Source organism: Ovis aries, chromosome 13 (genome assembly GCF_016772045.2).
Source record: "Ovis aries strain OAR_USU_Benz2616 breed Rambouillet chromosome 13, ARS-UI_Ramb_v3.0, whole genome shotgun sequence".
Lineage (NCBI taxonomy): Eukaryota > Metazoa > Chordata > Mammalia > Artiodactyla > Bovidae > Ovis > Ovis aries.
Window position 1 is genome coordinate 74,405,919 of NC_056066.1, and position 69,293 is coordinate 74,475,211.

The 69,293-nt window shown below is 44.2% G+C and overlaps 6 protein-coding genes across 7 annotated transcripts; 3 read left to right on the forward strand and 3 right to left on the reverse strand.

Moving 5' to 3' along the window:
• Positions 1-12,995: 12,995 nt before the first annotated feature.
• On the reverse strand, positions 12,996-15,415 carry LOC121816234 (protein WFDC10B-like). The gene is made up of 3 exons (XM_042230196.2): positions 15,217-15,415; positions 13,804-13,953; positions 12,996-13,275 (listed from the first exon to the last, which is right to left on the reverse strand). The coding sequence occupies exons 1-3, from the start codon at positions 15,341-15,343 to the stop codon at positions 13,208-13,210; spliced, it is 345 nt and encodes a 114-aa protein (XP_042086130.1). The 5' UTR covers positions 15,344-15,415; the 3' UTR covers positions 12,996-13,207.
• Positions 15,416-18,396: 2,981 nt separating this feature from the next.
• Positions 18,397-23,652, reverse strand: WFDC9 (WAP four-disulfide core domain 9). The gene is made up of 4 exons (XM_042230198.2): positions 23,525-23,652; positions 20,260-20,408; positions 19,412-19,556; positions 18,397-18,645 (listed from the first exon to the last, which is right to left on the reverse strand). Exons 2-4 carry the CDS (start codon positions 20,348-20,350, stop codon positions 18,624-18,626), a joined length of 258 nt encoding a protein of 85 aa, XP_042086132.2. The 5' UTR covers positions 20,351-20,408; positions 23,525-23,652; the 3' UTR covers positions 18,397-18,623.
• A 1,703-nt stretch (positions 23,653-25,355) lies between these two features.
• Positions 25,356-27,163, forward strand: LOC105616794 (WAP four-disulfide core domain protein 10A-like). Its single transcript, XM_027976456.3, has 2 exons — positions 25,356-25,498; positions 26,840-27,163. The coding sequence occupies exons 1-2, from the start codon at positions 25,411-25,413 to the stop codon at positions 26,986-26,988; spliced, it is 237 nt and encodes a 78-aa protein (XP_027832257.1). The 5' UTR covers positions 25,356-25,410; the 3' UTR covers positions 26,989-27,163.
• Positions 27,164-32,081: 4,918 nt separating this feature from the next.
• Positions 32,082-39,087, forward strand: WFDC11 (WAP four-disulfide core domain 11). The gene is made up of 4 exons (XM_042230039.1): positions 32,082-32,277; positions 36,902-37,022; positions 38,311-38,476; positions 38,980-39,087. Exons 1-3 carry the CDS (start codon positions 32,082-32,084, stop codon positions 38,474-38,476), a joined length of 483 nt encoding a protein of 160 aa, XP_042085973.1. The 3' UTR covers positions 38,980-39,087.
• Positions 39,088-43,592: 4,505 nt separating this feature from the next.
• LOC105616753 (protein WFDC10B) lies at positions 43,593-45,232 on the reverse strand. Its single transcript, XM_042230199.2, has 3 exons — positions 44,948-45,232; positions 44,588-44,650; positions 43,593-43,931 (listed from the first exon to the last, which is right to left on the reverse strand). Exons 1-3 carry the CDS (start codon positions 45,033-45,035, stop codon positions 43,795-43,797), a joined length of 288 nt encoding a protein of 95 aa, XP_042086133.1. The 5' UTR covers positions 45,036-45,232; the 3' UTR covers positions 43,593-43,794.
• Positions 45,233-46,370: 1,138 nt separating this feature from the next.
• Positions 46,371-59,042, forward strand: LOC101112081 (WAP four-disulfide core domain protein 13). 2 transcript variants are annotated; one of them, XR_006055725.2, is made up of 5 exons: positions 46,371-46,523; positions 49,163-49,313; positions 50,993-51,057; positions 54,535-54,614; positions 57,275-59,042. XR_006055725.2 is itself a non-coding variant. In XM_027976406.3 (4 exons), the coding sequence occupies exons 1-3, from the start codon at positions 46,436-46,438 to the stop codon at positions 51,033-51,035; spliced, it is 282 nt and encodes a 93-aa protein (XP_027832207.1). In that variant the 5' UTR covers positions 46,371-46,435; the 3' UTR covers positions 51,036-51,057; positions 54,535-56,149. The 2 variants fall into 2 exon arrangements, 1 of the variants encoding a protein (XP_027832207.1); XM_027976406.3 differs by lacking the exon at positions 57,275-59,042 and having other exon boundaries at positions 54,535-56,149.
• Positions 59,043-69,293: the final 10,251 nt, after the last annotated feature.

Sequence of the window (69,293 nt, forward strand, 5' to 3'; positions counted from 1 at the left end):
ATGTTTTCAGATCTTGCATTTAGATCTTTATTCCATTTTGAGTTTATCTTTGTATGTGGTGTGAATCAACGTTCTAATCTCATTGTTTTACCATGTTCTCTGTTGTTTCTCTTTACTCTTTCCCCCCATCTTTTCTTGTTTTCTTAAACTGTGTGTGAATGTGTATGTCTATGTGTGTTTGTACGTGAGCGCCTATATTTAATGGAAGCTGGAGAAGGAAATGGCAACCCACTCCAGTATTCTTGCCTGGAGAATCCCATGGACGGAGAAGCCTGGTGGACTACAGTCCACCGGGTCACAAAGAGTCAGACACGACTGAGCAACTTAACTTTCACTTCACTTTACCTCTAGTGGTACTTTGTAGAATTTCTTGAAAGGCTGTATTTAAGGAAGCATTTTCAAAATTCGTTTATTGTCCATATTACCCAAACAACTCAAACTATCTTGAATTAGACCCATTGCTTCAGATTTCTCAGACTCTATATCACATGTACTAATTCCTGCTTCACTGTCACTAGGAAACTAGTTTGTAGAATTCTTGTAAGGGTCTCTTTTCCCTACTCCACTGAATGAATAAATAAAATGTGGAATGTATATATACATGGAAAGTTCTTCAGTCTTTAAAAGCAAGGAAGATTTTGACATATGCTACAATATCGATGATCTTCGAGGACAATATACCAAGTGAAATAAGCCAGTCACAAAAAGACAAATATTCTATGATTACACTTATATGAACCACAAACAGCAGTCAAATTTATAGAGACAGAAGTAGAATTATGGTTTCCAGGAGCAGAAAGAGGGGGAAATGGGGAGCCATTGATTAATACATATAGAATTTCAGTTCTGCAAAATGAAAAGAGTAATAGAAGCTGCCCTCAGGCTACCAATTGCATTTCAGTGAAGATACTTCCTTACTGAAAGGGCCATTTCTTCCTTGCTTCAGAGATGACTGGGTCATGATGTTGCTGATATAGCCAAAAGAATTAGCTATTTCCAGCTATAAAAAGTAGTGAGTGCTCGTAGTTGCCAAGGGGGAGGGGAGAGGGGGAGGAATGGGTTAGGAACTATATCCAACATCTTGTAACAAACCATAATGGAAAATAAATAACAAAAAAAGTAATAGATATGGGTGATGATGATGGTCGCACAACAAGATGAATGTATTTAAAACCACTGAACTGTGTAGTTGGGCTTCCCTGGTGGTTCAGATGGTAAAGAGTCTGCCTGCAATGCAGGAGACCCAGGGGTTGAACCTGGGTCAGGGAGATCCTCTGAAGAAGGAACTGGCCACCCTCTCCAGTATTCTTGCCTGGAGAATTCCATGGACAGAGGAGGAACCTGATGGGCCCCAGTCCATGGGGCCACAGAGTCGGATAAGACCGAACAAATAACACACACGTGTATGTCTACTTTATATATGCATGGCTTCCCTGGTGGCTCAGAGGGTAAAGCGTCTGCCTGCAATGCTGGAGACCCGAGTTCAACCCTGGGTCAGGAAGATCCCCTGGAGAAGGAAATGGCAACCCACTCCAGTATTCTTGCCTGGAAAATCCCATGGACTGAGGAGCCTGGTGGGCTACAAACCATTGGGTCACAAAGAGTCGGACACGACTGAGTGACTTCACTTTCACCACAATTGCAAATAATTTTCATAATAAAAGGAAAGAGACTCTTGCTTTATGCTCAGGGATGCAGAGAGCTAAATAAACGTCCCAAACTTACCTTGAAAAACAGCTGGACAGCTTTGCTCAAACTCACCAATCAACCCATCCAGGATCTAGAGAAAGATGGGCACCTGTCGAGAGAGACACACAGTGGATTACCTGGAGACAAGCAGCAGTCACCAGTAAAAGGAGTACACCTCCAGGGGTAGCAAATGGCTGGAGGCCGAGTGGGCACTGGCAAGATAGCGCAGTCCCTGAGGCTGCAAATACAGCGGGGAGTCCACACCTTCTTTCTCTCCAGGAATCCCACGGGGCCCTCATAGAAAAAAATTTACAGTTCTGATAAAGTCTCTTGGAGGGGCAACACTGGGGAGGGGAGACGAGGCAGTCCCCACTATGGAAGGGCAAGAAATTCCACGTGAAAGCTTTCCTGTCCTTCCTCCAGAGGGACTTTTCTTTTTTTTTTTAATTGATAACAGGGATTTTTCCTTTTTTTTTTTTTTAGATTTATTTATTTTAATTGGAGGCTAATTACTTTACAACAGTGTATTGGTTTTGCCATACATCAACATGAATCTGCCATGGGTGTACACGTGTTCCCCATCCTGAACCCCCTCCCCCTCCTCTCTCCCTGTACCATCCCTCTGGGTCATCCCAGTGCACCAGCCCCAAGCATCCTGTATCCTGCATCGAACCTAGACTGGCAATTCGTTTCTTATAAGATATTATACATGTTTCAATGCCATTCTCTCAAATCATCCCACCTTCTCCCTCTCCCACAGAGTCCAAAAGACTGTTCTATACATCTGTGTCTCTTTTGCTGTCTCACATACAGGGTTATTGTTACCATCTTTCTAAATTCCATATATATATGCCTTAGTATACTGTGTTGGTGTTTTTCTTTCTGGCTTACTTCACTCTGTATAATCGGCTCCAGTTTCATCCACCTCATTAGAACTGATTCAGATGTATTCTTTTTAATGGCTGAGTAATACTCCATTGTGTATATGTACAACAGCTTTCTTATCCATTCATTTGCTGATGGGCATCTAGGTTGCTTCCATGTCCTGGCTATTATAAACAATGCTGCGGTGAACATTGGGTTACATGTGTCTCTTTCAATTCTGGTTTCCTCAGTGTGTATGCCCAGCAGTGGGACTGCTGGGTCATAAGGCAGTTCTATTTCCAGTTTTTTAAGGAATCTCCACACTGTTCTCCATAGTGGCTGTACTAGTTTGCATTCCCATCAACAGTGTAAGAGGGTTCCCTTTTCTCCACACCCTCCCCAGCATTTATTGCTTGTAGACTTTTAGATCACAGCCATTCTGACTGGTGTGAAATGGTACCTCATTGTGGTTTTGATTTGCATTTCTCTGATAATGAGTGATGTTGAGCATCTTTTCATGTGTTTGTTAGCCATCTATATGTCTTCTTTGGAGAAATGTCTTTTAATTCTTTGGCCCATTTTTTGATTGGGTCATTTATTTTTCTGGAATTGAGCTGCAGGAGTTGCTTATATATTTTTGAGATTAGTTGTCAGTTGCTTCATTTGCTATTATTTTCTCCCATTCCAAAGGCTGTCTTTTCACCTTGCTTATAGTTTCCTTTGTTGTGCAGAAGTTTTTAAGTTTAATTAGGTCCCATTTGTTTATTTTTGCTTTTATTTCCAGTATTCTGGGAGGTGGATCATAGAGGATCCTGCTGTGATTTATGTCAGCGAGTGTTTTGCCTATGTTCTCCTCTAGGAGTTTTATAGTTTCTGGTCTTACATTTAGATCTTTAATCCATTTTGAGTTTATTTTTGTGTATGGTGTTAGAAAGTGTTCTAGTTTCATCCTTTTACAAGTGGTTGACCAGTTTTCCCAGCACCACTTGTTAAAGAGATTGTCTTTACTCCATTGTATATTCTTGCCTCCTTTGTCAAAGATAAGGTGTCAATAGATGCGTGGGTTATCTCTGGGCTTTCTGTTTTGTTCCATTGATCTATATTTCTGTCTTTGTGCCAGTACCATACTGTCTTGATGACTGTGGCTTTGTAGTAGAGCCTGAAGTCAGGCAGGTTGATTCCTCCAGTTCCATTCTTCTTTCTCAAGATTGCTTTGGGACTTTTCATTTAGAGAGAATGAAGCAATACTGTTGCGGTGCCAGTGAAATCTCAGTGCAGCAGGAGGAGGGGCCGAAATACTGGCCAGATTCAGAACTTTGTCCCTGGGGGTGGGGGGAAGGGCAAGATCACTAAGACCACTCCCCTGAGACTCGGGACAGTGCATCTACCTAAGACTGAGGCTTAACCAGAATGACAGAGAATGGACCCCAACCACACCTCCTCCTGCCTCACCTGGCTAAAAACACTGAGTAATAAGCAACTTGCAAGAGTGTCATTCTCAGAGCCAGCACGAAGCTGAAATAGGAGCAGTTGTTGGTGGGAAAAAAAACCTGATAAACCCAGCTCCACCCTAAAACACAGACACTATTTCTGTTTTGAGGATGGAATTTAAAATTCATGGTGCACTCAAGACCAACCACAGCAATCGTCAACCAGTCACCCCAAACTCAGCCCTGCTCTGAAATAGATTTACACAAACTCAAAGCCTAGTAGAAGGAAAGGTGAGCCATTTCCAGGGGTAAAAAATGCTACTTACTGGCTCTGGTTCCTTGTGTCTCTCACTGAATAGAGCTATAAAAGCGGTAAAGTAAGTAATAGCTGGCAGATTGGGAAAGACTTCGAGGGCCACATTACTAATCATGAGTTTACTGGCATTTTTTTCCTCCATCAAATATTCCTGGTTAACCAGGAAATAAGCACTAAGGTGCAGAGAGACAGAGCTTCAGAAGAAACTTTCTAAATTTGCATGTGAAAGGGAACTTGCAATGTTCAGAAGAGGTGCAGAAATCCCCAGGGGTTTTTTTTTCTATTTTTTCCTTTCTTTTTTTTTTTAATTGTTTTTCACCCTGGCCCCTAAGAAATTCTATGCTCTTGACAGCTGCAACTAGTACAGGAATTAGAAGGAACCAAGACCCTGAAGGAATGGAAATCTTCCTCGTGGGGTATAGCTGTACTTTTAAGAGAGTAAGTGGACCCCTGCCGTCCTCCATTTCTTTCTTTGTTCTTCTGCCACTTGGCCCTGAATATGGATGCAGTTGTGGAAGTGCCTAGAGGAGCAGGGTAACCGAAGCCCTTGCTTTTAGGTGTTTTGCAGAAACAGAAGATACTCGGGAGATCACAGGGAAAAGAACTCAGGAAAGAGAACCCATAAAGTTATTTGGTTACTCCTAGGCTCACCTCTAAGCATGTATGGAATCCTATTTAACATACCTTGGGAGAAATGAACAAATACACCACTCCCTAGGTCCCAGACTAGCCACTAGGTGGTACATGGGCAGGGAAGTTACTGAATGAACTGCAAAGCTTTAGAAATTGTACTGACATTGGAACCACCACCCACTTAAGACAGATGGAACTTTTAAACCTGAACCTAACCATTTCAATGACTTTTAAAAACAAAATGTCAACCTTTTCCAGTGGATTTAAACAAGACCCAAGAGTCCCATAATACAATATTGAAAATGTCCAATATATAATCCAAAATTATTTAGCATCTCACACGCTAGCAAAGTAATGCTCAAAATTCTCCTAGCCAGGTTTCAACAGCACATGAACCGTGAACTTCCACATGTTCAAGCTGGATTTAGAAAAGGCAGAGGAATCAGAGATCAAATTGCCAACATCTGTTGGATCATAGAAAAAGCAAGAAAATTCCAAAAAAAACACATCTAATTCTACTTTATTGATTACACCAAAGCCTTCGACCGTGTAGATCACAACAAACTATGGAAAATTCTTCAACAGATGGGAATACGAGACCACCTTACCTGCTTCCTGAGAAATCTGTATGCAGGTCAAGAAGCAACATTTAAACCAGACATGGGACAAGGACTGGATCCAAATTGGAAAAGGAGTACATCAAGGCCGTTTATTGTCATCCTGCTTATTTAACTTCTACACAGAGTACATCATGCGAAATGCCACGTTAGATGAAGCACAAACTGGAATTAAGATTTCCAGGAGAAATATAAATAACCTCAGATAGGCAGATGACACCACCTTTATGGCAGAAAGTGAAGAGCAACTGAAAAGCCTCTTGATGAAAGTGCAAAGGAGAGTGGAAAAGCTGGCTTAAAACTCAACATTCAAAAAACAAAGATCATAGCATGCAGTCCCATCCCTTCATGGTAAATAGATGGGGAAACAATGGAAACAGTGACAGACTTTATTTTCTTGGGCTCCAAAACTGCACATGGTGACTGCAGCCATGAAATTAAAAGATGCTTGCTTCTTGGAAAGAAAGTTATGACCAGCTTAGACAGTATATTAAAAATAGAGACGTTACTTTGCCAACAAAGGCTCATCTAGTCAAAGCTATGGTTTGTCCAGTAGTCATGTATGGATGTGAGAGCTGGACTATAAAGAAAGCTGAGCAACAAAGAACTGATGCTTTTGAACTATGGTATTGGAGAAGACTCTTGAGAGTCCCTTGAACTGCAAAGGGATCAAACCGATCAATCCTAAAGGAAATCAGTCCTGAACATTCACTGGAAGGACTGATGCTGAAGCTGAAGGCTCCAGTACTTTGGTCGCCTGATGTGAAGATCTGACTCATTGGAAAAGACCCTGATGCTGAGAAAGATTGAAGGAAGGAGAAGAAGGGGACCACAGAGGATGAGATGGTTGGATGGCATCACCGATTCAATGGACATGAGCTTGAGTAGGCTCCAGGAGTTGGTGATGTGTCAGGGTCCAGCCCCGGTGGATCCAGGGTGATTCGAAGGTGGGGGGACAGAGTCGGTGTCTTTGGAAAAATACGTATTTAATCACAGATACAGAGAGATTAGAAATGGATAGTGCAGTAGGAAGATTAGTGGAGAAAAGGAGGCTGAATAACTTGGATTACATGGAATAGCATCCATGCTCCAGATGGGAATTCAGCCAGAAAAACGGGAGCAAGAAAGAAGTGACATGGGGAATCAGTCTTTCCGGAAACTGATCCGATTTCTTTATTTTGGGGTTGCTTATATACCTTTTGTTACACATAGGGATGAATACAGAGTCACATGGGAGTCAGCAGTCCTGACCTTTATCAAAATCAGGTGCTTCACATAAATGTATCAAAAAGGTACATCATCTTCTGGCCATGAGTGAGACCTGCTGACATTTTATGATCCTTTCTTTCTGATAACCAAAAAACTTATTTCTTTCAAGGGTGTTTTTTCTTAAACCAGGCACCACCCTCCAAATAAAGTTACATTCCTATAGGGTGAGGGTGTAGTGAGTTACAATCAAGAAAGGAATTTATTTAACCCAAGGTTAACATGATTAGTCTTAAAGGTTAATACTTATTTCTCCTATATGCTTAAAGGTTAATACTTATTTTTTCCTATATGCTAGTTATAGTCATTATAAGCGTAGGGAACATGGAGATTTAGCAGCAAACATCAGCCCAACAAATGAAAATCCTTTCACCAATGCTCCCCTTAAGATCTATTTAGTCTTAAGATATGATAAAGTTACATTCTTACATAGCAAGGACACAGTGATTTATAACAAAGTACAGTGATCTATTACAAAAGAGAAAATCCATTAACTCAAAAAGTCTAGTATTGCTAACATCAAACTACTATATTTCCTTTGCTATATTCCAAATACATTGATTAATATATTCCTAGGTGCCTAAGGATATGGAGGCCTGGCAGCAATCATTGACTCAACAAGAAGAAAAAGCCCTATGCTAATTAAGACTCTCAAAATACTCCAAAACTCTCTGTGCTGTTTATGGTTAAGAGGTAGTAAACAATCATGTGGCAGGAGTATGGATAATCTTGTCACACAAGCTAGTCTGTCAGCAGAGAGGTTTGACCTGAGACATCCTTGTCCCACCCAGAGCAGGGAATTAGCAGCAATTATTGACAAAAAAAAAATTGACAAATGAAAAAACCCTTCACCAATATAATTCCTAACCAACCCATTATACTTATAATTTCTAACTCCACAAGAGAATTTGCCTTTAGTAAGTCTAAAACATCTCGTGCCTCTCAGATTTGGAGGCTGTAAACAATCACATGTGGCCGAATGAACCTATAGAGGCGGGCTAGATAACCTTCAGAGGAGTCCGTAAGCTGAAACACTCTTGTCACGCCCAGGAATTTTTATTGCCTTGGAGCTGCATCTCCGAGAGAAACGGTTATGGGCGAGAGCCCCCCGTAAAGTCAGAGGTGTAGGTGAGAGCATAAAACAGACTCTGGTTTTGGGGTAGATGCTCGGGAACAGAGGGTTTCCTGAGGCTTGATCACGCCTTTGCGTATGCCAAGCCTCCTTCCTCATGACCTTTGCCATGGGCGGAGTTCCTCACGCTGGCCCCCGGCAGTGATGGACAGGGAACCCTGGAGTGTTGCAGTCCATGGGATCACAAGGAATTGGACACGACTGAGTGAGTGAACTAGAAACTGGATGAAGGAAAAGGAAAATAACAATTCGTAAGGGAAAAGACTATCCACAGACTCCAATTCTAAAATGAAATAAATGTTGGAATTATCTGACAAAGACTTATTTTTTACATTTCTTTGGTATTTTTTCAAGATAGCAAGTAATAAAAATATAAAATACTTAGTATGCACATGTATACATGGATGTACCAGTGATATTTTCTCCACAAATTCACTGATGTTCTTGAAGAAGAGCAAATACATGAGTGGAAGCTCTCTTGCATTTTGTTGATTCACATAGTAAAGATCAAAGATTACTCTATGCATCTAAAAACTTCTCTCTGTAAATAAGTCATTTAATATTTTTTCAAAATTTTTAAACCTTGACTACACCTTAACTGTTCCAAAAACATCCATTCTCAGTTGACGAACAGCTTGTAATAGGCATCCTAATCTTTCCTATTTCTGTAACTTACTTTGTATTGAATGACAAAGGTCTTACAATAGGAGTTGTTCCCTCTTCTATAAAGTTGGAAGAGGCAAGGTAATTATGATTGAGGGATTTTGTTGTTGTTATCGTTTTTTTAATATTTTTTCACTGGAGTATAGTTATTTTACAAAGTTGTGATAGTTTCTGCTGTACAGCAAAGTGAATCAGTTATATATGCATATATCCACTCCTTTTTAGATTTGCTTCCCATTTAGGTCACTGATGAAGACTTGAAAACAGCTACTATAGAAATTCTGCAGCAAACAATTATGAACACCCTTGAAACTGATGAAAAAGTAAAAAGCCTCAGCAAAGAAATAGATGAGATAAAGAAGACTGAAATAGAAACTTTTTAAGAGAAGAATATGATAACTGAAATAAAAAACTCACTAGATGGGCTTAATATCAGAATGTAGATGACAGAGAAAAGAGCAGTGAACTTGAAGACAGAGCAATAGAAATTATCCAATTTTAACAACAGAGAAAAATATATTGAAAAATGTGTACAGAGCCTCAGGGATGATAACCAAAGTTCTGACATCTGTTTCCTTTCTTTCCTAGGGGAGAATTCTTTCTTTCTTAGGAGAATCCTTTCTTTCCTAGGGAGGAGAATTCTTTCTACCTGGGAAAATTCCTCTTGATACTGGGTACTGAGCAATTCCTGAGCAATTATTGCTTCAGGGATGGGATGCTGTAATCAAAATGCAGCCATTCTCCCTTCTCCTTTTTAAGAAATTTTTTTTTTCCTTTTTTGTTGACGTAGTGGCCTCCCCTGATGGCTCAGGGGTAAAAAATCTGCCTGCCAAGGCAGGAGACACAGGAGACTTGTGTTTGATTTCTGTTTGATCCCTAGATCAGGAAGATCCCCTGGAGAAGGAAATGGCAACCCACTCCAGTATTCTTGCCTGGGAGATCTCATGGACAGAGGAGTCTGACGAGCTATAGACCACAGGGTCGCAAAGAGTCCGCCGACATGACTTAGAGAGTAAACAACGAATAGTCGATTTACAATGTTATGTTAGTTTCTGGTGTACAGCAAAGTGATTCAATTTTATTCATATTTATATGCATGGTATCACTTATATATGGAATCTAAAATATGGCACAAATGAACTTAATCACAAAACAGAAACAAGCTCACAAATACAGAAAACAAACTTACGGTTCTCTTCTTTTCTTAGGTGGTTCTCTCAGGTGGTATTCCATTGTGTTGCTCAAGCTTTCTTGCTCAGATTTTGTAAGTGGACTCCAAAGCTCCCCCAGAGCTGTTTTTGTTCACAGATAACTGTCTAATTATTGTCCTTTGTAGGGGGACAGAGACTGGGGTCTCCTAGGTCATTGTTTTATTGACATCATGCTATATCCATATGTTTTGACCTGTCATATTTTCATTTTCAGTTCAAAATATTTTCTATTTCCTATCATGATTTCATTTTGACCCATGGTTCCTTAGAATTGCCTTATTTTTAATTATATATGGATAATTTTCCAGCTATTTCATTTTATTTTCTAGTTTATTTCCACAGTGGTCGCTTTGAATTTCCACTCTAGTCAGTTTGATTTCAATTTATTGACATTCACTGAGACATCCTTTAACTTTCCCATGTGGCTTCCCTGGTGGCTCAATGGTAAAGAACCTTGCCTGCAATGCCGGAGACACAGTAGATGCGGGTCCAGTTCCCGGGTTGGCAAGATCCCCTGGAGGAGGACATGGCAACTCACTCCAGTACTCTTACCTGGAAAGTCCCATGAACTGAGGAGCCTGCTGGGCTACAGTCCGTAGGGTCGCAAAGAGCTGGACATGTCGGAAGTGACTGAGCACACACGCATGTGCTGGGGGCGGGGGGTAGTATATTCCACAGAAATGTTGAATTCTTTGTTGTTTATTTTTGGCTGCAGTCGGTCTTTATTGCTACACTTGGGCTTTCTCTAGCTGTGGACAGTGGGGACCACTCTCTAGTTGTGTTGGGCAGGCTTCTCATTGTGGCGGCTTCTCTTGTTGAAGAGCCCGGGCTCTAGGTGCAGGGGCGTCAGTAGTTGTGGCTCATGGACTTATTACCCTGAGGCATGTGGAATCTTCCTAGACCAGGGATTGAACTCATGTTCCCTGCATTGGCAGGAGGATCCTTAACCACTGGACCACCAAGAAGTCCTGAATTCTTTTTGATATAAGTTGAGTAGTCACTTTTTGTTTATGTTGCTCAAATATTCTGTCTCTTTGCTGATTTTGTGGGGGAGGGAGCAGACTCATCATCCTATTTATCAGTTACTGAGAGAAGGATGTTAAAACTGCCTGCTGATCGATCATGCTTCTGGCCATGGCAGGCCAGTTTACTTAGGACCAATCCTCCCAGTAAAGCCAAAATGAGATCCCCTGGGGGGCTCTCAGTACACATCTTTGAGTACCAATCACCACCCATTTCCAGAGTGGGTTGACTCCACGCTTTGAAGCTAGATAACCAGGTGCAAAGGCTGTTTCAGTGTGTTCCTAGCACACCCCGGGGTAAATGAGAGTGTTCTCTCTGACAAGTGATTCCAGAGATTTTTCTCAACTTTCTTTTTCTCTAATCACTCAACAGTGACTAGTTCATTGGTTTTGTCCTAAGGCAATCACCCCCTGCTTGTCCAGGAAAACATTAAGGACCTGTGCTCCATTATGCATCTCACTTAATGCTTTTTCTGCACACTGCCCCTCTCTAACTCTATTCCCCACCAGACCCCTTCCTTGAAGCACATCTTTGTCCCCTGACACAGATATACTTCAGTAAACTCAAGTACAGATGTGTTTGGAGAATGAGGTCTGCATATTCATTCATCCTCAAGTTGCCCAGTGAATTTGGATAGGTTCAGTCACCTGTTAGTGCCTGTTTGTTCTCCTTTACTAATTTTGGCAAACAGGATGGGATGGTTGGATGGCATCACCGATTTAATGCACATGAACTTGGGCCAACTCTGGAAGGGACATGGAGGTCTGGCTTGCTGCAGTCCGTGGGGTCGCAAAGAGTTAGACACGACTTAGCAATTGAACAACAACTTATTCTCTGCAGGCTTTACGGGCATAACAGCACAGATCAAAATGGAAAAGTTGCAAATTAGAAATGCTAGGGTCATAGAATTTAATACCAAATTCATGATCCAACCCTTTTGGCAAACTCATCTGTTGCTATTGGAGGCAGGAGGAGGTTAGGGTAGCAGGCTTCCGTGTCTTTCAAGCTCCCTCTCCTCTCCCCCCAAGTCTATATTTAATTTACTCAAGGAGGGAAAATAACTATCATTTGGGGCATTCCAATTCCTTTCTATCCTTCAAGATAGGACCAAGCATCTCTTCTTGCAGGAAGCCTGATTACATCTACCCATACCAACTACCCTGTCTTCTGTACTTTATTGCACTGATTGTCTGTCTGTCCATTGGCCCCTTCTTGTCATGCCTCATTCTGGTTTCCACCTGTTTGGATCATACCTCCTTCCTTGGGTAAAATGCTAACAGATAGAGTTTGTGACACCCTCAGTTAGGTAGAGCGGCCTTGCCACCATCCTGGGCACATGGTAGGCTACCACCCTCCAAAAGTTGCTTACGATTTCTAGGAGTATTTACATCTGAAAATATTCCTGTAGATGCCAAATGATTGAATAAGTAATGGTAATACATTAGGTATTGTTCAGGAAGAGAACTTGGGGAGGCCAGGGGTATTTCCTTTCATTCTAGACCACTGGTGCTATCCCCTTTAGGTAAGATTGTAATTTCATGTGTGTGCACTTGTGGCCTACTCTTTTTGACTCCATGGACTGTCAGGAGCCCGTCAAATTCCTCTGTCCATGAAATTCTCCAGGCAATAATACTGGAGTGGGTTGCCATTTCCTACTCCAGGGGATCTTCCTGACCAAGGGATCAAACCCAAGTCTCTTGCATCTCCCACCTTGGCAGGCAGATTCTTTACCAACTGTGCCACCTGGGAAGTTCATGAACTAGTTAAATCACAGGCCTGAGATTATAGGAGAAAGGCTATACCAAGTTATGGGGATCTCAGAGGAACGGTGTTTTCTGTAGCCATAAGAACATCCCAGGGAGGTTGGTCCATGGACAAAGAAGAGTAGAATCCAGAAACCTTGGCTAAGGACATCAAGCCCCTAAAGGAGGGGGAGGTAGGGGGATCCAGACTGGGAGGCAGGAGCTTCTCTGGTGGTCCGGTGGTTAGGCCTCTGTGCTTCCACTGCAGAAGATACCAGTTCCATCAGTGGTTGGAGAGCTGAGATCCCACATAGTGCAAGATGTGATCAGAAAAACAAAACAAAACTGGGAGGCAGAAGTTTAGAGCTTGTATAAAGTGGGGTGGTATGGTCAGCGAACAATACGGGCATTATGGAAGAAGAAACAGATGTCTCTTTTACTGTCACAGCGTATTTGTCAAGGAATTAAAGCGGTTAACATAATAGCTTAGGGAAGAGGGTTGGCAGGTGGACGTTGCCCTGGGCCCACCCTCCTCACCCCCACCCAAAGCTGAGTCAGGAAGATGATCCTGCTGCAGGTCACGGCACATTCTTCCAAGGCCTCCCAGGTATCCTCCGACTCTCACGGGTGCTTTGTGGGCTGAATGGTGGACAGGATGTTGCTGATTTTGTGGTCTGTATTGCTGCTCACTAGGAGAGAGGAGGGTTAGGTACTCAGTCATCACACAATCCAGAGACAACAGATCTTCCCAAACCATAGGGGCACAGATGCGTTCTGCGGTGTAGGGAAAGGCCACACAAGGCTTCTCTAGGGATGTTTTAAGTCAGCCATGAGCAAGGAGACATAAATGTCAGACCTCCTGAAGTCTGGATGAATCAGGTAGGCCCACAAGCAGACAGTGGGGACTCAGACGAATGAAGAGGCAGGGGAGCCCAGGTTTGATTAGATATTGGAACTGGGAGGGGAGGGGAGGCGGAGTCTCCTGCTGTCTATCTCCCCGCAATTTGGAATCCATAGTCTTTTGGGTTTCCTTTTTTTAAAAATCTTTTGGCTGTACCTTGGGGCATGTGGGATCTTATTTCCCCGATCATGGATCCCCATGCCCCCTGTGTTGAAAGCGCAGAGTTTTAACTACTGGACTGCCAGGGACGTCCCAGGAGTCCACAGTCCTTGAGAACCAGATGGCAAGGCAAGGAAGGGTGCGTCTTAGACCCTACCGTTCGGCTTCAGAAGCATGCAGACATCTCCACAGAAGGCACTGCAGCAGTGATGACCGAGCTGGCACTCCGTGTGAAGCTTGCACTTGACGGCACACTGCTCATTAGTGGGGCTCTTGTTGCAGGGTTTCAGTTTCAGCTTTAGCTCAACTTAGAAGAGTACATGAGTACTGACTCCCAGAAGAAGAGTGTTCCCAGTATTAGCCCCCCCAAGACCCCAGGACCTACTCCACTCATTTCTCTTCTTCCTCTCCCTGCCCGGGGGTCTAGGTGGACTTCCTAGGGCCCAGACTCAAGATCCTGCTCCCACCCCTGCCCCCAACAAACCCAGCCACCCTGAAGTCACCCCTGTGGAATTTAAACTCACAGAACCTGGGTCCTGAAACCCAAGTTTCAGAACAAAGAATCCCAAGAGATCTCCCAGTCTCCCACTCTCATTTTACAGAGTGAGGGGAACCAGGTCCCAGAGCAGAGACTCCACTGTTCCACCTCTGGTGGAAACGGCCCTGCACACCTAGTTCTTCCCTAGAAACATCTATCACTAGTTATTCACCACTCCTCTCCCCTCAATTCTATTGATTTCAATTTTTTTACACCAGTGGTTCTAAATTTCCCTTCATGGAACAGAATTTTTTTATTGGCCTTTAGTCTTAGAATACCCAGGCTTATTTTCCCCTCGATCTATTTTTTATTTATTTTTTCATTGGAGTAGAATTGCTTTACAACAGTGTGAATCAGTTATATGTGAACATATATCTCCTCCCTCTTGGGCCTCCCTGTCACTTCCCCCCGATTCCACCCCTCTAGGTCATCACAGAGCACCACCTCAAGCTGCCTGTTCCATGCAGCAGCGTCCCACTAGGTATCTGTCTTACACATGGTACTGTATTTATGCCAATGCTATTCTTCCAACTCATCCCACTTTCTCATTCCCCTGCTGTGTTCACAAATTCCTTCTCTATGTCTGCATCCCTATTCTTGCCTTGCAATTAGGATCATCAGTACCATTTTTCTAGATGAGTGTGTGTTTTTCTCTCCTTTCCATACCTAATGTTCTGAAATACTCAGATCTGTAAACAAAGGGCATATTTCAAGAAATTATTACCAGTCCTTTTCCAGCTTGTTGCTCAACCTTGAAACTCCTGAGAACATAAACTTCTGGTAGCTCAAGATAAGCTCTAGACCCCATGCAGATTTTCACTGCTAAGTGCGCTCTCCTGGACAAAAACTCTATGTGCACATATTTTAAAAAAAATTCGTTGTAGCATCAGAAGACCCTCAAGATTGAGAACAAAACATTCAGCCCTCCTCTGGTATCCGGACTTTAAAAAAGAACCAGTGCTTCTATTACAGACCCGGGTTCTTCTCTGCAATTGGACCTTCTTCATCTTGAAGCCCAGCCCAAATACCTACTGTAAGGTGGAAGTTCAAAGGAAGAATCTATTCTTTCTTTCCAGCTTCCTGAAACTGGCAGGATTGCCACGCAGGAGAGCATCAGCAGCTGGAGACCCAACAACTTCATGATGCTGTCCCTGGACATGTGAAGGTGAGCCTGGCAGGGGACCCAGCACTTGGGCCAGGTCCTGCAGGGGCTCAAGCAGGGTTTCAGGGTGGGGAGTTGGGAGACCACGTGACTGTCTCTCAGTGCCCCATCTGGTTCTGCCTCCTCTCTGTCTTCAGCCACCACTCCTGGGCTGGGCATTGATGTCTCATGAAGCACTTGCCTCCTCTTATACTTTATATACTCCTCTCATTGTAGAAATGGATTCTTTGTACTTTATTAATTTTTATTTTAACAATTTGAAAAACACAGAAAAGTATGGAGAAGTGTAATGAGGTATTATCAGTTGATTATCCATTACCTAGATATAGATAGATACTAGGGCTTTTTATCTTTCATAAAAGAGAGCTGTAAACTCCCAAATTTTAAAAATTGTAATCCTATGATAAACTGTAATGGAAAAGAATGTTTTTAAATGTGTGTATGTATAACTGAATCACTTTACTTTACAGTGATTTACAACATTGTAAATCAACTATGAAGTGAAGTGAAATGAAAGTTGCTCAGTCATGTCCGACTCTTTGCGATATAGTTCATGGAATTCTCCAGGCCAGAATACTGGAGTGGGTAGCCTTTCCCTTCTCCAGGAGATCTTCCCAACCCAGGGATCAAACCCAGGTCTCCCACATTGTAGGCGGATTCTTTACCAGCTGAGCCACAACGGATTTTTTTTTTTAATTTTTATTTTTACTTTATTTTACTTTACAATACTGTATTGGTTTTGCCATACATTGACATGAATCCACCACGGGTGTACATGCGATCCCAAACATGAACCCCCTCCCACCTCCCTCCCCACAACATCCCTCTGGGTCATCCCCGTGCACCAGCCCCAAGCATGCTGTATCCTGCATCGGACATAGACTGGTGATTCGATTCTTACATGATAGTATACATGTTTCAATGCCGTTCTCCCAAATCATCCCACCCTCTCCCTCTCCCTCTGAGTCCAAAAACCACAACGGATTTTAAATAAAACTTACTTCATTAATCCCCAAAACACTTGTTTACAAGTATTTTAATGTTTACAAGTATTTTAATGACAAAAATCAGGCCCTAGTTTCATGGTGAGAGAGTTTGATGGAAAAAAAGGAATTGCAGAAATAATGATTGAAATAGGAATCTCCCTGGTGGTCCAGTGGCTAAGACTCCATGCTCCCAATGCAGAGGGACCCATGTTCAATCCCCGGTCAGGGAACTGTATTTCAGATGCTGAAACTAAAGATCTTGCATGGTGCAACTAAGACCAGGTGCAGCCAAATCAGTGTATTTTTTAAATATAGTAGTGATTGAAACAATGATTATATTTTAAAAACAAGACAACCACAATGCCATTTTTACTGTTAAGGCCTTGCAGTTATTCCTCCTCCAATTTTAAGGCATAGCCTATTCCAGTCTCCTCTAGTTTTGCTGTGCTTTGAAGTTTCTTACTCTGGTTTAACTTTTTCATCTGCCTGACTTTTATACTTGGTTGAGGGGGATATCTGATATCTTGCTCAGTCCTTGTGGATCATGAGGTGACCTTAAAATTGGAAGCATCACGTCAAGGACAGTGGACCAAAAGGAAGCTGGATCTTCTATAGTTTTGTGGTAGAAGATCTTGTTCTGGATACCTAAATCTTGAATCTTGTGCCTGAAAAACAATTAACATCTCTTATTTAAGCCACCATTTTCTTCTTGGTCACTGTTACCTATAGTTGAAAATCCAAACTGATACCCTAGCAGAACTATATATTAAGATTAGCGTAGAACAAAGGCATGAAAGCTCTCAAAAATTTCAATTTATTTTATTTAATTAGTTCTCAAACAATCTCTCTGAGGAAGCCCCTGTCAGGTATATATATTACCAAAATGAAGTTGTTAAGAAACAGAAGTGGGGTCTAGGAAACAGGATCTCTAAACTGGGAAAAAGCAAAATACCACTCTGGCGGTGAAGGGAGATCCCCAGGGGCACCTGCTCCTGAGGATGTTTACCCAAGCCCCTGGCCCATTGTCCCTTTTCATTGTTCTGAGCTCCAAAGCACTAGCCAGTGTGCTAAGTCACCTCAGTCATGTCCGACTCTTTGCAACCCTACAGACTACAGCCTGCCAGGCTTTTCTGTCCATGGGATTCTCCAGGCAAGATTGCCACAGTTGGTTGCCATTTCCTTCTCCAGGGATCTTCCTGACTAAAGGATTGAACCCCGGTCTCTTGTATTGCAGGTGGATTCTTTACTGTTTGAACCACCAGGAAAGCCCAACAACAGAGGTTATCAAGGGTGCTTGCTCCTGGGGCCAAAGTGATATGGAGGCCAGCATCTTAGGTCTTACTTCAGGAGTCTGGTTTTTCATAAATAGGCAGGTGAGAGACTGTCATGTGTTCACCAAATCCATTTTCCTGTTCTTACTGAGCACAGAGCTAGACTGTAATTCTTAGTCTTTTTTGCCAATAGGTGGGACCACATTATGGCAAACAGAATATTGGAGAGAAATAATAAACTTCACTTCTAGGCCTGGCCCTTAAAAGCCTTCCATATGAGCCTCCATCCTAGCTTTCTTTTCCCATCTGCTGGCTGGATGCAGAAGCAGCCCTAGGAGATGATGGAGCTATAGATGGGAGGAGCCAGGACCCTTGAATCTTGACATGGATCGTTCATTGATCACCCTGATGTATTATGAATAAGGAGAAAATTTACTGTGTTGACCACATAAGTTTTTAAAATTATTTTTAAACTTATTTATTTATTTCTGGCTGAGCTGGGTCTTCGTTGCTGCAAATGGGGGCTACTCTCTAGTTGCACTGTGCGGGCTTCTCATTGTGGTGGTTCCTCTTGTTGCAGAGCACACGCTCTAAGGCCTGCGGGCTTCAGTGGTTGCAGCACATGAGATCTAGAGTACATGGCCCCCCAAGATTTTTATAAACTCTGTATTTTTGCTACAACCATGAGCATGCCAGACTAATACATGGGTCTAATTGAAAGACAGAGTTGAGTGCCTGTGCCCATGATGGGATGGGAACACTTCTGGGGGCTGTTGAGGGTTATAATGAAAGAAATGAAGCCACAGGGATAAAGTACCAACACACACAGAATGCTCAAGATGGTACATCAGTTTATTTGGCAAAGACGTGAGCCTTCTCAAGATTGAAAGGTCAAGGAAGAACAGAAATCCTCAGATGGAGCGAGTGGGTATCCCAACAGAGAACCAGGCAGCCCTCTTCTTGACCACATAGCCTCCAGCCCACACTAGTTAGGAGGAAGTCAGCTTGAAACTAGGATTTTTACTTGAATTTAAAAGGTTCCCTGGAAGAGAAAAGTTAAGTGGTTAAAAGTCACAGAACTCTGGGGGGCATCCATTCCCAAACTTAACTGCTCCTTTAGTCCCAGTTAAGCACCAGGTGCTTCCCTGGTGGCTCAGAGGTTAAAGCGTCTGCCTGCAATGCGGGAGACCTGGGTTCGACCCCTGGGTTGAGAAGATCCCCTGGAGAAGGAAATGGCCACCCACTCCAGTATTCTTGCCTGGAGAATCCCATGGACGGAGGAGTCTGGTGGGCTACAGTCCACGGGGTCACAAAGAGTCAGACATGACTGAGTGACTTAACTAACTTTCTAGTCCCAGTTAATGGAAACAGGGAGTCTTCCTAGAAGATCAGGAGTTACCTGCTTTTAATCAATTTCTCTCAAGAGATTTGCCAGTTGAACAGACAAGTAAAGACATGGTCTCCTTGGGCCTGGCTAAGAAAAGGGGCCAGTGGAGAGGCCAGATTGAGGCAATAATTGGAAGGGGAGATGGGACAAGGGAAGAATGAACAAATTGATGGGTGATGTTGCGGGGAATTGAATGAGAGTGAAAAAATATGTGGAGGGCCCCCATGCTGGTTTCTTGGTTTACTTTGCAGTGAGTGGCAGCCTAGGTGAGGGGGCAGGAGGACGTTGCCTTATGCTGCTTGTCTTTTTGACCAGGGTTTGGGTGATGATATCTTCTGTCCCAGGTCACACCTTCTGAACGAGGACAAGGAGCAGTTAAGGAAGCATCCCCAGGCCAACCTTCCCACCCCAAGCAACTCACTCATCATTCATGCAGATGTTCCCACAGTAGGTCCAGCAGCATGTGTGATTTGGAAAGGAACATTCCCTTAATTTAGTGCATCTTTTTACACAATACCTTAATGATGGAGGCTGTACCCAGCATTGATCAATGTCTTTTAGTCCATCTGGAATCAAGAGGGTAGAAGTTGGCAGTGTCTATCCACCCACCACTTGGACAAGAAACCCTTTCTTAAGTTGAAAAATCCCTGAGCTCTAAGCCACAAAGTATTTTTCTGCCTTTGAAGAGAATCCCTCTGTGAATCCTAGCCCATGGCTTTTTACAGAAGACCATCCTTATATGGCATGACTTCCCTCTTAACACATGTTCCCACAGCATTGCAGGGCTTCGGGTTCTGTCCAGGTTGCCTAAAGATGGGGCTTCAGACAACCCCAACACAGATGACACCACTTCACCAAGTCCGTTCCCATATAACTTTAGATTGCAAGGTCTGTAATAGTCTCTAGCTCTAATTTCCATACCCAATTTTCAGACTGGAAAACTGTAGGCTCAGAGGGAAACTCTGTGTTGGTCCTTTCTCCACCTAAGGTGGTCTGACATTGGCAACTATTATATCCTGCTAGGTTATGGAATGTGGGCAAAAGCCACATTCCCTTTCCATGTACCCACTACGGCTTTCAGAGCTGGGAAAGGAAGCTTGAGAAGATGCCAGTTTTGGAGCAGCCAACCTAATCTTTCTTGGACTTCTCTTGCTTGAAGGAGGACTCTGTTCATTTAAAGGGTGATCCTAGAAATATGGGCCCCGAATCTGTTATAACAGACACCCCAGGCCTGGGCAAAGCACCCTCCTCCCTGGCCACACCACCTACAGACAAGTTTGTTCTTGAGGCCTCCCAGCACAGGCAGAAACATCACAAGCTCATAGGTGAGAAGCATGAGTAGGAGAATCCAGGGCTTCATGGTCGTTTCTACGTGTGTATGGATTAGGCTTTGGCAGAAAGCAGGTCTTTTCCCGATGCTACTAGAGATAGACAGGAATTAAGGGGACAGGGTAGGAAAGAAAGAGAAAATGCTTGTGAATATTGTGCTGTTCTTCTCTTATTTTTCCTTTCCACCCACTGGCACCCAACAGCAAACTAGCCAATGGCTTCCCTGGACTTCTTCCCCATTCACATTAGCTACCCTTTACTTTATGAAATTACCTTTTTTTTTAATGCATTGTTTTTTTCTGATCAAAAAGCAATTTATCTTCAGGTTGTATTGTTAAAACAAAAAAATACAAACAGGAGAGCTTCCCTGGTGGCTCAGCGGTAAACAATCCGCCTACCAATGCGGGAGACACGAGTTTGATCTCTGGTCTGGGAAGACCCCATGTGCCACGGAGCAACTAAGCATGTATGCCACAACTGTTTGTGCTCTGGAGCCCAGGAGCTGAAACTCCTAAGCCCACATGCTGCCACTACTGAAGCCTGAACACTCTAGAGCCTGTGCTCAGCAACAAGAGAAGCCACTGGAATGAGAAGTTCATGCAGTACACCTAGAGAGTAGCCCCCACTCACCAAAACAAGCCTGCACAGCAACGAAGACCCAGCACAGCTAATTTTTTTTTTTTAAAGAGGAAATGGGTAAGTGTTATCCATTATTCCGCCACCCAGAGATAACTGTATAATGTCTATGCTTTTATGTTGTGACCATTATGTTATGAAATTGGAAAAGTAGAACACTTGAAATAGTCTGATCTGTTAAGAACACAGGTAACAGTATGACATAGTGGAAGTTTTAGTTGAGATCTTAAGACAAAGTGGATGAGATAGACGACTCAGCAGGACTTGAGAAAAGTTGCTGACCAAACTTAGAAGCAAGACTTTCACACAGCATTGTGAAGCAACTGTACTCCAATAAAAATTAATAAAATTGTTAAAAACTGAAAAAAAAAAAATTTCATCTGCATAGATGATCCAAAGTTGAAGGAGTTAGAGGATGTTGCAGGAGACTGGTCAAAAGCTTTGCCCAGAGAAGTAGACATGCTGTCTTCTAATTCCAAGCTGGGAGCATAAGCTCTGTGGATGCTACTCAGAGTCTCCAGTATGTCCCCCAACGTTTACGGGGACACTGTAGACTTGTGTTCCAGTCATGGCTGAAGACTCTGAAGGGTAAGGAGTGTGTCTAAAGTGACCTGTGGTAGCAGAGAAGAGGGCTACAGTTTGAGAAGTAGCTGAATTGTAAATGGCCTGATGCCATTTTGTGTCTCCAATGAACTCTTGAAATCACCCATAAGAGAGGACCAAAAGCCCAATGCCAGCCAGTGATCATGTCTACTGTGTGAGAACTTTCCCAGTCTCTTTTAGTGGTCCTTCCTCCCTCTACTACTCAGGGGCCAGAAACTTTTTTAAACCAGTTGGGGGCGGAGGAACAGAATCACAAAGAACCCAAGAGAAAGATGTTGGCCACATCCTCTTCCACAGCTGGAGCCTCTGAGAAAAAGGAGGATCCACAGTTCTAAACAGTTTAGGAAGTTGTGGCTAATTTTGTGGGCCTGTACATTTTAATGATTAGGTTGAGAAAATGTTTTGTGACTAAAGTCACACAAAGTTTTCCTGAAGAAGCAAGGAAAAAACTAGCTGTTTCCTGAATAGAATAAAATCTATTCTGAATAAATAGATTCTGAATAAAATCGAACAGAACAGGGGGAGACAAAAATAATATGATCACATCACGCAAGTCATGCCAACAATACAAAGATAAATATTACGATCATTCCCCATGTCATGAAGAAAACAGGCAAAAATCCATACGTTTGTAGAGTTGCCATTCTAGTTAAGCAAGAGAATAAGCAAATACATATTTGATAGTAAGCACTCAGGAGAAAACAAAGCAGCAGAAAAAAGATGAGATAGCCTGCTGACAACTGGCAGCTGAGGGGTGGGGGAAGTTGGACATGGGGGGAGGAGACTTAATTAGAAGTCCCCGCCCTCTCCCATCTGCTTCCTTCATCCTTTATCTGCTGTCTTGCTCTCTTAAAACCAAACAGGAAGAAAAATGAAAGAATCTAAGAAAAGGGTAAAATTCTGATATCACGAATAACATAGTAACAAGGTAGAGGTTGTTTTTCTCCCTGAAAGTCTTTGTTTAGAAATTTTTCAATCCAGCAGAAGACTACACTGTCCAACATGGTGGCCACTGGGACCTATGACTATATAAATTAATTAACTTAAAGTGCAAGATAAACAACATAATTTTACTGTGTAGCTCAGGGAATTATACCCAGTATCTTGATGGAATATAACCTTAAAAAAAAAAAAAAAACTATGCTGTACACCTGAAACTAACACACTGTCATCAATCAACTATACTTCAATTAAAAATTAAACTTAAGTTTAGTTTCCAGGCATTTCAGGCTTCAATATCCACATGAAGCTAGTGGCTATTCTATTGGATAGGTTAGATGTAGAATGTCTCCATCATCACAGAAAATTCTATGAAACCACTCTCCTCGGAATGAAAAAACATGCCTTTGCTTAAAAGCAAGGCTAGTACTAGAGATTATTTAAAAGGTGTGGAGTTTTTCAAAGGGATCTTTGAAAACTCATTGTCCACTCAGAATACGTGAAATTTGGAAGTTGCAAAAATGCACATTTTAGGCATGTGAATCCCTAGATGCATTGACTTAGAGGCAAATTGGATTTAGGAGATGAGAGACAGTAAGAGAAGGAGATTAATGAAAGAAGAGGAGAGAAAAAGCCCTTAAAAGGCAAAAAAAAAAGCTACTTCCTTGGCGGTCCAGGGGTTAAGGCACCGTGCCTACACTGCAGGGAGCATAGGTTCAATCCTGGTTGGGGAACTAAGATCCCACATACCCCATGGCAGAATCAAAAAACTGAAAAGGTAAAAGATCAGATGTCTGGGGGCTTCCACTCAGATGCTTATATCTGCTCTCCAACCATGTCCATTCAGAACCCACATTCTTGCCAGCCTGCTTCAGCAGGGCATGGGGAGGGCAAATTGTGAAGTTCACCTCCTGCCACATTGGGCAATATTTATACCAAAGGATACAACTTAACTGGTGAAGCTCCAAGCCAAAGGAGCACTCTCTTAGAGCACAGTGGGCTTCCAGAAATCCTGTAAATCACTCACATTTTTTGTGCACTGGAAAGCCAGCTGAGAGTGGTAAGATTCCCAGTCCTTGGTCCGGGCTCAGTGTTCTTCTGATCCTCCAAAGGCAGCAGCACATAGCAAGACAGGTATGTAATGAGGATGCTCTGTTAACCACTTATAGGCAGGGGTGAGGCATAAGAGAACTGGGTGGAGTTGGGCATGGATTGGGACCGACCTCTGAATTCTTGACACCCCCGCCTTTTGCACACAGAAGGAGGAAGACAGACACAATAAATTCAAAGCAATAGGTTCATTGAAGCTGTTTATTTGTATTCAAAAATAGCATTCTAGACGCAAGTTTGCCAGAGCTTTGAGATCTGTTCATTTAAAGAGCCGCATTCTTCGTCCTGTTCTCTGAGCTTCTCACTTGTCCCTAGAGGGCTTGTTCAGGATCCTGGGGTTGCCCCAGTTCCCTTCTTTGCACACCTCAGGTGTACTAAATGATCCCAGGGAGGAAAAGTATCATCCCACCCAGGCTGTGTACCACTCACATACAGAGGTCTGGGTGAATCTTTTGTCCATGATGACACAGGATGTATGGCAATGAAATGGTCTCTAGGCATCACAAAGACACAAAACTACTGCCCCCTCCCCCAGATTCAGGGTCCTGGGCTTTCTAGATGTTAAAGGAGAGAACAGGGGCTTTCTAGTCAGGGATATTGTTATGTTGTTTACTCTCTGCTCCTTTTACCGAGAGCACAACAAACAGTTCCCATGCCCTATCAACTTTCTTATTCGTACCTCAGGCAGTAATCCCCATTTAACAGGACGAATGTTGACATCACTGGGCAGGAAACTCACCTGAGCAAGCCACAAATAAAGGCTCACGCCTCAAAACCCTTACCTCCACCTATCTCTGAAGGTATCTGAGTGGAGTGTCTGCAGTAACAGGCTGAGTTTTTTTATCTGGCTCCTTCCTACTGGGAGAGTTGGGCGGGGGGGTGGGGGGGTGGCAGGAGAGGGCAGGGGGCTGTGGTCTGGAACAGGGGGCAGAAGATGAGAAAAAGTCAGTTCAAAGGCCGGGAACTTAAAGGTGATTTTGGTTGCAGCCCATCTTTCATTCCCACTCAGGAACATACTGGTCACATCGCAGCATCTTTGATATTCACCCATCCAGAAGTCCTGGATTTTCTTTGATGTAAGAAGTGTCTCCTGCTAAGCCAGGAAGAACACTATGTACCTACTCACTTTCTCACCCACAAATTCCAGCTGCTTTACTTTAAAAGAAAAAGAAAAAAGGATTTCTGAATAAAAATGTTCAACAGGATATTGTCTAGATAATCAGTAATTAATGTAATACAGATGCTTGACAATAGGCATTTATGTTAAGTGAGGGCTGTGCAATTATCAGAAATCACATTTTGTAAAATATTTACAATATTCATTGAGAGTGGAGAGGATGGGTAACAAAAGCTGGGCGATTCAAAACGTGAGAAGACAAAGAATTGTACATAGTAAATATGCAAAGAAACTAGAAAGACAGTGTAACAGGGCCCATGTTAATTCCAGGCAGTGAGATGATCATCTTTTTTAACTCTTTGTCTCTTTTCTTATAAATTATTTTGTAATTAGAAAATAGAAATAGTTACATCTTCCAGGAAAAAAAAAAAAAAAAACACTTCTGTTCACAGAAGAGGAAGATTAGCTGTGAGAGGAGGACTGGTCCTGTGGGAGCCCCAGTGTCTCAGGAGTGGGCCGTGGTGAGGGGCAGGCCAGGTGAGGAGACAAGCACTCCTTGCTCTGCCCCGGCTTGGCCAGGAGAGGCAGCGAGGAGCCCAGGACCAGCTTCCTTCCTCCCTTCCCTCTCCCCACGCAGCTCTCCAGGGGCGTCCGGGCCAGACGGAGCGCTCGCCACGCTGCCAGTCATGAGAGCCCAGGCTCTGCTGGCCCTCCTGCTCCTCTGCGTTCTGCTGCTGCAGGCCCGGGGAGGGCAGCACAGCCAGAAGGCGAACCGTAGGTGGAGGGAGGGGGCGGGAGAGGGTGGGGGAGGGGCGGGGGGCTGGAGAGGGTGGGGGGAGCGGGAGAGGGAGCGGGAGAGGGGGCGGGAGAGGGGGCGGGAGAGGGGGCGGGAGAGGGGGCGGGAGAGGGGGCGGGAGAGGGGGCGGGAGAGGGGGCGGGAGGCGTGACGCGTCCAGTCTAAGGAGGACCCGGGAGTTCAAACTTTCCAGCACATCCTATTCGGACCACAGCACTATGAAGACTCTGGTTCTTCCCAAACCACCGTCCTCCAGCCTCTTTATCTGGCTCTGGGAAGAGTGATGGGGCTGGAGGGGGAAACTGCATCTTTTCATTCCCCAGCCCCCAAATCCAGAGACAACGTGGTACCTACAACAGGGAAAGATACACCTGAGCGAGAATCAGGTGGGAAAACAAACAGCTATTCTTTGGTTTATGCACACAGGTGGCAGGTAAACACTCCGAGACATTCAGGGGAGTAGGTGTAGCATGGAAGTACATGAGAGAGCAAGATTGGGGGTGCAAGGGTCAAGGTAAATTTATCTCAGAGGGAGCAGGATGGTGAGAGTGGCAGGGAAACACTGAGGGTGCTTTTTGCTGGGAAGCGGCAGGGATGGTGCAGACAGTGGCAGCCTGAGAGGAGAGAGATGATGAAGGGGCAAGTCCATCTTCCTCTCTGGTCCCCGCGATTGTGGAGAGCAGGGGAGAGTTAGCAGGTCATCCTGGCCTTTGTGGAGTTCTCAGGGATCGGGTGCGGAGAAGGCAATGGCACCCCACTCCAGTACTCTCGCCTAGAAAATCTCATGGATGGAGGAGCCTGGTAGGCTGCAGTCCATGGGGTCGCTAAGAGTCAGACATGACTGAGCGACTTCACTTTCACTTTTGACTTTCATGCATTGGAGGAAATGGCAACCCACTCCAGTGTTCTTGCCTGGAGAATCCCAGGGACAGGGGAGCCTGGTGGTCTGCCGTCTATGGAGTCACACAGAGTCGGACACGACTGAGGTGACTTAGCAGCAGCAGCAGCAGGGATCGGGTGCAGGTTCTATGGAGGTGATTTGGCCAAGGCCATGATTAATATGGGAGACGCAGTCCTGTTGCAGGATTATGGAGAGAGTCCAGGAAGTCGAGGCATCGAGGTCTACTGGGGAAGAGTAGGAGAAGTGGGATTTAAGATACTACCCATCCCCAGGGTCTGGTGAAGGGCGGAGGTGAGTTCCCTGAAAAGTCCAAGAGTCATGAGTGGGCCTGTGTCTGGGGTCTTGGAGGAGGTTTTAAGCTTTAGAGAGGTATTCTCAGGGGCCTGGTTCCACTGACCTTTCCTCTGCTCTGTTTCAGGAAAGCAGAGACCCCCAGAAATCAAACAGTGTGAGAAAAGACCCAAAATATATCTGTGCACAGTCCCCTGCACAGATCACCGAGAATGTCAAGCAAATACCATATGCTGTTCAACCTTCTGCGGGAACGTTTGCATGAACGTCCTGTGAGTCAGAGAGCCTGGGGCCGTGCATCCTGACCCCCCAACCATCTCCGAAGACACTGTGCCTGTGGCTGAAGATAAGGACCTGACCCTGGACACAAGGATGTCAACAGGAACGCCACCCTGTCCAGCCAGTATCTGAACAACCTGTCCCTGTCAAATAAACCAGAACAAATGTGGAAGGGCCTGCCTAGTTCACTCCCAGTGCCTGTGATCACGGAGAAGCTGGCACAGACCCCAGAGGGCCCCCGCCTTTCTGGGTCCAGGTCTCTGATCGCTCCCCATGTCAAGCTTCTCTGCTCCCCCTCCCCACCTCCCTCCTGCCTCCCTGCCAGGCCCCTGAGAGCCCAGCCCCCCTGTTCCTCTGCTCACTGAACCAGGACTCCCGGGAGAGGACCTGCTCGTGTGCGGCACCTCCTGGTCCTCAGGAGAATGTGCCTCACCAGGAGCCACAAAGGGCCAAGTTCAACATGAGATGCCAGTAGGCTGGACCCTGCGGCACAGAAGGGGAAGCCCCCAAGAAGGACTCTTCTTAAACTTGGTCCACCCCTATCCCATCCTGCTCATTGTCCTTGAGAGGTTCAGGTCACTGTCTCTTTGCAACAAAGAAAGTGAATCCCAAGGAAGTGAGATGACATGTCCAAGGTCAAAGGAGAGGGAGAAGTCGTGGTCTGCTTGGAGGAGGTTTCCTCTGTGCTCCCCTCTCCGCATCCCAGTGGGACGGTCCGCGGAGAGTGAGTCCTGTGCTGTCCCCACTCCAGCACCACCAACAGGCTGCTCATGGAATGGGGACCGGCCTGTGACCCCTGAGACTCCAGGCCCTTCCTTTAACTGCGGGGTCCCAACCTTTTCTTATGGCCTCATCTTTCTTCTTTTTTTAAACCAGAGGGAGGAACATTTGGTTCAGGCTGACGTGACTAGGATTAATCGGCACAGGATGCCTTGGGTCTTGCCCCTGATTTCAGGGTGAGTCAGTAGAAATTCATCCCTGGGGTCCAGAGTCCCTACTACTCTGTACAATCACCACTTCTCTGATGTGGTCTTGGGACTAAGTCCAGAGACCCGGGCACATGTGTCCAGCTGGAACATGGGGTCAATTGTGAGGAACTCGGGAGGGCAGACCCTGCTGGAGGTGGGGATGTGGTGCTATGCTGCAGGCCAGTGGTTCCTGCTGAGCATCAGTGAAGGACACACGCCATGCCTCCATCGGCCCAGAGCCTCCGACCCATCTCAGGAGCATCACAGGGCTTCTGGTACTGCAGGGTCTCCTCCACTTTTGCTAAGAGCTGCTCTCAGACAAGGGGGCTTTAGGAAAGAGATCATGATCCACTAGCAACTCAGACATCATTGGAGGTAGTTGGGTGCTAAAGGCATGCTCTAAAGGAGCTCTTATGTTGTACTTCCTCAGATAACCTCACTCTACAAGCATTTTCCCAATGCTTGGCTATCCCCTCAAACACCCTGGGACAGACGGTTAAGACAGGCAAAATCACCTTCCAGAGAGCCATATTGTGAATCTCCTCCCATGTCCAAGTCCACTGTGTCCTACTTCATGGGTATATCTTAGGTACCAGGCTGACCTATTCCTTGCCACTGGTGAACACTGTGGACCATGAATTTTACTAGAAGCAGCTGCCCTTCTCCCTTGTGGTAACTGGTACCCTGACCCTCTCTGGACAGTCCACCCTGCTCTAGAGAACTCAGAGGCTACATCTAGAATGCTATGGCCAGGAGGAGTGCTTGCCCGGATACCACTTCATGTTCTGTTCTTATTAGAATAAACAATGGCCTCTTTATTACATAAAAGGGAGGAGTAGGGGGTCCCTTGGAAGACCTTGAAATCTATGGAGACAAAGGAGGAAACAAGTGCAGACTTTGCCATGATGCGGGTCTCCAAAATGTCAAGTCCCTGCCTACAGAAAATCGTAGATCAGGACTGATCTGTTTGTGGCAAACACATGGGCTCCTGGTTGCTGTGCCTCATTCATTCATTCATTCATTCATCTACTTGCCTGTCTCTCTGTATATTTATTTATTGCATGATTTGTTCTCCTCTCAAGTTCAAGTCTTCTCCTAACAAATTTTTACCTCTCGTTCCTATTAACCAAGATAGTCGGAAGTAGCTTTCTCCCATGTACAGACCTAGCGATAGACCCTCGGTGTCTTACTCCAGGACTAATTCATCTCTTTGGGCTTTTGACTTCATAGTCTGAAGAGACTTTGATCCCTTGGTATTCCGTGGACCATCACGCCAGCTTCATCATACCTGTGACACTCTGCTCACCGGCCATAGAGAGTGGAAATAGCAGGCATCCTAGGTGCTTTAGCACTTGCATGCCAGAGGGTGGGGCAATAGTCCAGACTGACAGTAGTCTGACACCTGACGATAGTCCAGGACTTGCTCTGCTGGTAACATTTCCAGAGATCCAGTTGTCCAGGGGTATAGGAAAGACCCTTGGAGGCAGCAGACAAGCTGCTGCACTTTCTGCTGCCCACTGTGAAGAAAGACACAGTATGTGGTGGGGCTCTTTGCTTTGTTGTCGTTGTTTGGTTTTTTGGCCATGACACACAGCTTGCAGGATCTTAGTTCCCTAACTAGGGACTGAACCCAGACCACAACAATCAAAGTACCAAGTCCTAACTATTGGGCCACCAGGGAATTCCCTTGGTGGAGCTCTTTGGATTTTGGAAACAATAAAGACCACTTTGGGGGCACTCTGCTCTTATTGACTTTCTGGGGGAACATAAGGTTGATAGATTTTTAAAATAATTAATTCACTGATTTTTATTTTTGGTTGTACTGGGTCTTCAGAGCCACACATGGGCTTTCTCTAGTTGCAGCGACTGGGGGCTACTCTTTGTTACTGTGCTTGGGCTTCTCATTGCAGTGACTTCTCTTGTTGTAGGGCACTGGTTATAGGCACATGGGCTTCAGTACTTGCAGCATGCCAGCTCAGTAGTTGTGACTCGGGCTCTAGAACACGGGCTTAATTGCTCTGCGGTGTGCGGAACCTTCCCAGACAGGGGATTGAACCCATGTCCCCCACACTGGCAGGCAGAGTCTCATCCACTGGACCACCAGGGGAATCCAAGGCTGCTAGTTTTGAGTGGAATCCAGATTAAGGAATATTTCTGCAACAGGTCCAGGATATTTTGCAAGTTGCCTGCGCCTTGGGTCTTAGCCCCTAGCACGTACATTATACAAAGTCTCTGTGGTTGATTAAGATGCTGACTGGTCTCTTTGCAAGTTCCAACAGGAGAATCAAAGAATACACACCTGTGTTGAGGTCAGACTTTCTCTTCTGTTGCCAGATGGTTTCCATTTTTGAAGCAGCTTTTTCCTTGCTAGAAAATCCTGGAAAAGACCCATGTCTAACCAGGGGACATCAAACCACTCTGCAACTGAAAGTTTCCATCACAACTTGGGGGTTATCTGATCTATGAAGTCTCAAAATGGGGGGGGGGCAGTGCATAGAGGTGGTTCATTATCAAATGGAAATGGTATAAATGAGACTGAGCTTGATCAGTTCCAGAGGAAATGAGTCACCAGTATAATCAGGTGTGTGGACTCTGAGGATCCACGGACTTCCTCTCTAACTTCATTCTTCCCCACAGCCTCTAAGTCTACAAGAGGGCACTGCCCTTTCTGTGTCACTGTTGGCACTCTGAGAAACGGTGTCTTCCTGTGTTTGCCTATTTAAGATTTCTTGCACTTGCACCTCTCTTTTTGATTTCTCAGAACCAGGAATCTATTGTAGATGTCAGCCTTTTTCTCAGCATTCCTCCATCTGCATTCAGACTTCCATTTTCTGAGGGTTATTCTATCTGTGTCCTGGCCTAAGCCTGGTGCCCTTACCTCATTTACAGACATGCAGTCTCTGTGGTCTTCATATGTCTCTGCTTCCTTGATGGCTCAGCAGGTAAAGAATCCGCCTGTGACACAAGAGACACAGGTTCTGTCTCTGGGTCGGGAAGATCCCCTGGAGAAGGAGATGGCAACCTAGTCCAGTATTCTTGCTTGAAAAATCCCATCGACAGAGGACCCTGGTGGGCTACAGTCCATGGGGTCACAAAGAGTTGGATGTGACTGAGTGACTAAGCACGCACGCACAAACGTGGACTCCGACGCTGCATCTGCCACGTTGGGGTGTTTATTTCTCTCCTAACAAATTGAAATTTATAACATTCTCTATTTCTTCATTAGGCTGAGGGTCATGTGTGGAATGATTTATTTGCTCCTTATTGATCTGTATGGATTTTCTGAAAACAGCTAAAATTAGATAGCCACAATTACGCTGTATCTATTTACTTATTTACTTTCTTATTTATTTATTTATATCCTGCCCTTAAGAACTTCAAGAAGTTGCTTAGCTCCTCTGTGTCTCAGTTTCTGCATTTGTAAAATAGGAATGATAGGATTAAACTCATAGGGTCATTGACAGTACTAGCTAATACATGTTAAATATCTGACAGGTAGTAAATTTGGTATTAAACTGGGTGATGCTTGACACTTCATTGGGTAACACTCTCATTTGTTGATTTAACTAACTTACAATCACTGCCTGTATTTCAGACATTGGTTCTAAGTGCTTAACAGATCATCATTCATGGAACCCTCACAATAACCCTATAAGGAAGGCACTGCTATTAATCCACTTTGTCAATGAGGAAATTGATGCATGGAGAGGATTAGTGACTCACCCAAAGTAAGTGGGAACTAGAGTTTGAATCCAGGTTAAGTCTGTGTTGTAAATCTCCGTTTAGGTGGCCTTTCCAAGCTCTCTTGGCAGAGCTGTTTTTCCAGTAGCTCAAAACCCACAGGACATTGTGCTCAGGTAGTGTTAGGCTGACGCTAACCATGTTGAAGTTAACATAGAGATGGATAGGATGTTACAAAAGTCATCACACAAATGTTAGCAAAAAATAGATATGCAGATCCTTCAATCACCCAGACATCCAGGAAATGTTTGTGTTGGGGGAGGGAAGGCTCCTGCAGTTCTCCAGTGTTTGGCTTTTACTTGTATTGACTGCAGCACAAAGAGACCAAAAAAAAAAAAAAAAAAGCACTCCTTGAGTACTTTTTATAGGAATTTAGGGACAATGTTCTATATGTACCCAACTTACTGGCAGAACTCCCAGATCTGCCACAACCAGAACCATGATTACATTCTGAACCTTCGAGCTCTGTTCTGCTCATCAGATTCCCCGTGTGCAAGGGCTCGGCAGTTCGCAGAGACGAGGAAGAAGAGCCAGCCATCCATAAATACCGGCACTTCCAACTCGTACAACTTCAGAGGTAGGTGAAGGTCAGAATCTTGGGGCTGGAAATGTGAGCCTGAAAATGCTTTCATTTGTGGCTTGTGTCCAAATCATGCTCCCAGATTAAAACAACACTATCCCTTTAGAAAAGAAGCAATCGTCCTTGATGTTCAAGTGGAGAAAGTGAGAGAAAGATGAGACAGATGGACACCGAGTCACTATGTATTGTCTACAATACACACGACACTATGTATTGTCGGCAATACATGGGCCATTATTGTCTTCAGAGTAGTCTCTGGGAGAACGTATACCGTGCACCTAATCATGAAGAAATTGCAAACAAACCCCACATGAGGAATGTTTAATTAAAAGAAAAAATTGTCTAGCGTCATCAAAAATTTCAACCTCATAAAAGACAAAGGGCATTGCTGGGTGAATTTACACAATGGGATACTGATGGTAGATTTGATAAAAAGATTTTAGAAATGTTAAATGAAGGTGATAGTTGTACTGTGATCACAGAAGAGAATGTTCCTATTGTTAATACTCACTGAAGTATTATTCCTAAATAAGAACCATGATGTATCTCAGTTCAGTTCAGTTCAGTCGCTCAGTCGTGTCCGACTCTTTTCAACCCCATGAATCACAGCACACCAGGCCCCCCTGTCCATCACCAACTCCCAGAGTTCACTCAGACTCATGTCCATCGAGTTAGTGATGCCATCCAGCCATCTCATCCTCTGTTGTCCCCTTCTCCTCCTGCCCCCAATCCCTCCCAGCATGATGTATCTACTTACCCTCAAACAGCTTAGGGATATATATATATATATATATGTATATATATATACACACACGCACACACATGCGAGAGAGAGAGAAAGCAATTAGGGGTAAATTCTTGAAATAGGTGAATCTGAGTAAATAGTATGTAGAAGTTCTTTGGCTAGTCTTACTCTTGTAATTTTGAAATCATTTCCAAATAACAGTTTTTTAGAAGTTAAAGGCAACCCAGCTAACAGACTATGTGCCTTAATTTTTATTTTATTATTTTTTAACAGATTTTTTTGATGTGGACCATTTTTTAAAGTCTTTTTATTGAATTTGTTACAGTATTGCTTCTTTTATTTATGTTTTGCTTTTTTGGCTGCGAGGCCCGTGGGATCTAGCTCCACAACCAGGGACTGAATCCAAACCCCCTCTCATTGGAAGGCAAAGTCTGCCACTGGACCACCAGGGAAATCCCTCAAATTTTCTATATTTTCCTATTTTATAATTTGTAACATATGCCAAGAGGCTTTATTTTTTAATTTTTAAAACTTAAAATTTTTTGCTAGTGCTTCCTATTATCAACGTTTGCTATGTTGATATATCGTCCCCATATTGTTCAGTCACTCAGTCATGTCAGACTCTTTGCAGCCCCATGGAAGCATGCCAGGCTTCCTGGTCCTTTACCATCTCCCGAGCTTGCTCAAACTCATGTCCATTGAGTAGGTGATGCCATCCAACCATCTCACCCTCTGCCATCCCCTTCTCCTCCTGCCTTCGATCTTTCCCAGCATCAGGGTCTTTTCCAATGAGTCAGCTCTTCGCATCAGGTGGCCAAACTACTGAAGCTTCAACTTCAGCATCAGTCCTTCCAGTGAATATTCAGTATTGATTTCCTTTAGGATTAACTGGTTTGATCTCTTTGGCAGTCCAAGGGACTCTCAGGAGTCTTCTTCAACACCACAGTTCAAAAGCATCAGTTTTTCCATGCTCAGCCTTCTTTATGGTCCAACCCTTACATCTATTTACTGGAAAAGCCATAGCTTTGACTATACAGACATTTGTCAGCAAAGTGATGTCTCTGCTTTTTAATATGCTGTCTAGGTTTGTCATAGCTTTTCTTCCAAGGAGCAAGCATCTTTTATTTCATGGCTGCAGTCACCACCTGCAGTGATTTTGGAGCCCAAAAATAATACATCCAGGGAAACTGAGTCTTTGAGAAATTAGGTGATTAGCCAAACACATAGTTTATAATAAACTATTCATGTTGGGGTTGGGAATTCACAGGAATTTGAATCTCTGACTCCAGAAAGTCACAGGAATTTTCTGTCTATACCACACTGACAGTTTTCAGTGTGGTGTCAAGTGGGAGAGAATTTCCCTCCTACTGATAAGACAGGATGTATATCCTGTTGGTAAAATAAACCGTTATTTTTTATAATTAAACATTTTAGAGTTATGTGTCTCTAGGTTCCTTTTAGATGTCTAACTCTTTAAGGCTATGAGAAACCACAGCCATTATTGATAAAATTAAATTGTATTTAAAAAAATTTTCAGGTATAGTTGCTTTACAATGTTGTGTTATTTTCTTCTGTTCTGCAAAGTAAATCAGCTATACATATATCTGTATGTATAGCTTTTTTTCCATTTAGATCATTCAGGTCAGCACAGAGCATAGGCTAGAGTTCCTTGTACTCTACAGTAGGTTCTCATTAGTCATCTGTTTTACACATTTACACATGTATCTGTATATACATTTGTACATTTATCAATTCCAATCTCCCAATTCATCCTACCTCTCTTTTCCTTTATTTTTCAAAAATGCTTTTTCAAACTCTTTTCCCATTGTTGCATAATATTGAGCAGAGTTCCCTGTGCTATACAGTAGGTCCTTGTTGGTTATCAGTTTTGATTTTTAAAAATTAAAAAAAAATCTTTAGCCATGGCATGAGGCACGTGGGGCGTATGGGATCTTAGTTCCCCGACTGGGGATCGAACCTGTGTCCGTCTGCATTGGAATTGAAGAATCTTAAACACTGGACCCCCAGGGAAGTCCTTCCACTTTAAGTATAGCAGTGTGTACTTGTTAATCCCAAACTCCCTAGCTATCACTCCAGACCGCCCTTCCCCCCTGGTAACCATAAGTTCCTTCTCTAAGTCTGTGAGTGTGTTTTTGAAAATAAACTAATCTTAAAACAGGAAAAACTGGCACCAACCCCATCTAGGGTTTGAGACAGGCAATATCCTTTGTCCAAGGACCTCCACATCTATAAATGCATTTAACTGAATTTCAGGTGCAAGGTTTCCAAAGACATTTTTCCCCATGAAGAAAGAGAAGTCACAAATTTTCAGATGTCTTATGATCCATGGGAAAATCTTAATGATCTGTGTTACTGGTACACATATCATTAATATTCACTGGGAATGTTACTAGTAATATATTGAAAGTCTTGTCCTTTGTCCCATTTAAATATATCCCGAAGAGCTACTTCATTTCTTGGTTCTATACGAGAGCTTGGGTACAGAACTAGACTTTTCTAGTCACTGCCTACATTTAAAACATAATAGTGTATTATATGCTAAAACATATTATTCATAGTATAATATAGTAAATTTAGAAAAAAGTCTAAGCCCAAGCACAGTTGAAACACTAAGCTTGAATTAACATGGTTGTTCCCTCCATACCTAGAAAGAGAGCGGTCAGTTCCCTTGCTCTTTCCTCTCCTCCTGCAGGTAGCTAAGAGCCATTTTGGAGGTGGCGGAGCAAGAATAGATGAAGGGGTCAGGACGGCTCTTTCTGGCAGGCAGTGTCGCACTCTTGAACTTTGTACTTTCTGGACCTGGTGCTGCTTCAAACTGACTCTGTCATGGGTGGTTCCATAGCTTGAGTTTTCCCCCACCCAACTGATGGAAGTTGCTCACTTGTGGTTGTCTTGATCTGGCTGAATCCATCTCTTTCCCAGCTGGTTTATTGTGATATCTTTCCCTCACCACTCACTTCCTTTTTTTTTTCTTTTAAAAAGTATTTTATTTGTTTATTTGGCGCTGGGTCTCAGTTGCAGCACGCTCATCTTTCATTGCAGTTTATGGGCTCTCTAGTTGTGCTGTGTGAGTTACTTTCCTGACCAGGGATCGAACCCAAGTTTCCTGCATTGGAAGGCAGATTCCTAACCACTGGACCACTAGGGAAGCCTCTGAGTCATTTTTTTAATCAAGGGAAAATAACACACACATGCAAAAAATAAAAATAAAAAAGGTTTTCCTGCAAAAGGAAGGCATGAAGCTTGTTTTGAAAGCTAAATTTGAATTATCATTATTGTAAAGGTTTATTTCTTTATTTTGCTGTGCTCGGTCTTCGTTGCTGTGTGCTGGCTCTCCCTAGCTGCGGTGTCTGGACTTCTCATTGTGGTGGCTTCTCTTGTTGTGGAGCACTTGCTCTAGGCACATAGACTTCAGCAGCTGTGGCACTCAAGCTCTGGAGTGGTGGCTCAGTAGTTGTGGTGCGTGGGCTTCATTGCCCTGCAGCTGTGGGATCTTCCTGGAGCAGGAATCAAACCCATGTCCCCTGTGTTGGCAGGCAGATTCGTAACCACTGGACTACCAGGAACCCCTTGAGTTATTTTTTAATCAAGGGAAAATAGCACATTTTTTAAAAAGCGGGGGGGGGGGGAGTTTTCCTGCAAAAGGAAGGCATGAAACTTGAGATAGAAAGATATCTTTTAGCAAAGTCAACATCCAGAATTGGTTTGTACCTGTGGTTGGGTGGTGGAGGTCAAAGAAGAATAAATAGAGGACAGAGTGTAAAGAAATTCCATGAGAATTTCCTCTTGCTTCCCAGCTCTATTTGTGTCTTTTGATCTCTAGAAGCAACTGCGAAGGAAAGAACTCCTGACAACACCTATTCAGACGTATATATACAGCCAACATCATGAAGTTCTGGACACCTCTCCTCATGATATTCCTCTGCATGGTACTACTGTCTGTGCTGGGAGGAGTGAAGGAAAGATATAGCAGCAGGTGATGAGGCTGGATTGAGGATCAAAAGGGCATGACGGGGCTGTACTTATTTCTGGACAAATGAAGAAGTATCGTGCCTGATACATCTGACCCAGGACTCACTTCCCTGGACCACTTGTTGGAGTGTTTATGTATAGATACTTTTCTATAGACAGAGATCCAAGAAACTCCCAAGCTGAGATCCTACAATGTTTCTTCTTCCAGCCTTAAAAGTATCAATGAGTATCTGTCAGCTTTTAGATACATTCCATAAACTGTAAGGATATAATATTTTCCCATGTCAGGCTATCTTGGAGGAGAGGGGGAACCAGTACAGAGCTACCATATTTTCCCTTTCTTCCAGAAGTTCTGTGTCCTGTGTGCACGCTGATGTTTACTAAATGGCATTTCTTGATGCATACCCTTAATTTACGGGTAGGATATTTCAGAAGTCCAATGCAATGGAAGACTGCTTGAGTTAAAGCTGACCCATTGGTAGGATATTTCAGAATGTAAAAAGATGGAAAAGAGACATGAGATGGGTTTTTAGTGGAGCAATGTTGGGGGCCATATGATGAGAAAATGAAATCAATGGAGGCAGCCAAGAAAATAAGATGAGAGAGAGAAGAATTTGGAGAGAGGCTGAATTACTTTATTTTTTTTAATAGGATGCTTTTTTTCTCTCTCTCTAGTTGTGACATGCAGATTTAGTTGCCCTGAAGCATGTAGGATCTTAGTTCCCCAACTAGGGATCAAACTCATGTCCCTTGCATTGGAAGGTGGATTCTTAACCACTGGACCACCAGCGAAGTCCTGAGGCTGAGTGACATTAAAGGCAGGGTCAGCAAGGAGGGGAAGAAAGTGAGGCAAATCTATTTCTTACTTTCCCTGGTCTAGTTTCCCATGCTATGAAATAGGTGTGATAACAAGGGTAGAGGTTATCACAGACTCTGAGATCTCCCATTATAAAGATGTAACTTTTATAGAAGGGCAAATGAATGCTGGCAGTATATGGAGTCCTATCTCTAGGATGCTCAAAGACAACCCAGAAGTCTGCAACGCAATAGGACGTGGGGAGCAGAGAAGTCTAAGAGTTTAGTGAAGATGCGATGGGGTCAGTGAAAATACAATGAGGAGGCTAAGGAAGGGGACTTTTCTTAGAAGATAGATACTTTAATGGGGACTTGGGGCCAGGATCTAGGAGGGGCCCCTCTAGCTTAACATAAGCTGTTAAGCTTATGAAGGACTTCTCTTCCCACACTTGTCTATATGGCCCCACCAATGTCTTACCATCTCATCTCATTTTCAGGGGGGATTTGTTCCTTCAGGAGTGCTGGGGAGATCCAACCATCCAAGAATGTAAGAACAGGTGTTCTAAAAACTTTAGATGTGTAAAAATAAATCACACATGCTGCTGGACCTACTGTGGAAACATCTGCTGGGAAAATACAGTGAGTTTGGAGATGCACACTTAGGTATGTGTCATCACTGATTCTCACCTTCTTCTCAGATGCTGTTATCCCTAAACAGAGGGCTGAGGTATCCCAAATCCAGGCACAAACGTAGCAGAAGACCATGTCCACTAAACCTGGAAGCCAATTCACTGTCAAATAGACCAAGATACCAGCTTGGGACACCTTGTTTCTTTCAATATATAATCAACGCCTGTGATGTCTTCATTCTATATTTCAACAGTTTGGTGTTTTTCTGTTTTTAAGTCCAGATTTCTAGCCATCGCATCCATAGTCAGAATTTACCATGAACCATTTTAGCTTACCCAGGTCCCATATTTCTACCTTCGTCTATTCAGGGAACTAATACCATCCCCTCCTCCAAATCAGAAGTGGACAATACCTGTTGTTACATGAAGTATTCTTGTTCCAAGGTCTGGTGAAGATGAATAATATTAAGCTTGAGAATGAATTCTTGCTTCCCAGATTTCCAGCGCCTCTAAGCATCTAACCTTTTTCTCTTGCAGCTAATCACTGAAGAAGCTAAAACCCTAGCCTCCCACTGAGATACCAGTTCATCCTCACTGAGGGCTGGGAAGGAGTAAATCCTTGGCAAATAAACTCATATGCCAGCAGTGGTCCTTGACTTTTTTCCACTCCATTCCACTACCCTTGAATGCCATATTACACTCCCCTCTATTGTTATAGTGTGTACATAAGTTTCCAACTCCTGCTTCCAAATCTTGCCTCCCTATTTGATTACCTTAGAACTAATAGGCTAAATCATTTGGAGAAGGAAATGGCAACCCACTCCAGTGTTCTTGCCTGGAGAATCCCAGGGACGAGGGAGCCTGGTGGGCTGCCGTCTATGGGGTCGCACAGAGTCGGACACGACTGAAGCGACTTAGCAGCAGCAGCAGCAATAGGCTAAATCATGGACTTCAAGAATAGAAGTTTATTTCTCGCATGCCATTTTAATGTGGGTAACTGGCAAGCAGTCCTTTCTTTTCATTTTTCAGAGAGCAGGTCTCTGGTGAATTTGTTTTTCACAGGGTATGGGTTCAGTTCAGTTCAGTTCAGTTGCTCAGTAGTGTCCGACTCTTTGCAACCCCATGAATCGCAGCACGCCAGGCCTCCCTGTCCATCACCAACTCCCAGAGTTCACTCAGACTCACGTCCATCAAGTCAGTGATGCCATCCAGCCATCTTATCCTCTGTCGTCCCCTTCTCCTCCTGCCCCCAATCCCTCCCAGCATCAGAGTCTTTTCCAATGAGTCAGCTCTTCGCACGAGGTAGCCAAAGTACTGGAGTTTCAGCTTTAGCATCATTCCTTCCAAAGAAATCCCAGGGCTGATCTCCTTTAGAATGGATTGGTTGGATCTCCTTGCAGTCCAAGGGACTTTCAAGAGTCTTCTCCAACACCACAGTTCAAAAGCATCAATTCTTCGGCGCTCAGGTTTCTTTACAGTTCAACTCTCACATCCATACATGACCACAGGAAAAACCATAGCCTTGACTAGACGGACCTTAGTCAGCAGAGTAATGTCTCTGCTTTTGCATATGCTATCTAGGTTGGTCATAACTTTCCTTCCAAGGAGCGTCTTTTAATTTCATGGCTGCAATCACCAGTGATTTGGGAGCCTAAAAAAATAAAGTCTGACACTGTTTCCACTGTTTCTGCATCTATTCCCCATGAAGTGATGGGACCGGATGCCATGATCTTCATTTTTCGAATGTTGAGATTTAAGCCAACTTTTTCACTCTTCTCTTTCACTTTCATCAAGAGGCTTTTTAGCTCCTCTTCACTTTCTGCCATAAGGATGGTGTCATCTGCATATCTGAGGTTATTGATATTTCTCCCGGCAATCTTGATTCCAGCTTGTGTTTCTTCCAGTCCAGCGTTTCTCATGATGTACTCTGCATAGAAGTTAAATAAGCAGGGTGACAATATACAGCCTTGACATACTCCTTTTCCTATTTGGAACCAGTCTGTTGTTCCATGTCCAGTTCTAATTGTTGCTTCCTGACCTGCATACAGATTTCTCAAGAGGCAGGTCAGGTGGTCTAGTATTCCCATCTCTTTCAGAATTTTCCACAGTTTCTTGTGATCCACACAGTCAAAGGCTTTGGCATAGTCAATAAAGCAGAAATAGGTGTTTTTCTGGAACTCTCTTGCTTTTTCCATGATCCAGCAGATGTTGGCAATTTGGATCTCTGGTTCCTCTGCCTTTTCTAAAACCAGCTTCAACATCTGGAAGTTTATGGTTCACATATTGCAGAAGCCTGGCTTGGAGAATTTTGAGCATTACTTTACTAGCATGTGAGATGAGTGCAATTGTGCAGTAGTTTGAGCACTCTTTGGCATTGTTTTTCTTTGGGATTGAATTGAAAACTGAGCTTTTCCAGTCCTGTGGCCACTGCTGAGTTTTCCAAATTTGCTGGCATATTGAGTGTAGCACTTTCACAGCATCATCTTTCAGGATTTGAAATAGCTCAACTGGAATTCCATCACCTCCACTAGCTTTGTTCATAGTGATGCTTTCTAAGGCCCACTTAACTTCACATTCCAGGATGTCTGGCTTTAGGTGAGTGATGACACCATCGTGATTATCTTGGTCTTATGGGTACGGGTAAACAATTCTAAAACTATTTTACAGGTATGAAAGATTGAACAGGTAAGTAACTGGTAGATAAGAGCCAGCTTTCTGTGAGAGAAGTTAGAAATAAGAAAAAGGAAAATGCTAGAATGAACCCTGGGTTACTGGATTAAAATCAGAGCTATCAATATGAACTCAAGTTCAGATATATCTATATGTATATCTATATTTATAGATATATACGGTTGGTCAAAAAGTTCACTTGAGGTTTCCTATAAGATCTTATGGACAAACCCGAATGAACTTTTTGGTCAACCCTATATATACACACACAGGGGCTTCCCTGGTGGCTCAGTGGTAAAGAATTCGCCTGCCAATGCAAGAGACACGGGTTTGATCCCTGAGTCGGAAAGATCTCCTGGAGAAGGAAATGACAACCTACTCCAGTATTCTTGCCTGGAGAATCCCAGGGACAGAGGAGCCTGGTAGGTTATAGTAGATATGGTCTCAAAGAGTCGGACACAATTGAAGTGACCCAGCATGCATGCACGCATACTCCTAGATAATGTTATTTTAGACTTAAGAACATCTCCTTCTGGAAAGAAAATCTTCCTGGAATGGTTCAAGGAACCAATATATTTGGATTTGGACTGATGGGCATTTCTCAGTGGTAAATCTTGCACCCAGCACCTAACCCCCAACATCTGCATTCCAGATATCTTCCTGGAGCTTCTTAATTAGGCATTCTGGGTCTAGTTATGACACAGACAGCTATGAGACATGGGATGGAAGACACTTGCAGATCACGGCATCAATATGAACCCACCTGTGAACACTGGGGGCAGTCAAAGCATGGAGCAGGCAGGAGCTGACCACCATCGTGATGTATGAGATTAGAAGGATACTTCTGGAGCCCTTCCATATGCTTGACATAGAGAAGGGCAGGAGACAAGAACAAGTCATGCAAAAGTCATTGCAACCATGAGGCGATGGGTTGCCTCAAAACAGATCAGCTCTAATTTGCAGTTCTCTGCAGGCTGGGACTTGACCTTTTGGAGACCCAAATCAAAGTAGAATCTGCATTTGTTTCTTCCTTTGCCTCCATAAATTTCAAGGTCTTCCAAAGGACCCCCACTCCTCCTTTTTATGTAATAAAGAGGCCCACAATTATTTCAATAAACCAGAACACGCACTGGTGTCCAGGCCAGCACTCGTCCTATGCATAACATTCCAGGTATAGCCTCTGAGTTCTCTAGGGCAGGGCAGACTGTGGAAAGGAATAGGTCAGCCTGGCACCTGTGATCATGATTTCTTTCCTAAGGCCCCCTTGTCTGAGAGCAACTCTTAGCAGAAGTGGAGGAGACCCTGCAGTACCAGAAGCCCTGTGATGCTCCTGAGATGGGTCGGAGGCTCTGGGCCGATGGAGGCATGGCGTGTCTCTTTCACTGATGCTCAGTAGGAGCCACTGGCCTGCAGCATAGCACCACATCCCCACCTCCAGCAGGGTCTGCCCTCCCGAGTTCCTCACAATTGACCCCATGTCCCAACTGGCCACACTCGCCTGGTCTCTGGACTTAGTCCCAGGACCACATCAGAGAAGTGGTGATTGTGCAGAGTAGTAGGGACTCTGGACCCCAGGGATGAATTTCTACTGACTCACCATGAAATCTGGGGCAAGACCCAAGGCATCCTGTGCCGATTAATCCTAGTCACATCAGCCTGAACCAAATGTTCCTCCCTCTGGATTAAAAAAAGAAGAAAGATGAGGCCATAAGGAAAGGTTGGGACCGCGCAGTTAAAGGAAGGGCCTGGAGTCTCAGGGGTCGCAGGCCGGGCCCCATTCCATGAGCAGCCTGTTGGTGGTGCTGGAGTGGGGACAGCACAGGACTCACTCTCCGCGGACCATCCCACTGGGATGTGGAGAGGGGAGCACAGAGGAAACCTCCTCCAAGCAGACCACAACTTCTCCCTCTCCTTTGACCTTGGACATGTCATCTCACTTGCTTGGGATTCACTTTCTTTGTTGCAAAGAGACAGTAACCTGAACCTCTCAAGGACAATGAGCAGGATGGGATGAGGGTGGACCAAGTTTAGGAAGGGTCCTTCTTGGGGGCCTCCCCTTCTGTGCCGCAGGGTCCAGCCTCCTGGCATCTCATGTTGAACTTGGCCCTTTGTGGCTCCTGGTGAGGCACGTTCTCCTGAGGACCAGGAGGTGCCACAGATGAGCAGGTCCTCTCCCGGGAGTCCTGGTTCAGTGAGCAGAGGAACAGGGGGGCTGGGCTCTCAGGGGCCTGGCAGGGAGGCAGGAGGGAGGTGGGGAGGGGGAGCAGAGAAGCTTGACATGGGGAGCGATCAGAGACCCGGACCCAGTAAGGCGGGGGCCCTCTGGGGTCTGTGCCAGCTTCTTCGTCTCCCATATTAGTCATGGCCTTGGCCAAATCACCTCCACGGAACCTGCACCCGATCCCTGAGAACTCCACAAAGGCCAGGATGACCTGCTAACTCTCCCCTGCTCTCCACAATCACAGACACTGGGAGTGAACTAGGCAGGCCCTTCCACATTTGTTCTGGTTTATTTGACAGGGACAGGTTGTTCAGATACTGGCTGGACAGGGTGGCGTTCCTGTTGACATCCTTGTGTCCAGGGTCAGGTCCTTATCTTCAGCCGCAGGCACAGTGTCTATGGAGACGGTTGTGGGGGCGGGGGGGGGGGGGGTCAGGATGCACGGCCCCAGGCTCTCTGACTCACAGGACATTCATGCAAATGTTCCCGCAGAAGGTTGAACAGCATATGGTATTTTGTGGACAGTGCCGGAAGTATGAACAGTGGTTCCCGCAAGTAAACTCCCTGGGCCGCTTCGTACAGGCTTTAGCTTTGAGGTCTAAAAAGAGCAGGAGGAGAAGCAAGGTCAATGGAACCAGGCTCCTCAGAGCACTCATCTCGAGGTGAAAGCCTCCACAGAGACCTGAGACCTCAAAATCTACTCAGGAGACACTTGGACTCTTCAGGGAACTCACCTCCGCCCTTCACCAGACCCTGGGGATGGGTAGTATCTTAAATCCCACTCCTCCTACTCTTCCCCAGTAGACCTCGATGCCTGGACTTCCTGGACTCCCTCCATAATCCTGCAGCAGGACTGCGTCTCCCATATTAGTCATGGCCTTGGCCAATCACCTCCACGGAACCTGCACCCGATCCCTGAGAACTCCACAAAGGCCAGGATGACCTGCTAACTCTCCCCTGCTCTCCACAATCGCGGGGACCAGAGAGGAAGATGGACTTGCCCCTTCGTCATCTCTCTCCTCTCAGGCTGCCACTGTCTGCACCATCCCTGCCGCTTCCCAGCAAAAAGCACCCTCAGTGTTTCCCTGCCACTCGCACCATCCTGCTCCCTCTGAGATAAATTTACCTTGACCCTTGCACCCCCAATCTTGCTCTCTCATGTACTTCCATGCTACACCTACTCCCCTGAATGTCTCGGAGTGTTTCCCTGTCACCTGTGTGCATAAACCAAAGAATAGCTGTTTGTTTTCCCACCTGATTCTCGCTCAGGTGTATCTTTCCCTGTTGTAGGTACCACGTTGTCTCTGGATTTGGGGGCTGGGGAATGAAAAGATGCAGTTTCCCCCTCCAGCCCCATCACTCTTCCCAGAGCCAGATAAAGAGGCTGGAGGACGGTGGTTTGGGAAGAACCAGAGTCTTCATAGTGCTGTGGTCCGAATAGGATGTGCTGGAAAGTTTGAACTCCCGGGTCCTCCTTAGACTGGACGCGTCACCCCTCCCGCCCCCTCTCCCTCTCCCTCTCCCGCCCCCTCTCCCGCTCCCTCTCCCGCTCCCCCCACCCTCTCCAGCCCCCCGCCCCTCCCCCACCCTCTCCCGCCCCCTCCCTCCACCTACGGTTCGCCTTCTGGCTGTGCTGCCCTCCCCGGGCCTGCAGCAGCAGAACGCAGAGGAGCAGGAGGGCCAGCAGAGCCTGGGCTCTCATGACTGGCAGCGTGGCGAGCGCTCCGTCTGGCCCTGACGCCCCTGGAGAGCTGCGTGGGGAGAGGGAAGGGAGGACGGAAGCTGGTCCTGGGCTCCTCGCTGCCTCTCCTGGCCAAGCCGGGGCAGAGCAAGGAGTGCTTGTCTCCTCACCTGGCCTGCCCCTCACCACGGCCCACTCCTGAGACACTGGGGCTCCCACAGGGCCAGTCCTCCTCTTCTCCTTTTGTAAACAGACCATTTTTTCTGCAAAAAAAAAAAAAAAAAAAAAACTGCAGGTCTGTATTTTGTTTATAAAATAATTTACAGAAGAAATTAAAGAAGGAACATAGTTTAAAAGATACAGAAACAACCAAAGTCCAACCAATAGATGGCTGGATAAAGAAGATGTGATATATATATGTGATGGAATATTATTCAGCCATGAGAAAGAAGGACGTCCTGGCATTGATTACAACTTGGATGAAACTTGAGGCATTAGGATAAGTGAAAAAAGCCAGACAGGAACTCATAGAAACAAAGAGTAGTATTGTGGTTCATAGGAGCTGGAGGTTGGGGGACAAGAGGAGATTTGGGGAAATGGTCCAAACTTTCAGTTATAAAATTAATAAATTCTGGGAACGGAATGTACAGCCTAGTGATTACAACTAATCTTAGTGTATTATATACCTGAAAGTTCCTAACAGAATAAATCTTAAATGTTATCATCATTAAAAAGAAATGATGGGAACTTCCCTGATGGTCCAGTGGTTAAGAATCCTCCTTCCAATGCAGAGGATGAGGTTCACTCCCTGGCTAGGGAAATAAGATCCTGCATGTCACAGAGTGTAACCCAAAAAAAGGCGGGGGGGGGGGTGGGGAGGGGTGGGATAAAGTTCCAAGAGGAAAAATACAACTAATACAACTGTCATTATTTGCGGATGATGTTGAATACATTGAACACTGAAAAGAACACATCAAGATATTACTGTAAACAATGCGAGAGTTTATCAAGATAACTGGCTACAGATCAATACGCAAAAGTCATTTATCTACATTAGCAACAAATGAAAAGGAATAATTAAAAAGTTAGGATGCTGTTTACAATTTTAACAGTTCAAACCTCTAGGAATAAATATAACGAAGACAAGCCAGAACTCCATGTGAAAGAACTTATTAAAACTTTGTGAAAGGATATTAACAAGACAGAGATCGATGAGAGACCTTAACAAGGTCAGGATGAGGGGGGTGATGAGAGTGTGGATGTGGGCGTGGCTGGGAGGTGCCCGGATTTCTGCCAAACCCTCCTGATTGGTGGACACTGTGTAAGGCAGTCACAGCTCCTCGCCTTCACTTTGCCTTCTGTTCTAAGCTGTGCCTGGTCACAGCTTTGACCAGGACTTGCCCACCCATTCTACCAGCAGCATGAAGCCTGCGCTGTTTCTCCAGCTCCTGCTATTGACTCGCTTAGCATCGCAGCTGGTGTCTGGGAGTCCCAAGCAACATTTTAGGAGTAGGTGCTGGGTCTGGGCACAGGGGAGGGAAAAAGCATCTGGAGAGAGGAGAGGATGTGAGAGATGGGTACATCTCATGAAAAAATACAGTTTCGTGTTCAAGAGTCCAAGTTTTATTGTCAGCAAGATCTAGGTTTGAATCCCTGCTCTGTTTCACACTGAGTGAGCTTAAGTAGAGTGTCTGGCCTTTGGATTTTATCTTTGTGATGGACAGAATGATAGTGGGGTAGCTGGGAGAAAAAACGGAGATGATACATGTAGACATAGAGTGCCCCTGCTGAACCGGGGTAAGTGCTCAATAAGTATTAACTACTGTCAATGTTATCAGCTCCATCATCCAGCTTCTTCACGGATACATGGGCCAACTTTTCAAGCATTGAAACAGAGAGGAAAATTAAATTGGCAGAATTCAACCTGCGACCTACATAATCTTAGCCTCAGAGGATATTTTGGGAGGAAAGGAAACAAAGTGTTGCATTACACATCCCATGTTAAATGCTCAGAGGTGCCTGCACAGTTATCAGTGATTAGCATCCACGGGAAGGTGTCAAGTTCATTTCTGCAGCCACTGTTGCCTAGCTCCAACCAAATAAGAGCTCTGGCCACAGTTACTTTGATGACCAAAACCAAATGGAAAAAGAGCTGTTATTCATTATCCCTGCACTTCTCCATAGAAGACGTAGCTTCAGAATATTGCAGGCTCAGGAGAGGACTATGTGTATGTCTCGTGTATCTAGGGAGGCAAGGTCCTATGTTAGAGTTCTCAGAGAAAGAGTACAGGTTTAACCAAGGAAGGCTAAACAAGCTGCAAGAGAACAGGCGTATCCAAGATAGGAGCTAGCTGGAGAACCAAAGACTAAAATTTAAGGAAAGAGAGACATGGAGGCTTTATGGAAGACTGGTAAGTACCATAGTGAGATTAGGACCAGACACCCTGAAAAGGAAGCAAAACTTGAGAAGGTCAACCTCTCTGAGATTCCTGGCTCATGGACTCTTTTTCCACAGTGTTCCACTGAGCCTCAAGCTCTCCAAAGTGGGGATCAGCTCCAATTTCTTTTTTTTAAGTTTATGGTTGTGTTGGTCTTCATTGCTGCACGAGGGTTTTTTCCAGTTTCAGCAAGCAAAAGCTACTCTTCATCGCAATGCACAGGTTGCCTGTGGCGGTGGTTTCTTCTGTTGTGGAGCACAGGCTTAGGCACACAGGCCTCAGTAGTTGCAGCATACAGGCTCAGTAGTCGTGGCGCTAGGACCTAGTGGCTCCGCGGCATGTGGAATCTTCCCAGACCAGGGACTGAACCCGTGACCCCTGCATTGGCAGGCAGATTCTTAATCACTGAACCACGAGGGAACCCCAATTTCTTGCACTGATCCAGTGAGCTAAAGGATGACAGGCTGAGTACTGAGTACTGTGTGTTAGTCACTCAGTCGTGTCCAACTGTTTGTGACCCCATGGACTGTACAGCCCACCAAGCTCTTTTGTCCATGGGATTTTCCAGACAAAGATACTGGAGTGGGTTGCCATTTCCTTCTCCAGGGGATCTTCCTGACCTAGGGATCAAACCCAGGTCTCTTGCATTGCAGTCGGATGCTTCACCATCTGAGCTACTAGGGAAGCCCTGGTCTCTGCCAAATTGTCATCAGCCTGAGTCTTGGCTTCTTACTCACCATCTCCGGTGTCATTTGCTATTACTGTTAGAGCCCCAGCTCCATTCACCACTTACTCCTTTTAGATCAACATGATATCCTACAGATCCCCTTATAATTGCAAATACCTGCAGAGCAGTAAACCAACAAAGACTTATAGAATGCTCTTCCTATGCCATTTGCCCCAAAGAAGAGACAAGTCAAAAGGAACAAAAATTAAGATCTGGCAGGGCTTGACTAAAGGAGTTAATGGGTTCGTTCTTAATGCCTTAGAGTTCAGGAACAGAGAGAATATTGTGAGCTGGAGCCTTGGGGCAGGATCCCCTGGTAGAGGTGCTCTTGGCTTTGATCCAATTTCTGGTAGATGGGGTAAAGGAATGTCTACGTAAAATACTTATTCTTCTCCAACAATAGAAAGTGGGGGACCGTGGAACTCTGACCTCTCAATCACTAGCGATCTGGGAAGATGAAACAGATGATCTTTGCACTCTGTTCTGAAATACCCATCCTTCTTCCCATGAAAGAAGTCATCCCCAGAATTCATTTGAGATTCGGGTTCTAGCATTCTGATGCCAGTAACTTGAGTGTGCTATGCGGTCTTCATCCATTTCAAAAATCATCCCTTTTACTCATTCTCTCTATGCACAAATAACACGTTAGGTCAAACCCTAGGATAAACTATTGTTTGTTTGAGTCTACACAACGAATCAGTACAAATGGACCCACACACGTATGCCATTCATTCCCTTGAACCAGACTCAACCAGGGCCGATGGGGACTTAGCATTTGATCTGCAATGATGATGAATGACCCCTGCGTGCAGGATTCTCTCAAACTCCGTCTTTGATGGAAAGAGTTCTCAGCCCAAAAATCTTATTCTACCTCCCTGTGACCACACTAGGAGGAATCAGCGTGCCTGGTTCCCCGGCAGCTCCTTGGACTTCCAGAGTTCTGAATGTCACTCCAGGCTTCTCTTTCCTACTCTGTGTTCCAGGGTACATCTTGGAACCTCCACCCTGCCGATCAGACCCGGAAAACTGTACTGATTTCTGCACACTGCAGGAAGATTGCCAACCAGGATTTCAGTGCTGTTCTGCCTTCTGTGGTATAGTCTGTACATTAAACAAAAATGTAAACCGCGAAAGGTAAGGGACTCTCCTGCCCAGCCCTGACTGTAGCACTGCTGGTGAGGGCTCAATAGAAGAGTCTCTTATCAGTCACGATGATGGGTCTCTTTCTCTCTAACATTTTCTTTCTCTTTACCAAGAATAATTACCATAAATGTCCTGATGGCAGGGGCCTTCCTCCACTCAGGAACTACATAATCATTCTCTCTCTACCATCATATCTGTCAATCTCTGTACCTGTCTCTCTGAACACACCTCCCTGATCAACTCCTCCATCCACTGACCTGTCTCAGAATCCATGCTCTGGGACCCTGTATCTGGAGCTGCATCACTGGAATCCCAAAGGAACTCTGTTCTCTGGTTTTGCTCATCCTCTTTTACCAACACCACACTTCCAACCCCCCACCCCCAGTGTTCCTGGGTTCTGCAGATGCTCCAGTATAGGGGATGCTCTGATTACTTGCCCAGGCATCATCACTGGCCCCAATTCTGTTGAATAGGGAGAACTCCCAGAAGATAGAAAGCGTATTACAGGCCTGATGAAATGTCTGGTTTCTAATCCTATCTTGCGACCATGTCTTTCTGTGACCTTGAGTAGGATAATTCCCTATTTTTGCCTTTCATTTCCTCATGCAGAAAATGGGGACTCTTTTTTTTCCAGCCTTGCATGATGGTTATGGAGGTCCAGACAAGATCTCAAGAGACCCAAAAGACAGGAGACATAACCAATGAGCTTCTAAACTATCTTACTCTCCGCTACATTTCCTGCCTTGAGCATAGTAGCCCACATAGGACCCTGGTCCAGGGTGATCAAATATGACCCCAGAACTAGATCTCTGGACCCAAATCTTGGCTTCACCACTTCTTGGCTAAGTGATCTGGGCCACAGCTTCCCCATCTTTAAAACTGAAATAGCAAAAGTGAAATTAAAGTAGAAAATCCAATCTCTAAAAACATTGCTTGCCACATAATACTATCTTCTTTCCTTTCTGTATAAGTGTTAGTTGCTCAGTCATGCCCAACTCTTTGTGACCCTAAGGACTGTAGGCTGCTGGGCTCCTCTGTCCATGATATTCTCCAGGCCAGAATACTGGAGTGGGTAGCCATTCCCCTCTCAAGGAGATCTCCCCAGCCCAGGGATCAAACCCAGGTGTCCCACATTGCAGGCAGATTCTTTACTGTCTGAGCCACCAGGGAAGCCCTTTGCCACATAATAATTACTCAGGAAAATTTAGTGATGAGACAGCCACTTCTCTCTCAAGACTGGCCCTTACCATTCAGCTCGACATCTTTCAAGGCTCCACCTTGGAAGGCACAAGCCTAAGTCTGAATCTCTGTGTTCTCTGGGTTCTCTGAGGTTCTGCTTTCCCTATGACATGAGGACTTAGCTTCACGGTCTTGTTTCTTTTTGTTTTTTTTAATTTTTATTTTTACTTTATTTTACAATACTGTATTGGTTTTGCCATACATGGACATGAATCCACCACGGGTGTACATGAGTTCCCAAACATGAACCCCCCTCCCACCTCCCACCCCATATCATTTCTCTGGATCATCCCTGTGCACCAGCCCCAAGCATCCTGTATCCTGCATCAAACGGTCTTGTTTCAATCATGGAAGTAGTGGAAAATTTTTAAATGATATCTCTAAGAAAAAAACTTCATCTGGTAACATTTGAAAATGTTTTTCTTCTACAGACCCAAAACCGAAACCTTGAGAAACAACCGGATTGGCAAGTGAGGCATATTTCCCAGAGCATTTTGTAAGTATCAGGGTTGGACCTGGGCCTCCCCAGACAAGTTTTCTCCAGTTTTCCTCCTCCAGCCTCTCAGGGGACTCACAGATTCCCAAAAGGTCAGAAGAGCCTCTTGTCGCTGATGGCCCCGCCTCCATTGTTCCCCTCCTGGGGCTATGTCCTCACTCCCTGGGGCAGGATGTGGTCCAGAGTCAGTTCTGCAACACAGAACAGCAAAGGAGGCTGGGTCATGGCCCAGGGGGAACTCAAGACACTCAGATCTGAATCTATGCCAGGGACCAGGGTCTGCCAGCCTCTGGGTTGATAGCGCCCTGGGCAGGGAGTAGAGCTGAACCCTTAACATTGTGTGGCCTTGGTCAGCTCACCTTATGTCTCTGAGATCATCAACTTCCCCATGGGAAAGACAAGCAAACATCTGTCCCTCGGATTCTGTGAGGATTACATGAGGCCATGTGGAATGGAAGAACCTGGTCATTGTAAAGACGCTGCAAAGGTTAGAAGTTGCCAGCAACTCACACTTTCTGGGTTCCAGGCTTTTCCTCTTTAAAAAAAAAAAAATAGGGGAGGACTTCCCTGGCATTCCAGTTGTTAAGATTCTGCACTTCTGTTGCAAGAGGCACAGGTTCTACCCCTGGTCAGAGAACTAAGATCCCACATGCTTTGCAGCTTGGCCAAAGCAAAACGTGTATGTGTGGAGGGGGGTGGTGGTGGGGGGATTATCTTTATTATTTTACCAATGCTACAAGAAAAGGGAAAAAAATGGAGTCCTCTGTAACTCCACCATCAAAAGAAAGCTACTCTTCATATCTTGGAGCGTCCCCTGTGGCTCAACTGGTAAAGAACCTGCCTGCAATGCGGGAGACCTGGCTTCTATCCCTGGGTTGGGAAGATCCCCTGGAGAAGGGAACAGCTACCCACAAAGAGTCAGACATGACTGAGCGACTTTCACTTCACTTCACATCTTGGTAGCATTTTTTTTTCAGGCTGTCTGGGGAGAAATGAGGAGCTTAGGGTCTTCTAACAGCCCTTCTGAAGTCAACAGAGTTTCCAAGTCAGAACCTTGGTATTTCAGCTTAGAAACCCTGCACTCATTAGATAAATGGTAGCGAGCAGAGGCCAGGGAAGGTGTTGAAGTGCACGTGGACCACAGTTGCTCAGGTCCTGAGGAGCCAGCCATGCTAATTTCCTCTGCACCTTGTAATAATTAACTTCCCAAGTCACACACTGGCCAGCAACCAATGCACTAACACTGTGACCTAATCCAGGACCCGTGCAGCATTCACTGTCGGATCTGTTAGATCCTTGTGTCACAGTGTTTGCTCTCCCCAGTTCTGCAGCCTGCCCTCTGCAGAATGGTTCCCCTCAACTGACAGTTCCTACCGTAGAGACCCCATTGTTGGCTGGGAAGTTTCAGGCAAGGTAGAAGATGGTAGTACCAGTGAGAGCCTGAAAAAAAATACTGATCTTATTCCCAGAAAAGGCACTGTCGAGCTTCCTGTGAAGACAGGGAATGGAGGATAGCATAGACCAGGCAGATCCTGTCACAGTCTTCCAGGAAACCTGGACTCTGCTGGGTGTTGTCAAGGGCTTCCAACTTTGTCAATGAGAACTAACATTTTTAGCCATGATGCCTTCATCTCACGGGGTCCTCACAGCAACAAGAATAGACAGTTTATAGACATACCGAGAATTGTGGAGTTAAAGTAATAATCTCAGCGTTAGCCAACCGGTCAGTGGTGGAGCTGGATTACAAACCTGTGGCTTGGGGTGACAAGCCCAAAGGATTGTCACCGTGGGCAATTTAGTTCATTTCTGCTAAGTAGATTCTCACACTTTCTATTTCCGCTGAATGTTTCCACTGATGCTTTTGTCCAGCTGTCAACTCGTGCTTCATAACTCCTTTCTAAGCCCTTTCAGGCTTAGAAACCTGCCTCACTAAACTTGGTCTTTTGCCAATGCCCCAGCCACTCTCTCTCCAACTAACCTCTAACTCAAGCTCTTCTTTCTGCCCAGAATGTCTTTCTCCCACTTTTCAACAAACTCCCACTCATGTTTCAAGTTTCATATTAAATAAAAGATCTCCATGGAAGCGTCACCAATTCGCCCCAGACAGAATGGTTCTCTTGTCTTTTCACGGAACCTTATCTTGGTCCTACCTTCTACTTTATCACACTGTACTGTAATTGTTTACCTTAGTATTTTCTTTATCTAGAAAATGAGTTTCCTAAAAGTAGAAACTGTGTCTGATTTCTATGCCACGGTACCCCAAAACCCAACACCATGCCTTGCACATAGTGAAAAATGAAAGTGTTAGTTGATCAGTTATGTCCAACTCTTTGCTACCCTGTGAACTGTAACCCCTCAAGCTCCTCTGTCCATGGAATTCTCCAGGCAAGAATACTGGAGTGGGTAACCATTTCCTTCTTCAGAGGATCTTCCCGACCCAGGGATCAAACCCAGGTCTCTCACATTGCAGGCAGATTCTTTATCATCTGAGCCACCAAGGAAGCCCATAGTGAGGACATAATTCTGACTTCAAATGAGGATGAGAAGCAGGCTGGCCAGGTGCAGCCTAATCCTAACATTTCATGAATTCTTCTCCCAAAGAAAATCTTCACTGGCTAGCCCAGAAGCATTCAGATGGAGCTGTCTGTTTCAATTTTTGTCTGCTGGACTCAGGTGTTTTGCAAATTCTTTTCCTTAAAGACTGATTTATATTTGATTTTGAAGATATAGAATGAAAAACAAGCAAAAAAGAAGTGTGGAAATATCCCATTCATAAGGGGGTCTAGGAGGGAGTAAGGGCTAGGGGTCCTGGCTGCTGTGGGACTCAGCCCAGCTCTGTGCTTACTGACCTGGTGACACTGGGTATCTCCAAGTCTTCAGGGCTCCAACCTCTTCATCAGTAAATGGATGAATTGTGTCATGAGACAAAATGAGATGAGACAGATAAAAGCACATGCCACAGTGCCTGGCAGAGAGTCTAAGGAAAATGTGACTATTATTATTCAGTAATCCCAATTCCTTGTTTGCCCAAAATCCTTGTTTTATAAAGGAATCAAAGTGTACATCCTACCTTAAACTTAATGTTTCTTAAAAATTTTTTCTCTAGGTTCCATATACATTAGCTCTCATGTGTCTGATGTTTGAAATAGCTTCTAAGATGGAACAAGGCATATCTATGAAAAACACTCCATCCCTGAAAGACTGTGTGATTAAACCAAATAAAAGCTCAGCTAATTTAACAATGATCTCGATTTCTCTATTAAACCTCCAGCAACTAAGAAAGATGTTGCTTCTCTCTTCAAGTCCCATGTAAATGTTACCAACTTGGAAATTTGTGGTCACCTAGTCCCACGATTCAATGTTGCCCCAATCACATCTCCTCCAGATGAACTTTTCCCAAGATAAATGTATGACATTTATTGTATGACAATTCCATATCCTACTCCTCTCTTATGTGACACCCTTCTTTACTTGCAGATCCCTGATAAATCCTGCCTGAGACCTGGAAACATTGTTCAGAAAACTCTGCAGTCTCCTTTATCACCTGAGTTGACCAGGTGTGTTCAAGTTGACCTAGTGAGCTGGTCCTCTCACATGAAGTTTGACCCATTCAAACGACAGCTATCAAACTTCCCTGGTGATCCAGTGATTAAGAATTTGCCTACCAATGCTGGGGACGTGGGTTTGGCCTCTGGTTTGGGAAGATTCCACATATCTTGGGGTGGTTAAGCTGGCAAAAACCACAACAACTGAGCCCATAAATCCTAGAGCCTTTATACCACCAGTAGAGAGTAGCCCCCATGCACCGCAACTACAGAAGACCCAGCACAGCCAAATATATACATTTAAAGTCAAAATGTACAATCCTCCAGCTACAAAATAAATGATTACTAGGGGTATAATGTACAATGTGATAAATATAATTAACACTTTATGTTATATATGAAAGTTGCTAAGAGATTAAATCAAGAGTTCTCATTATAAGACAAAATCTTTTTTCTATTCATTTAATTTAGTTTCTATATGAGATGATGGATCATCACCAAGCTTAGTGTGCTAATCATTTCATGATGTATGTAAGTCAAATCATCCTGCTGTACCCCTTACACTTATACAGTGATGCATGTCAATTATAACTTGATAAAATTGGAAGAAGAAATAATAAAATTAAACTAAAAGCAAATGAAACAAAACAGAAACAGACTCATAGATATACAGAACAAGCAGGGGGTTGCCAGAAAGGAGGGCAGTGGGAGAATGAGTGGAATAGATGGAGAAGATAAAAGGTATAAATTCCCAGTTACAAAATAAATGAATCTCAAAGGTAAAATGTAAAGTATGGAATAATCTCAGTGGTTTGGTAGAAACTGTGTATGTGACAGATGGTAACTAGACTGGTCACTGTGTGATGTATGGAAATGTTGAGGCACTACGTTGCACACCTGGAACCAACATAGTGTTGTAGGTCAGTGATGTTGTTGGTGCTGTTCAGTCACTCAGTTGTGTCCAACTCTTCATGACCCCATGGACTGCAGCACACCAGGCTTCCCTGTCCTTGAACACCTCCCAGAGGTTGCTCAAACTCATGTCCATTAAGTCTGTGATGCCATCCAACCATCTCATCCTCTGTCTTCCCCTTCTCCTCATGCCCTCAATCTTTCCCAGCATCAGGGTCTTTTCAAATGAGTCAACTCTTCACATCAGGTGGCCAAAGTATTGGAGTTTCAGCTTCAACATCAGTCCTTCCGATGAACACCCAGGACTGATCTCCTTTAGGATGGACTGGTTGAATCTCCTTGCGGTCCAAGGGACTCTCAAGAGTCTTTTCCAACACCACAGTTCAAAAGTATCAATTCTTCAGAACTAAGCTTTCTTTCTAGTCCAACTCTCACATCCATACATGACTACTGGAAGAATCATAGCCTTGACTAGACGGACCTTTGTTGGCAAAGTAACTTCTCTGCTTTTCAATATGCTGTCTAGGTTGGTCATAGTTTTTTTTTTTTCCAAGGAGCAAGCATCTTTTAATTTCATGGCTGCAGTCACCATCTGAGTGATTTTGGAACCCAAGAAAATAAAGTCTGTCACTGTTTCCATTGTTTCCCCATCTATTTGCCATGAAGTGATGGGACCAGATGCCGTGATCTTAGTTTTTTGAATGTTGAGCTTTAAGCCAACTTTTTCACTCTCTTCTTTCACTTTCATCAAGAGGCTCTTTAGTTCCTCTTCATTTTCTGCCATAAGGTGATGTCATCTGCACATCTGAGGTTATTGATATTTCTTCTGGCTATCTTGATTCCAGCTTGTGCTTCATCCAGCCCAGCATTTCGCATGATGTACTCTGCATAGAAGTTAAATAAGCAGGGTGACAATATACAGCCTTGATGTACTCCTTTCCCAATTTGAAACCAGTCCATTGTTCCATGTCCGGTTCTGACTGTTGTTTCTTGACCTACATACAGGTCAATCATACTTCAATTTTTTAAAAAAGACAGTCCTTGAAGAGTTCCCATTCATTCTAAAGAGAATTATTAAATATCTGAAGAGGAAGCCATTTAGAAGTGGTCAGATGGTCCAGTGACCATCACTCCACTTCAGCCATCAGAGAGAAGTTTAGAGCTTTAATATAGACAGGGTTCATGAATATGTTTTTGAAGGGATGTCATAGATCTAGAATGCTGTGCTTCCCTCCAGCGCTCCAGGTCAGAGACTTTTTAAAAAAACTAACCATTCATAGATGTATTAAGACTTGTACTGGAAGGGAAGAGATTCCAGGCCCACGCTGACCTACAGAGACATGAGACTCCCTGCCACTGCTGCTATCCAAGCAGAGTATGAAAGAGTGCTTGGGAGAAATTGAGATGTGTTCCCTGAAGTTGGGAGGCATTAGGCTCTTGCCTATGTTACTAAAAGACGTCCAGCTGCTCGCTGCTCAAAAGCCAATAAACAGGCCAGGTTGGTGGGAAGGGAAGTTTGCTTTATTTCAGATGCTGACAACTCAGGGGGAGGGTGGACATCTGTCTAAAGGCTGACTACCCCGCCCCCCTGCCACTGGCAACCAGTGGAGCAAGAGCTTTTATAGACAGAAGTGGCAGGGGCAGGGGGGGTGGTCACAGGGCCGGGTGAGGGGCTACAGGCACAAACAGCAGTGATCTCTGACAGTCATCTTCAGACTGGTCATCAGTGGTCTGACCAGTGTCATTCTTGATTGTTTTAGGTGCAGTTAATCTTCAGTTCCAGGACTTTCCCGATGGTGCTAATGGTAAAGAATCTGCCTGCCAATGCTGGAGACACAGGTTCAATCCCTGGATAGGGAAGATGCCCTAGAGGAGAGCATGACAATCCACTTCAGTATCCATGCCTGGAGAATCCCATGGACAAAGGAGCTTGCAGGGGGCTACAGTCCATGGGGTCGCAGAAAGTCGGACACAACTGAAGTGATTTAGCAGCAGCAGCAATCTTCAGTTACAGGGTCCATTTGTTCCAATTTCTTGGAGACCAGTTCTCAGAACTGTAGCAGCTGATGTCGTGGGTACAGTCTGTCCTCATGTAGTTGACTTCTTCCACCCGCTGTTTTAGTGAGCTGTCTTGTAGATAGCTCACAGGACACGGCTCAGAATATTATCTATATTCTTTGAGAAGGAACTAAAGATCCTTGACTATGCTTCATGAGTACATTTTCATCATTTGGTCTTACTGGACTGTTTTACTTTGTTTCCACATGCTCTCATTTCTCTGATTAAACTTATTCTTTGACTAAAGTTTTCCACAGACAAAAGGCAGGCAGAGGACACTGGTGGAAGGACTATAGGGTCCTGCTCTGTTTCACCTAGACAGTGAGACGCAATGGAAGAAAACTGCCTTTCTGAGTCTGAAAGGACTTGGAAGCCCCAGATTTCTTGTGAGCCAAGGAAGTAACAGAGAAGTAGCCAGGCTTGAGACATTTAGGAAGAACTTCAGCAAGAAGACTGCCAGCTCTGGACTCCTTGTGTGTTGCCAGGGGCAGTTACAGAAGAACTTAGCCTCTAAGCACGTCACCCCGTTGGAGAAAGCTGCAGTCTGCAAATGAAAAATGCCCCTTTGACCAGTGCCCCCCATTGTTTGTGGACATACCTTGAGGAAGGATAGACTGAATGGCTTCTAAAGACTTATCAATTCAGGATTCCCAGTTCTCCTTCGATTTTCTGTTTTTAGGTAAAGAGTGGCTTTATTTGAAGAAACACACATTCCACAAACACAATGTGGGTCATCTTAAAAGGTAAGAATGGCTCTGGGAGAAATATGCTCCACAGACAGAGAACAGCCCATATCAGAAGGCGAGAACCTTCCCTTGTGTCTTAACACAGATCTTTCTTCTAAGGATCCAAGAACATCTCTAGCAATAGCCACTGTGGTCTACCAACTTGGGTGTTATGGGTTTTTTTTTAACATCCCAGGGTGGAATTCCTCCACCAAGGCTCACAAAAGCTGTACTTGGATGAAAGGGTAAAACTGCCAAGTGACCGTTTCATGCTCCTCATTTCAGTAAACAAATCAAGAAGGGTTTCCCTGTTGACTGTAGTGGTCACTCACTATTATAAAAAAGAAATAGGACTGCTATGCTAAGTCGTTCAGTCATGTCCAACTCTTTGCAACTCCATGGGCTATAGCCCACAAGGGTCCTCTGTCCATGGAATTCTCCAGGCAAGAATACTGGAGTGGGTAGCTACTGCTACTAAACTACAAAGGTAAGAATTAGACCTAGAACACAGGAAACTTCTAGATCTAATGTAATAGAAGATTACAACAACCAATAAAGACAGCAGATATGAGAATTTGGAATGAGAATCCTACCAGATTTTTTTTAAAAAAGCACACACAAACCTGCTGATACATTGCTGAATGAAAGCAAAGGGGATGTGGGTGAATAGCATAAGGAAAAAGTCGTAAGTATCAGCCACAACATTCTGGTCAGAAAAGAGGACCATAACATTCTCCTTGCTGTATCATGGATAAATATAAATATCATTAATATTATATATGGGTCTATTTATTTGAGTTCTTTCCCATCTCCTACTATCTTATACTGTGTATGTAATGTTTAAGTCATAATTTTTGCATGAGTGGTTTAGTCAACATTGCTGAGCAACATAATGCCTCACCAAGAAAATCTCAGTGGCAAACAACAATAGAAGTTTCTCTCTCACACTTCAGCAGAAACACAAACGTCCAACTACCTAAACTGGGTTTAGCTGAGCTTGAATCCAGGCTGAAGGGAGGGTCTACTTTGGTCTATACATCTCTCATTCTTCTGGGACCAGTGGTTTCTCAAGAAACATTCTTCTCAAGGAAAAAAAGCAGAAGTCAAAGGAAGAAAGTCAGTTCTACAAGCACATTTCAAACTTGACCAAAGCAAATAACAAACCAAGTCCAGAGTCAAGGAGATAGGAAGTACAGAGAGAGTAGTCTGCTCACCTGAAAGTCACTGTACTAAAGTAGATGTATAATAAAAGCCTATATTTGATAAGGCTTCCAAGAAAGAGAGTAACTTAAATACTACAGAAGGATAATGCATCCCATGTACTCATACTTTGCATTTCAAAAGTGAGAAATGTTCCTTTTCAGTGACTCAGAAAATTTTAGAAAAGCATGATAGTATAAACAGTGTTTATGAACACTGTAATGGAAGCAATGGGCAAGACTGAGGGAAGCTAGAAAGATCAAAGCTGGAGAACAAGGAAGAAGGCTGTACTTCTCAGATCCCCATCATTCAAATAACGTGAAAGAATGCTAACAAGGTATTCTCCATGGAGATGGTAATGATTGAATACCAAAGAAATTATACTCCAAAAGAGCAAAACTAAGAGTAAAGAGAATGTAGGGTGAGGAAGAGATAGAATGAGAGTTTGGCGGTAGCAGGTGCAAACTATTATGTACAGCATGGATATACAACAATGTCCTACTGTAGTTAGGTGGAAGTCACTCAGTCATGTCTGACTCTTTGCAACCCCATAGTCTATACAGTCCACTCCAGGCCAGAATACTGGAGTGGGTAGCCCATCCCTTCTCCATCGAATCTTCCCAACCCAGGAATCAAACCGGGGTGTCCTGCATTACAGGCAGATTCTATACCAACTGAGCTATCAGGGAAGTCATCCTACTGTACAGCACAGAGAGCTATATTCACTATCCTGTGATAAACCATAATGAAAAAGAATGTGTGTGTGTGTGTGTGTGTGTGTGTGTGTTTTATATACATAAACATGGGCTTCCCTGGTGTAGCTTTTCCCTTTTCCAAGGGATCTTCCCAACCCAAGAATCAAACCCAGGTTGATTCTGCCCACATTGCAGGCAGATTCTTCCAGCTGAGCCACAAGGGAAGCCCCAACATCACCATATATATATATAAGAAATTTAGAATTGGAAGGACTGATGCTGAAGCTGAAACCCCAATACTTTGACCACCTGAGGTGAAGAACTGACTCATTGGAAAAGACCCTGATGCTGGGAAAGACTGAAGGCAGGAGGAGAAGGGGATAACAGAGGATGAGATTGTTGGATGGCATCACCGACTTGATGGACATGAGTTTGTGTAAGCTCTGGGAGTTGGTGATGGACAGGGAAGCCTGGAGTGCTGCAGTCCATGGGGTTGCAAATAGTCGGACATGACTGAGTGACTGAACTGAACTGAGAAATTGGAAGTTATATATATATAACTGAATCACCTCTAATTTTATTCAAGGGTACAGGCTAAGGCATGAATATAGCCTCTCCTGGGGATCTCACTACTGCTCTTACCATCTTTTTTAGTCATCTGGAGAAGCAAGTAAAGCTCGAAGAAGGGTTCAGATGAACCTCCTCCTTGATGCTATTAGGAGAAAGTGGGAGATGGCTTCTCTGAGATGAGACTATTCTTTTAAGTAAATTCTTGGCAGCTCTACTTGTATTTAGTTCCCACGTGTCCCACTTCACTACCTTTCAGCCACGGGGGCAGAACAGGATGTGCCAGGTCCCCAACCATGAAGCTAACGAACCAAGGAGGTGACCTTGAGTCTCCAAAGCCCCTTTTCACCCTTTCCACATTCCAAGCAGCATGTTACTCTATAAAAAAAAATAATTTAGGGGACTTCCCTGGTGGTCCAGTGGTTAAGTATCCAGCTACCAATGCAAGGGACACAGTTTCTATCCCTGGTCCTCGAAGATCCCCCATAGTCTGGGACAACAAAGCCCATGCTCCACAACAACAGAAGTCACAGCAATGAGAACCCCATGCACCATAACTAGAGAAAGCCTGCGTGCAGCAACAAAGACCTAGTGCGGCCAAAAATAAAAATATAAAGTAAATGAATAATAAAAATAATTTTATTATGAAGACTGAGTTAAAGCTAGCTTATTCATTATTTATTTATTTCTACTCAACCTAGTTTCAGAAGGGTTTAAGGCAGCTTACCAAGACTCATAACACATTGTATTTTTAAAAATAAATTTAGCTGATATAAGGAAAACAGAGCATCGAAGATATAAGGGTAATAAAGTATGGCAGAACCGTGAGGGAGACTATGAGACATCATAAAATTGACTATCAAAGAAAAAAAGGATCCAGAAGGAAAAATGGATATACCCCTCCCCTTTTCCCCATAAGGCTCCACACTATTGTTTTTCTTAGTCCACTTTTAGAAAGATATTGGGTAGCAATAGATATTTTTTTCTTTTGGCCACACTCTGGGGCTTATGGGATCCTAGTTCCCTGACCAGGGACTGAACCCAAGCCCTCCACAATGAAAGCATGGAGTCCCAATCACTGGGCCACCAGGGAATTCCAGAGAAGCAATAAATTTGAGACCACTCTCCCCAACATGATCTGACTTTCAAATAGAGTTTGAGCTTGGCTGCAAAGGCTAATTCACCATGAAATTCATGGAGCTTAAGCTTCAGGCCACTCATGTGCTCTTCTCAAGGCTCAGTGCCTGCCAGGATGAGTCAGGAAGGAGTAACCTCATCCAAGCATGGAGGCAGGCAGCATTGTCCCTACCAGGCGTGAAGCAGTGGAGGCTGAAGGGGCACAGAATACAATACTACATGCCCTAATGAAGGCCTTAAGGTAGCACTGTGTTCACATCTGGACAATCCCTACTGACAATCTGTTGCACTCACTGGGCAAACTGATCCCATATTTGAGCTCAAGGAGAAATCTCAATCAGACGTTGCACTGCAAGTAACCTGCTTGGGGGCAGCCTTCAAGGCTTCATGACCATATCATGAATCAAGGACAGGCACAGTGAGGGTGGGGAGGACTTGGGAGAGATGGATCAGAGGCTACTGAGCTGCAATGAGAGTCTGTTAAGTCAAGGCCAAAGAGTTAGGGCCTTCCCTGTGGTCCAGTGGTTAAGAATCCACCTTCCAACTCAGGGAATTCCAGAGAAGCAATAAATTTGAGACCCATGGGGTTCAACCCCTGTTCAGGGAACTAAGATCTCACATACTGTGGAGCAACTAAGCCCATGAGCAACTAGAGAGTCCATGTGCCGAAACAAAGATACTGCATGCCACAACTAAGACCAAAGCAGCCAAATAAATAAATGTTTAAAAAGAAAGAAGGGAAATGGATTATCACCCCCTTCCTTGACTAATACATTCTAAGCACCTGGACTTGCTTTGAGGGAGACAAGGCTGGACTGAAAACAGCCTGGCACGTATACCACACAAAAGGGACTGAACTTCCAGGATGGAATTTTTTTTTTCTTTTCCTTTTTTTTTTATTTTATTGAAGTATAGTTGATTTATTATAGTAAATAATGTTAATATAGCAATATAGTGTTAATTTCTTCTGTACAGCAAAGTGACTCAGATACTTGTATATATAGATACATATGTATAGACATAGATATCCCCCACCCTGTCTCCCCCTAGGCAGCCACAAGTCGATTCTCCATGTCTGTCTGTTTCTGTTTTGTAGATATGCTTGTTTGTGTTGTATTTTAGATTCCACATATAAACAATATCACACAGTATTTGTCCTTCTCTTCCTGACTTACTTTCCTTAGTACGATAACCTCTAGGTTCATTTATGTTGCTGCAAATGACATTGTTTCATTCTTTTTGATAGCTGAGTAATATTCCAGGATGGAATCTCTTGAAAGGATGTTTCACCCCAGCCTGAGTTTTAGTTCAGTTCGGTCACTCAGTTGTGTCTGACTCTTTGTGACCCCATGGACTGCAGCACCCTAGGCTTCCCTGTGCTTCACCAACTCCCAGGGCTTGCTCAGACTTATGTCCATCGAGCTGATGATGCCATCCAACCATCTCATCCTCTGTCATCCCCTTCTGCTTCTGCCTTCAATCGCTCCTGGTATCAGGGTCTTTTCCAATGAATCAGTTCTTTGCATCAGGTGAACAAAGTATTGGAGCTTCAGCTTCAGCATCAGTCCTTCCAAGGAATATTCAGAACTGATTTCCCTGAGTTTATTGAATGTATTAAAGAAAAAGTGAAGAGAATGGGGAATTTGGGAGAAGATGCTCTCATAGATTAGTCCAGCTTTTCCTGGGGAGGGAATAAAGGTTGGGAAGCTGGGGCACAAGGGTTTGGGTACAGTAATGGCCAAAATAAAAGGGGCCAAAAAAGACAATGACACTTATGAATATACTGTTGACAGTTGCTGGAAATTCTCTTCCCAGTCCACCCCCAGCAGAGACTGTGACAAATCAACAGACCCTCAATTGCAGGGGGGCAGCAGGGAGAGGCTACATTAAGTTAATAATGATACTTGAGGGACAGAATGAAAGACAACTGTCTGTTTACTTTCTACTTTCTGTCCCCCTGGAGAAGATTGAATATGAATGCATGAAGACTATAATCCCTTGGAGAACACCCTTGTCGTTCTGTCATGGTGTTTCCAAGAATTACAATTTATATAAAAGTATAATTAAATAGAGGCTAAAGATTTACTTCAAGGGTTGGCAAACTTTTTCTGCAAAGGATCAGACAGTAAATATTCTGGACTTTTCAGGCTATCTGATCTCTGTCACAACTACTCAAGCCTGCTGTTTAGCACACACACACACACACACACACACACACACACACAATAGACAATATATAAATGAATGAGAGGAGGTGTGTTCCAGTAAAGCCTCATTTACAAACATAAATGACATTGCAGATTTGGCCTGCTGCTCATGTTTGTCGATACCTGCCTGCTAAGATGGGAAGGGGAAGCTCTAGAGAACACCAAAGTTTTTGAAATGAACATCAAAATACCTTTATCCTAAAAGTAAGATGAAATAGAAATAGGTACTCTTTTACAGGGCATATTCACTTAGGTTTGAACCATCACAACGACTCAGTGGATTAAGGTGATCTGGAAATCAGTGTCTCTGGCCAAGCCACTCAACCAGGGGCAATTTTCCCCAAAAGGAACATTTGCAAAGAACTGTACAAAAAAGATCTTCACAAACCAGATAATCATGAAGGTGTGATCACTAATCTAGAGCCAGACATCCTGGAATGTGAAGTCAAGTGGGCCTTGGAAAGCATCTCTACGAACAAAATAGTGGAGGTAATGGAATACCAGTTGAGCTAGTTCAAATCCTGAACGATGATGCTGTGAAAGTGCTGCACTCAATATGCCAGCAAATTTGGAAAACTCAGAAGTGGCCACAGGACTGGAAAAGGTCAGTTTTTATTCCAATCCCAAAGAAACGCAATGCCAAAGAATGCGCAAACTACTGCACAATTGCACTCATCTCACACGCTAGTAAAGTAATGCTCAAAATTCTCCAAGCCAGGCTTCAGCAATACGTGAACCATGAACTTCCTGATGTTCAGGTTGGTTTTAGAAAAGGCAGAGGAACCAGAGATCAAATTGCCAACATCCGCTGGATCATGGAAAAAGCAAGAGAGTTCCAGAAAAACATCTATTTCTGCTTTATTGACTCTGCAAAAGCCTTTGACTGTGTGGATCACAAGAAACTGTGGAAAATTCTGAAAGAGATGGGAATACCAGACCACCTGACCTGCCTCTTGAGAAATCTGTATGCAGGTCAGGAAGCAACAGTTAGAACTGGACATGGAACAACAGACTGATTCCAAATAAGAAAAGGAGGACATCAAGGCTGTATATTGTCACCCTGCTTATTTAACTTCTATGCAGAGTACATCATGAGAAACGCTGGACTGGAAGAAACACAAGCTGGAATCAAGATTGCCGGGAGAAATATCAATAACCTCAGATATGCAGATGACACCACCCTTATGGCAGAAAGTGAAGAGGGACTAAAAAGCCTCTTGATGAAAGTGAAAGAGGAGAGTGAAAAAGTTGGCTTAAAGCTCAACATTCAGAAAATGAAGATCATGGCATCCGGTCCCATCACTTCATGGGAAATAGATGGGGAAACAGTGGAAACAGTGTCAGACTTTATTTTTGGGGGCTCCCAAATCACTGCAGATGGTGACTGCAGCCATGAAATTAAAAGATGCTTACTCCTTGGAAGACAAGTTATGACCAACCTAGATAGCATATTCAAAAGCAGAGACATTACTCTGCCGACTAAGGTCCGTCTAGTCAAGGCTATGGTTTTTCCTGTGGTCATGTATGGATGTGAGAGTTGGACTGTGAAGAAGGCTGAGCACTGAAGAATGGATGCTTTTGAACTGTGGTGTTGGAGGAGACTCTTGAGAGTCCCTTGGACTGCAAGGAGATCCAACCAGTCCATTCTGATGGAGATCAGCCCTGGGATTTCTTTGGAAGAAATGATGCTAAAGCTGAAACTCCAGTACTTTGGCCACCTCATGTGAAGAGTTGACTCACTGGAAAAGACTCTGATGCTGGGAGGGATTGGGGGCAGGATGAGAAGGGGACGACAGAGGATAAGATGGCTGGATGGCATCACTGACTTGATGGATGTGAGTCTGAGTGAACTCTGGGAGTTGGTGATGGACAGGGAGGCCTGGCGTGCTGCGATTCATGGGGTCACAAAGAGTCGGACACGACTGAGCAACTGAACTGAACTGAACTGAGAGAAATTTGGGATTAGCAAAGTTTAGCAGGAGGTGATTTCTACTAAAATGCAGTGAAGAGAGAGAAGGGACACTGCCAAACATCCCACAGACAGAGCAGACTAAGGGCAGACTAGGGACTTCCCTGGTTGTTCAGTGGTTAAGACTCTAAACTTCCATGGTAAGGGGCACAGGTTCCATCCCAGGCTGGGAAACTAAGATTCCACAGTCCACGCACTGTAGCCCAAAAAAACGAGAGAGAGAGAGCAGACTGAATGACTTAAATTAGCTGATATCACTGACTCCTTTAAAAAAAATGTTTCATCATCCTTTACCCTGAAAGGATTATTGGACTCAGGCTTTCTCTAGTTGTGGCAAGCCAGGGGTCGAGCAGGGGGTTACTCTTCACTGCAGGGTGCAGGCTTCTCATCGCAGTTCAACTCTTGTTGAAGAACACAGGCCACAGGCTCGAGGTGCGCCACTTCCATACTTGGGGCACACAGGCTCAGGAGCTGCTGTTGGCTCATGTGCTTAGTTGCTCCAGGACATATGGGATCTTCTTGGGCCAGAGATAGAACCCATGTCCCCTGCATTGACAGGTGGATTATTAACCACTGTGCCAACCAGAGAAGTCCAGAAATAGAGTACTTTTTAAATCTCATGTCTAGTCCCTCAAATTGGCATCTGATAATGTACATAATAGACAGATAACCATATGACAGCGTAAACACTTTTACATTTCTAAGAAGTTAAAATGAACTGGATGTTCTAAGAATGATTTTAAGAGCAAGTTTCAGTCCTTCTATACTTGCTCCAAGTTGTAGTCTTTGAAATTGTGTTCCTTCACTCATGTTGGATGAGCCAGGGGAGTTGTTACATTAACACAGGAGCATTCATTACATGTATGTAGCTGTTGCTTTATACTGAGAGAAAACTGAAACTGTGGGGAATGATTAAATAGTAAGCTCTACAATTTTATTTCAGAAAATAGGAGAAGGTACATTGCCGGGAGAAATAACAATAACCTCAGATATGCAGATGACACCACCCTTATGGCAGAAAGTGAAGAGGAACTAAAAAGGCTCTTGATGAAAGTGAAAGAGGAAAGGGGAAAAGTTGGCTTAAAGCTCAACATTCAGAAAATGAAGATCATGGCATCTGGTCCCAGCACTTCATGGGAAATAGATGGGGAAACAGTGGAAACAGTGTCAGACTTTATTTGGGGGGGCTCTAAAATCACTGCAGATGGTGGTTGCAGCGATGAAATTAAAAGACACTTACTCCTTGGAAGGAAAGTTATGACCAACCTAGATAGCATATTCAAAAGCAGAGACATTACTTTGCCAACAAAGGTCCGCCTAGTCAAGGCTATGGTTTTTCCTGTGGTCATGTATGGATGTGAGAGTTGGACTGTGAAGAAAGCTGAGCACTGAAGAATTGATGCTTTTGAACTGTGGTGTTGGAGAAGACTCTTGAGAGTCCCTTGGACTGCAAGGAGATCCAACCAGTCCATTCTTAACCAGCCCTCCTTGTCCATCACCAACTCCCGGAGTTCACTCAAACTCACGTCCATCGAATCGGTGATGCCATCTAGCCATCTCATCCTCTGTCGTCCCCTTCTCCTCCTGCCCCCAATTCCTCCCAGCATCAGAGTCTTTTCCAATGAGTCAACTCTTCACATGAGGTGGCCAAACTACTGGAATTTCAGCTTCAGCATCATTCCCTCCAAAGAAATCCCAGGACCGATCTCCTTAAGAATGGACTGGTTGGATCTCCTTGCAGTCCAAGGGACTCTCAAGAGCCTTCTCCAACACCACAGTTCAAAAGCATCAATTCTTTAGTGCTCAGCCTTCTTCACAGTCCAACTCTCACATCCATACATGACCACTGGAAAAACCATAGCCTTGACTAGACAGACCTTTGTTGGCAAAGTAACGTCTCTGCTTCTTAATATGCTGTCTAGGTTGGTCATAACTTCCCTTCCAAGGAGTAACCATCTTTTAATTTGATGACTGCAGTCACCATCTGCAGTGATTTTGGAACCCCCCAAAATAAAGTCTGACACTGTTACCAGTTTCCCCATCTATTTCCCATGAAGCGAAGGGACCAGTTGCCATGATCTTAGTTTCCTGTATGTTGAGCTTTAAGCCAACTTTTTCACTCTCCTCTTTCACTTTCATCAAGAGGCTCTTCACCTCTTCACTTACTGCCATAAGGATGGTGTCATCTGCATATCTGAGGTTATTGATATTTCTTGCAGCAATCTTGATCCCAGCTTGTGCTTCATCCAGCCCAGCGTTTCTCATGATGTACTCTGCATAGAAGTTAAATAAGCAGGGTGACAATATACAGCCTTGACGTACTCCTTTTCCTATTTGGAATCAGTCTGTTGTTCCATGTCCAGTTCTAACTGTTGCTTCCTGACCTGCATACAGATTTCTCAAGAGGCAGGTCAGGTGGTCTGGTATTCCCATCATTCTCAGAATTTTTCACAGTTTATTGTGATCCACACAGTCAAAGGCTTTGGCAGAGTTAATAAAGCAAAAATAGATGTTTTCCTGGAACTCTCTTGCTTTTTCAATGACCCAACAGATGTTGGCAATTTGATCTCTGGTTCCTCTGCCTTTTCTAAAACCAGCTTGAACATCTGGAAGTTCACGGTTCACATACTGCTGAAGCCTGGCTTGAAGAATTTTGAGCATTACTTTACTAGCAGGTGAGATGAGTGCAATTGTGCAGGAGTTTGAGCATTCTTTGGCATTGCCTTTCTTTGGGATTGGAATGAAAACTGACCTCTTCCAGTCCTGTGGCCACTGCTGAGTTTTCCACATTTGCTGGCATATTGAGTGTAGCACTTTCACAGCATTATCTTTTAGGGTTTGAAGTAGCTCAACTGGACTTCCATCACCTCCACTAGCTTTGTTCGTAGTGATGCTTCCTAAGGCCCACTTGACTTCACATTCCAGGATGTGGATATCTGCTTCTAGGTGAGTGATCATATCATCATGATTCTGGGTCATGAAGATCTTTTTTGTACAGTTCTTCTGTGTATTCTTGCCACCTCTTCTTAATATCTTCTGCTTCTGTTAGATCCAGACCATTTCTGTCCTTTACTGAGCCCATCTTTGCATGAAATGTTCCCTTGGTATCTCTAATTTTCTTGAAAAGATCTCTAGTCTTTCCCATTCTATTGTTTTCCTCTATTTCTTTACATTGATCACTGAGGAAGGCTTTCTTATCTCATCTTGCTATTCTTTGGAAC

What these genes read in the sequence shown, in the direction of transcription:
- LOC101112081 (XM_027976406.3), top strand. Translation starts at nt 46,436, where the DNA reads ATGAAGCCTGCGCTGTTTCTCCAGCTCCTGCTATTGACTCGCTTAGCA. An exon ending in TCCCAAGCAACATTTTAGGA is followed by an intron (nt 46,524 to 49,162) that starts GTAGGTGCTGGG and finishes TCTGTGTTCCAG; the next exon opens with GGTACATCTTGGAACCTCCA. An exon ending in AAAAATGTAAACCGCGAAAG is followed by an intron (nt 49,314 to 50,992) that starts GTAAGGGACTCT and finishes TTTCTTCTACAG; the next exon opens with ACCCAAAACCGAAACCTTGA.
- LOC105616794 (XM_027976456.3), top strand. Translation starts at nt 25,411, where the DNA reads ATGAGAGCCCAGGCTCTGCTGGCCCTCCTGCTCCTCTGCGTTCTGCTG. An exon ending in GCACAGCCAGAAGGCGAACC is followed by an intron (nt 25,499 to 26,839) that starts GTAGGTGGAGGG and finishes GCTCTGTTTCAG; the next exon opens with GAAAGCAGAGACCCCCAGAA.
- WFDC11 (XM_042230039.1), top strand. Translation starts at nt 32,082, where the DNA reads ATGTTCTATATGTACCCAACTTACTGGCAGAACTCCCAGATCTGCCAC. An exon ending in CAACTCGTACAACTTCAGAG is followed by an intron (nt 32,278 to 36,901) that starts GTAGGTGAAGGT and finishes ACTCCTGACAAC; the next exon opens with ACCTATTCAGACGTATATAT. An exon ending in AAGGAAAGATATAGCAGCAG is followed by an intron (nt 37,023 to 38,310) that starts GTGATGAGGCTG and finishes TCTCATTTTCAG; the next exon opens with GGGGGATTTGTTCCTTCAGG.
- WFDC9 (XM_042230198.2), bottom strand. Translation starts at nt 20,350, where the DNA reads ATGAAGCCCTGGATTCTCCTACTCATGCTTCTCACCTATGAGCTTGTG. An exon ending in CCTCAAGAACAAACTTGTCT is followed by an intron (nt 19,557 to 20,259) that starts GTAGGTGGTGTG and finishes TCTTGATTCCAG; the next exon opens with ATGGACTAAAAGACATTGAT. An exon ending in AACATCTGCATGAATGATGA is followed by an intron (nt 18,646 to 19,411) that starts GTGAGTTGCTTG and finishes TTTCTCTTCCAG; the next exon opens with GGAACCTTTTAAATTCAAGT.
- LOC105616753 (XM_042230199.2), bottom strand. Translation starts at nt 45,035, where the DNA reads ATGAGAGCCCAGGCTCTGCTGGCCCTCCTGCTCCTCTGCGTTCTGCTG. An exon ending in GCACAGCCAGAAGGCGAACC is followed by an intron (nt 44,651 to 44,947) that starts GTAGGTGGAGGG and finishes TTCATTCCCCAG; the next exon opens with CCCCCAAATCCAGAGACAAC. An exon ending in TACACCTGAGCGAGAATCAG is followed by an intron (nt 43,932 to 44,587) that starts GTGGGAAAACAA and finishes TGCTCTTTTTAG; the next exon opens with ACCTCAAAGCTAAAGCCTGT.
- LOC121816234 (XM_042230196.2), bottom strand. Translation starts at nt 15,343, where the DNA reads ATGTCCAGGGACAGCATCATGAAGTTGTTGGGTCTCCAGCTGCTGATG. An exon ending in CTTTGAACTTCCACCTTACA is followed by an intron (nt 13,954 to 15,216) that starts GTAGGTATTTGG and finishes TACTCTTCTAAG; the next exon opens with TTGAGCTAAAGCTGAAACTG. An exon ending in CATGCTTCTGAAGCCGAACG is followed by an intron (nt 13,276 to 13,803) that starts GTAGGGTCTAAG and finishes CCTCTCTCCTAG; the next exon opens with TGAGCAGCAATACAGACCAC.